Raw genomic sequence first — 71,001 nt, forward strand, 5'->3', positions numbered from 1 at the left:
CTAGCCATAGACATGAGTTGTCATTTGATTAACGGGATCACCTCATTAGGAGAATGACGTGATTGACTTGACCCATTCCGTTAGCTTAGCACTTGATCGTTTAGTATGTTGCTATTGCTTTCTTCATGACTTATACATGTTCCTATGACTATGAGATTATGCAACTCCTGTTTACCGGAGGAACACTTTGTGTGCTACCAAACGTCACAACGTAACTAGGTGATTATAAAGGTGCTCTACAGGTGTCTCCAAAGGTACTTGTTGGGTTGGCGTATTTCGAGATTAGGATTTGTCACTCCGATTGTCGGAGAGGTATCTCTGGGCCCACTCAGTAATACACATCACTTTAAGCCTTGCAAGCATTGTAACTAATGAGTTAGTTGCGGGATGATGTATTACGGAACGAGTAAAGAGACTTGCCGGTAACGAGATTGAACTAGGTATCGAGATACCGATGATCGAATCTCGGGCAAGTAACATACCGATGACAAAGGGAACAACGTATGTTGTTATGCGGTCTGACCGATAAAGATCTTCGTAGAATATGTGGGAACCAATATGAGCATCCAGGTTCCGCTATTGGTTATTGACCGGAGAGGTGTCTCGGTCATGTCTACATAGTTCTCGAACCCGTAGGGTCCGCACGCTTAAAGTTACGATGACAGTTATATTATGAGTTTATATGTTTTGATGTACCGAAGGTTGTTCGGAGTCCCGGATGTGATCATGGACATGACGAGGAGTCTCGAAATGGTCGAGACATAAAGATTGATATATTGGACGACTATATTCGGACACCGGAAGTGTTCCGGAGAAGTTTCGGATAAAACCGGAGTGCCGGAGGGGTTACCGGAACCCCCCGGGGAAGTATTGGGCCTTAGTGGGCCTGAGGGGAGAGAGAGGGCAGCAGCCAGGAGGTGGCGCGCCCCCTCCCATGAGGAGTCCGAATTGGACTAGGGGAGGGGGGCGCGGCCCCTCTTTCCCTCTCCCTCTCCCTCTCTTTCCTTCCCCCTCTCTCTTCCTAGTTGGACTAGGAAAGGGGAGTCCTACTCCTACTAGGAGGAGGACTCCCCCCTCTCCTTGGCGCGCCCCAAGGGCAGCCGGCCTCCCCCCTTGCTCCTTTATATACGGGGGCAGGGGCACCTCTAGACACACAATTGATATACGATATTTTAGCCGTGTGCGGTGCCCCCTCCACCATATTACACCTCGATAATATCGTTGCGGAGCTCAGGCGAAGCCCTGCGTCGGTAGAACATCATCATCGTCACCACGCCGTCGTGCTGACGAAACTCTCCCTCAAGACTCGGCTGGATCGGAGTTCGAGGGACGTCATCGAGCTGAACGTGTGCTGAACTCGGAGGTGCCGTGCGTTCGGTACTTGATCGGTCGGATCGTGAAGACGTACGACTACATCAACCGCGTTGTGATAACGCTTCCGCTTTCGGTCTACGAGGGTACGTGGACAACACTCTCCCCTCTCGTTGCTATGCATCACCATGATCTTGCGTGTGCGTAGGAAATTTTTTGAAATTACTACGTTCCCCAACACAAATAATATTTGTTTAAAACAAAGCAGCATAGACAAAATATCACTACTGCAGGAATGCCTAGCAGTGTCAGGTGGGAAAAGGCTAGCAGTGGCGGGCAAGGCTCCCATGGGCGCCCGCCACCGACCTCCTGCCACTGTTATTATGGCATCAGTGGCGATTGGGCGGCCTGAAGGAAATATGCCCTAGAGGCAGTAATAAAGTTATTATTTATTTCCTTATATCATGATAAATGTTTATTATTCATGCTAGAATTGTATTAACCGGAAACATGATACATGTGTGAATACATAGACAAACAGAGTGTCACTAGTATGCCTCTACTTGACTAGCTCGTTGATCAAAGATGGTTATGTTTCCTAGCCATAGACATGAGTTGTCATTTGATTAACGGGATCACATCATTAGGAGAATGATCTGATTGACTTGACCCATTCCGTTAGCTTAGCACTCGATCGTTTAGTATGTTGCTATTGCTTTCTTCATGACTTATACATGTTCCTATGACTATGAGATTATGCAACTCCCGTTTACCGGAGGAACACTTTGTGTGCTACCAAACGTCACAACGTAACTGGGTGATCATAAAGGTGCTCTACAGGTGTCTCCGAAGGTACTTGTTGGGTTGGCGTATTTCGAGATTAGGATTTGTCACTCCGAGTGTCGGAAAGGTATCTCTGGGCCCACTCAGTAATACACATCACTATAAGCCTTGCAAGCATTGTAACTAATGAGTTAGTTGCGGGATGATGTGTTACGGAACGAGTAAAGAGACTTGCCGGTAACGAGATTGAACTAGGTATCGAGATACCGACGATCGAATCTCGGGCAAGTAACATACCGATGACAAAGGGAACAACGTATGTTGTTATGCGGTCTGACCGATAAAGATCTTCGTAGAATATGTAGGAACCAATATGAGCATCCAGGTTCCGCTATTGGTTATTGACCGGAGAGGTGTCTCGGTCATGTCTACATAGTTCTCGAACCCGTAGGGTCCGCACGCTTAACGTTACGATGACAGTTATATTATGAGTTTATATGTTTTGATATACCGAAGGTTGTTCGGAGTCCCGGATGTGATCACGGACATGACGAGGAGTCTCGAAATGGTCGAGACATAAAGATTGATATATTGGAAGCCTATGTTTGGACATCGGAAGTGTTCCGGGTGAAATCGGGATTTTTTCGGAGTACCGGGAGGTTCCGGAACCCCCCGGTAACTTAATGGGCCTTATTGGGCCTAGGTGGAAGAGAGGAGAGGAGGCCAGGGCAGGGCCACGCCCCCCTTCCCCCCCAGTCCGAATAGGACAAGGCGAGGGGGCAGCGCCCCCCCTTCCTTCCTCTCCTCCACCTCTTCCCCCTTCCACTCCTAGTCCAACATGGAAAAAGGGGGGAGTCCTACTCCCGGTAGGAGTAGGACTCCTCCTGGCGCGCCACACCTCCTTGGCCGGCGGCCTCCCCCTTGCACCTTTATATACGGGGGCAGGGGGGCACCTCTAGACACACAATTGATCTATTGATCTCTTAGCCGTGTGCGGTGCCCCCCTCCATCATATTACACCTCGATAATATCGTAGCGGTGCTTAGGCGAAGTCCTGCGTCGGTAGAACATCATCATCGTCACCACGCCGTCGTGCTGACGAAACTCTCCCTCAACACTCGGCTGGATCGGAGTTCGAGGGACGTCATCGAGCTGAACGTGTGCTGAACTCGGAGGTGCCGTGCGTTCGGTACTTGATCGGTCGGATCGTGAAGACGTACGACTACATCAACCGCGTTGTGTTAACGCTTCCGCTTTCGGTCTACGAGGGTACGTGGACAACACTCTCCCCTCTCGTTGCTATGCATCACCATGATCTTGCGTGTGCATAGGAAATTTTTTGAAATTACTACGTTCCCCAACACGGCCCACTACTGGTCGATAACTGCAGTGGCGGGCACGTGAACTTGCATGCCACTGGTTATCTTCCTTCAGTGGCGGGTGGTGCTTTCCTGCCCGCCACTTCTTATTCATGTTACAATGGCGGGCATATTGGCTCGCCACTGCAGGCTTATTCATGAGAATTAGAGTTTTGCAGCCACGACACCAATTGTGCTGCCATGGATGCATTTTGCATAAATCCAATATAAAAAGCGAATAAAGCATGCATTGTATGCTTAGGCGTGCAAGTTCACTAGGTACTTAGTACTCTTCATAACAACTAGTAACACTTCAAGTTTGTTCGAGTTAATAAATCAACATCAAAATATGACGTGCATCTTAACTAAGTAACTAAGAGTTCATCGGCTAGGAGATATTTGACTGGACCTTATTTCTAAATAAGATCTACAACAACCATCATCTGGAAGTTGTTGTTCCTATTGTTCCTTACCTTGATGACCACTGCTGTGTCAACCGTTAGTCATCGTCTCTTTCTCTTCAGGAATGCCCGCCAGCCGACCTCGTCGAACGATATGTGGCCGTCTATATCCGTCTTGTATCGAACGCTGGTGACATAACCTACTGCTCCAAGGCTTACTCCATCCATGCCGGCAGCATGGATGTCCTCGGCACAAATAATTTTCATAGGTAATTTCTATGATCCCTGCGATTAAAAACAAAATAGAGCACGCAATGTTAGACATCTTGCCATATAGTGTTATGAACAGAAAAAGAAAAGAAAAGATATAAAACATACCATGATGTGTTTCACGATGTTGGTCTTGATAAAACAATGCACAAATGCCCTCCCCAAGTGGTGCACACTTGATGGTACGATCGCGATGAGTTTGGCCTTCTCATCCTCATTGAGCTCTTTTATTCTTTGAGAGAAAATTGCATAATTGTATGAATCATCATCGTCATCATCTCCGCTACCCTCATCATCTTCCTCATCCTCAACCTCATGCTCCTGGCTGCTATCGTCATCCTCGCCAGCATCATCATCATCTTGGCTCTCATCATCATCATCATCATCATCATCCTGGGAATCCTCAGCATCATCCTCGTCAAGCTCATCATCTTGGTTGGAGAAATACTTAATCCTTAACTTGTCGACCACTTTCTTCAAGTAAAAGCCTATGTACTCTCCCCCGGTGAGCTTATTATTTGAAATCTACTTGTTCCATCCGTTGCCTCCTATGATGGTTTTATCCTTTTGTTTACAAATATCAATTTTGTACGATTGCCCTTGACCATCATAAAAGTTGAAACTGTCACCAATTAACTTATTGAATTGGACCTTACATTGCATGAGATACACTATGTAATAATTAAGAATAATGCAGATACTAATTAATGGTATGCGCAGTACAGCAAGTGGTCAGAATTGAATGATGAACATTGTTACAACAGATTTTTTGAATCCATCCCTCAAGAAGAGCCCGAATTTTACTGCACGGAATAAACTATCCATATAGGGATTGTTAAAAAAAAGTGAAAGAAAACATTTCGTTGCTTTTCTCTCCTCATTTCTAGCTGTTTTTCTCCGACAACACGTAGGCAACCACCACGGCGACAGAACCAGACCAAAACTTCCACACGTAAGTAATTAATGAGTCAGTCAAACGCACTGTTTAATTTGTGGATGAATGGTAATTAGCTAAGCTGCTGTGGAGTAGCAAGATGCATGTACTTACCTTGCCAGCTAGCTGAATATATTCGTTGCTGGCGACGGTAATCTATCTGTATAGTGCTAATAAGAAAGCTTGAAGCTAGGGCATGCACGCCGTCGTGGTTGTCGATGTGGATCAGTTGAGGATGCGTTTTTCTTTCCATGTTCGCCATCGAATCTGTACGTCTTGTACTAGGGGAAATATACTTTGGTTCCTAGTTGTATATGCACCCTATATGGAGATTTTTTTAATATTTAAATAAAATGTCAAAATAGGTAAGAACTATTTTGACAAAAAACTTGACTTACTTTTGCACTAGTATATAAATTTTCACGAAAAAAACAGAGTTGACTTCACAGCAAAAAAGACAATTTATTTGCTATTATAGGTCACTATTCACACTATTTTGGCCAAAAAATTGTCTTTTTTGAAAAGAAGTCAAAGGGAGATTTTTTTGTAATTTTTTTCTCACGAGGATAATAAAAGGTCAAGTTTATTTTAAAAATATTTTCAGGAATTCTTGACTTTTTGTTGAATTACTAAAAAAAAAATCATGTAGGATGTAGATGTCCCCATAGACCAAAAATCTGCCTCCCTTGTACTAGCTGCTACTAGTTTGTCCCCGGCCCGGCGTCGAAGGTACGACCTGGAGATAGAAGCAGCCAGTCTCCAACGATACATTACCAGATTTCAACTGTTCGATCTCTCGATTTTCTTTGTCAAAACATGAACCTTGTCAAACATCTTTCTGCATGCTGTTTCTGTGGGGTGCACGTACTCACTGTTGCGTACGTGCTGGATCGATTGGGTGAGGATCGATCGGTGGAGGTCAAATGGACGTGCGTAGTTTTGAACTTTCCATGGCGAACAGGAAACCTCTTTCTGCGGTTTGTTTCTTCAGGACTCAGAACAGCGTCCTTGATGTCTCAGAGATACTCGTGGGCCGTCGAACGGGCTCAGATATGACTAGTTCTTAACCATGGTCAATTAAAAATAATTATCCTAATTAACCCACTACAAATAAAAGGGGATGTAGCTCAATTGGTAGGTTCGATTCCTCGCATCTCCACTTTTTTTTTCTATTTTGTTTCTGTCGTCGTGGTATTCTTTTTCGGCCCTGCGCGATTGAATGTTACTTCCATGTTTTTTGATTGGGCTTGAAGGTTGAGTCAAATCCATATATAGGAACAGCCTGTTATTGGGCTGGAGGCCCCCCTCCGTCTCCTTTTTTCTGAGCCCAGCAATAAACATGCTGACGGACCAGCGCAGTTCGAAGTGCCTAATGAACCCAGAGGAAGATCATGCCAATTGTAGACGCAACTTTATGTGAAACTGAAATTAGTCTGCAACATAGAAAGCATAGTAGGCCATGGTGGATATGCCTCCTTGGAATTCCTGAAGAAGAAGCCATAGGAAGATCATGCCATCCACATGTGATCGGGCGGCCATTGACGTGTGAGTTCGGCCATCGATGCTTGGCCAATGCGTTTCTGTATTTGAGGAAGTTCAGTGGTTACTGCTGCTAGAGAAGTGCTAGTTCTTATTTTGATGTTTGTCCTGATCCTGATGGCTGAACTTGAACGTGTGAAGTACTTCCTCTGTCCGGAAATATTTGTCATCAAAATTGATAAAAGGAGATGTACCTAGATGTATTTTAGTTTTAGATACTTATCTATTTTGATGACAAGTATTTTCGGACGGAAAGATCCCTGATTTTCTATACTACTATTAAAGAAGCAAACATTTTCTTCTCTAAACACCCCCAGCTAATGTACACACAACAAATCAAAGCAATTATAGCCTCACGATCAGACTCACTTATTTAGATCTAACTGTTAACATAACAACTAACCTCGTCAACAGTACGTTTAGCAATTTTGAGGTGCGGACGAAAACTCTGCCATGAGCGAGCGGACGTTAAAAAAAAAAGGCTCGCTGGGCAACCACGTAATCCCACCCTCAATTAACGCTAACTTCCTATCTAATCTCACCCGAGCGAGCGGGACGGGGGGCATGCCCGGCGGGTAGTCCGCCTCAGAAGTCCACGCCACAGGGAGCGCAGGATAACCACAGTCGCCGTTGCCATGGCTGGCAAGAGCATCGAGGCTGCTTCCTCTCCGTTCAGGACGCCGGTCTGGCGTCGGGCCGGAACAAGGTGTCGTTCTTTCTGTGCCGCGCGCCGTCCGTTCTTGGCGCGAGAGGGCTACGCCGCCGTCGCAGTTGGCCGTGTTGACGGAGACAACGAGGGCGCCGCCAAGTCCATGCGCCGCCTCGGCCCCAGTAGCTTGGAGTCTAAAGGGACCGTGCCGTTCCATGGTGCAGACCCTGCGCCGTCGTCCTTGGCCGCGCGGGGCTGCAGATCGCGCCGACGGCCAGAGGCGACCACCCGTGCGGCTGCGTTCAAAGGCGCTGTGCACAGGGAGATGGCCAGCCTCCCAGAGAGGAAGACACCGATCAGAATCGACATGATTTTCTTACCACGGTGTAATCTTGAGCACGCAAAGGCGCTGTGCACCGGAGATGGCTGGCCTCCCGGAGAGGATGACACTGGTAAGAATCGACATGATTTTCTTATACCTTATTCAAACCAAGACTCTTGTGCATCGATATTGCTTGATGGATTTATATCTTGTGTATTCATACCTAGACTGTACGTTCAGAACCTACAGTTGTTTGTTGAATCTTTTGACTCAGACATCAATAATGCTTGTTTGCCACACCAACGTGAGTTCCCGGATGACACCGAGTAGGATGCATAATTTCCATTGGATTCATTGTGTTCTTTCCAAAGAAATCTGAACATTTTTAGTTGGTTCCTAACTTTCACGACATCCTTTTGTAAGGTACTGAACTACTTGCCATTAGCTGTTGGTGATGTGGATTCAAACAGTCCACAATTATTTTGCTGAGTTTGGATAAAATTGTACGTATGATTTGTATTTTTTTCATGTTTGTAATATGCTTGGTACAGTCCGTATTATTCACAACATGGCTTACATATGCAGGATTAGTGGCAATATTTTACTCTCAGAAAATAAATGTTTATTATTGGATAATGTACTTAGAATTATTTGCAACACGGCAATGCGGGTGAATAGTTTTGTACTATCAACTGCAACAAGATGTTCCGGGTATCTACATCCTCCCCTTCATTACTACTCCGTACTATATAGTCCTATCAATGGGAAAATGAAGTGCAGAAAAGTCTGCAACAAGATATACTCTGTTATCTACCTTGTTATTTCAGTAATTGAATTCACGGGCTAATGAAGTCTGATAATTTTTCTTGCGTGAACATCAAATCTTCACTTCGATTTTGACTACAGGACTGACCACTTAAAGACCATAACCCAAATTTAGGTTCGGTTTTGCTTTCTCAGTTCAATAGAGTGGCCCAAAGAACTGATTTTGAAATTTACACTACAACCTGAGCTCTAAGAGTGTTTGCAGGTCATTGTTCAGACTGCAACAGTTTCAACATCATTATCTGCAATTAGATTTGATTTGGTGTGTCGCGGGAAAGAGGAGGCAGCGGCGCCGGTACGTAGCAGACTGGACTGAAGGCGGGGCATCAGAGTACTCTGATCTACCACAGTGTCCGATTGATGCTGCCCACTGCTCTTGATATATCAGGTAAACAGTTTGCTCGGAGTGATTTAAATTTAGTTTTCACGAACGGCGGCCCGGCCGTCCTCCCCAGGGCATCTCGGGCGGCGACCCCTCCCCCCGGCCGAAACCCCCCTCCCGCTACTCCCTCTCCCTCCCGCCGCCGCCAAAAGCTCCTGCCGGGCAAAGCCTGCTCAGATCTGGCGGCGGCGGGGCGTCGTTCTTTGCGCAGAGCGCCCCACGAGCCGGGGGAGCTCTGTGTGGCGCGGGCGGCGCGGCGTGACTCCGGCGCGCGTCACTTCTTCGAGCGCGGTGGCCGGGGACGGTGGGGGTGGGTGCGCTTGCAGCTCCCTCCCGCTGGCCTCCCTCGAACCGGCGACTCCCCGCTGCGTTGGCGCCCGGTGCTTCGGGGGCGTCGGGGATCTGCTGGTTTTGGTTGGGGGTCCGGCGGAGGTGCTCTGTGAGGCGCGGGGTGGTGGTGCTCGCCCCTTGCCTGGGCGACGTGCCTGCCGGCCGCGGATTTGGCTCCGATCCGATTGGGGGCGGGCGGGGCATGTTGGATCCTGCCGGATCTGGCCTGCGGTGGACCGAATCCGGTCATGTGTGGCAGCGGGGCTGCAGTGGCCCTTCTCTGTGGCAATGTGCAGGGGGAAGTGCTCCACGACCTGTCGATGCTTCTAGGAGGTGGTATTCTCACTTGGGCAAAAGCTCTGCTCCTGCCGGAGCCGGCGACGGCGACGCCTGCGGGCGCCGTGTACCTCTGTGGAGGCGGCGCTGTCATGGTGAGTGCTCCTCCGAAAACCTGGGGAAACCCATGTTTCAGGTTCTCCTGGAACAGGTGATGGCGGCGCATTTTGTGTCGCATCCCTTCTTGAAGGCATCATCTAGGTTCGGCTTGGTTCGTCTATGTGGGGCTGCTCGCTGTGGGTTCGATGGTGGTGGTGGTGCGGCCAATTTGGGGTCGACGGTGGTGTGTGCCTTGTTGGTGAGGAGGTGGTGCTCTGTCTGCGAGATCGTGGCTCAGCCATGCGCCGGAATGGGTTTGATTTTCATCCGAAGCCGGGTTAGCGGGGTCGTTATCCTACTCAATGGATCACCTCGTTCCCATATGGCACCACTACCTCTGCGGGGTGCTGTTGGGTGGCAACCAGCCGGCCAACGTTCAAGGCTCTTCTCCTTGCTTGGTCGGATGAAGGTGTAAGTTGAGGTCCTCCTCCTTGCTGGTTGTGCTGATGATATTTGGAATGGCGGTCGGTGGTGTTGGTGCGTCCGGCTTCGGATCTTCGAAAGGCCTTCTTCTGTGCCCTTTCCTCGGCGGGTCTTCCGGAGGTTCGGCTGGATGTGTGCGTGCGTGTGTGTGTTTTGGTTGTGTCTCCTCTTGTTTCCCCCCGTGTATTCTGGTTCACTTGAACCTATCTTGTATGGAGCTGCGAGGCTTCTAGGCAAATTCGATGGAATATATTCAGGTGGTTGAGGGGGCCCCCTCCTCCCCCGTTGAAAATTTCAAAACAAAATGTATTAGGTAAACACAGATAATGATTATTGCAGCCATGAACCTGTTGAGTCTATATTTCATCCCATCTTCATGCACATGGTAGTCCCGCCTTTGTAGGGCCTTGATATATTTGCAATGGATTAAGCAAAGGGCCTCTCTTGATTCACACGTGTTCTCATTTGAAACTATTTGAGATGTGAATCTTGAATTTTATGTTCTTATAATTTCTTAGCAGATTGATTAGGACTGATTTGGTTTCTATTTTGTTTGGGCAAGTGGAACAGCTTGCGAAGCTTTACACTAATTCACGGACTCACTATGTAGCAATTAAAGGGTGATTGATAGTTCCAACTTTTACTGTTATAACTTCGGTTATTACCTTTTCCAATATATGCATATTTAATATTTCTCTCTGCACATCATTTAAGCAGGTGGTTCCATTTGAGACATTTAGGAAGAGTACGGTCTTTTCAGATTTTAATTGATATCTATATTGTTTCTTTCATATAATGGGCAAGTGTGGAAACCAATGCTAATAGAAGGCATGCATTGCACATGTATTGTCTTATTAACCATGCACATTTTGAAGCATGATAATTGTCAAATGGATTGTCTAACAATACTGAGGAGACCTGCATGTCTGTCTAGATTCTTAATATGGAACCAATAGATGATGGATGGCCATTTTTTGCAACATCTGACTGAGGAATAATGGTAAAATTGATAAGACAAGGGTTGGACTTCCCTCCGCAACAATCTTCTTTGCTCAAGTAATTCAAGGTATGTTTCATTGACTTCCTGAACATGACACAACACCATGCTATTAATTTGTATATATCTGATCCTCATGGCACAGTCCTATTTTTCATGAATAATTCAGTCATATATTGATGCATATATACTGTGACTGGGCAACTGCACGTTCAACATTCCAATAGGCCAATTTATGGAATCCTGGCAATTTCAGATGTCTATGATCATCATTATGTAGACGTGCACGTGCACACTTACTAGTCAAAGTAAAAAGAACATTCGCGAACGTATGACTAGTTTCTATCTTTTTAGCTTTTCCCTGACACCAATTTCTGTGCTCAACACAGAAATGTCACCGCCGGCCGTCCGGTTCGCATCGCCCGTGCACCAGATGTTCACCGTCGCCGAGCTCCACCACGCCGCGGCTGCCACCGGCTTCCCCGAACAGCAACTCGATCTCCTCGAGCGTCTTGCCGCTGGTCTCGGGCACGAACCAGTGCACGAACGCCACGGACAGCGCCGAGACGGCCGCGAACGCCGTGAACGCGCCGGCCACGGACGCGGCGTTGCAGATGGACAGGAACGACATGGCCACGGCGCCACTGGTCAGCCGGTTCACCGCCAGGCCGAGGCCCACCGCCTGCGCGCGCAGCCTCAGCGGGTAGATCTCCGAGCTCAGCACCATGTTGATGGGCCCGATGCCCACCGAGAAGAAGGCCACGAAGCCGCACACCGTCACGATGGCCAGCGCGACCGCCGCGCCGCCTGGGAGCGCGCCGCGCGCGAGCAGGGAGAGCGTCGCGGCGAGCACGGCCAGGCAGGCGGTGATGCCTACCGTGCTGATGAGGAGCAGGGGCTTCCGACCGACGTGGTCCACCAGAAGTATGGCGATCACGATGAAGATCGTCTTGGAGAGCCCGACCGCGACGGTGGCGGCCAGGAGGTGGCCCTCCGTGGCGATGCCGGCGTCCCGGAATATGGTCGGGCTGTAGTAGACGAGTGCATCGATGCCGGTGGCTTGCTGGAAGAACTGGACGCCCAGCCCGGCGATTAGCATCCGGCGGATCACCGGCGACGGCCTCATAATCTCTCTCCAAACCGCTTTGCCGGCGCTCGTCACGCGCGCCGACTCCTCGATCTCGGCGAGCCTCTCCTGCGCCTCGCCCTCGGTGTCCGTGACCGTGAGGAGCACGGCACGCGCCTCGCCGGTGCGCCCCTGAATGACCAGCCACCGCGGCGACTCGGGTATCACCGTGAGCACGTAGGCGACGGAGATGGACGGGAGGATGCCGGCGGCGAGCATGACGCGCCAGTTGACGTGGTCAGGGAGGCCCGCGAAGGCGAGGTTGGAGACGTAGCCGAGGAGGATGCCGAAGCTTATGAATATCTCCGGGAGGGAGGCGAGCGAGCCCCGGAGCGCCGCTGGCGAGATCTCCGAGATGTAAACCGGCGCGACCATCAGGCCGAATCCGATGCCGACGCCGGCCAGCAGCCTCCCGGCCATGAGGGCTGCGAAGGACGGCGCGAGCGCCATCACGGCGGCGCCGGCCTGGAAGATGGCAGCCGCGAGGCCGATGGTCCGCTTCCGGCCGATGGCGTCGGACGTCCTGCCGGCGGCGAGGCTGCCTAGGAGCGAGATGAAGCTGAGGCAGCCGACGAGCACCTCCTGCTGCACCTGGTCGATGTGGAGGTCCTTCTGGATGAAGATGATGCAGCCGCTCATCACGCCGACATCTGCAGAGAGAGACAGAGCAACAAAGCGAAAGCTTTGACAAATCTGCATCAAGAAACGCCATTGAGGCAGAGCTCCGCTGCTCACCGTACCGTAGCCGAGGAGGACGTGGTTGAGGGAGGCGAAGACAGAGCAGAAGAACACGTGCCTCCTCGCGCCGCCACGAACCCGGACCCCGCCGCCGACGCCCTCCTCCTTCTCCACCTCCGGGTCCGGCGGGAGCACGTCGTCCATGCGCACGTACCTGCTCTTCCTCCCCAAGAGCTCCGCCATGCCCCCGCCGTTGGCCGCCGTGCCGGCGCCAGGAAGCCCCATGGATGCTCTTCCAAGATTCAGCGTGGACTGTGAGTGGCAAAATCGCCGGCCATGGATCTGAGGGAGGTGGGAGACCAAGAGGAGGAGAAACCGAGGAATTTCATAATCATATCGTGCTACTTGTTTAACTGCAAGTTGGGAAAGGGGAGAAAACACTGGTTTAACGCACGGCATTTCCCAACTTACATGAAAGATGAACCATGTATAAGTTGCATCCACACTATTTATAGAAACATGTGCCAACAACCTTGCAATGGAGGCAAAATAAATAAATACTTCCTCCGTCCGGAAATACTTGTCATCAAAATGGATTATCGATGACAAGTATTTCCGGACGGAGGGAGTACAATTCTAGTTCTTTATAGTGTAGCACAATCACAAATAGTGTAGTGTCAAAAACACTTTTATATTATGGAACGGGTGGAATAGTATTTTTAACTTTAGTAAAAGTGAATATTCCAGGATAGCATTGCAATGGTATATTCACACTCATGCGTCCCCAGGCTGTCAAGATATCATGTGCCATGTATTAAGGATAGAGCAAAATGTACATTAATTCAACCTGTCAGTTCCGTTGATCTCCTAATCATCCAGCAACCAGCTTCTGGGTAGGTGCAAATTCTGCACGTATATTAACTGGTGTGGCTGGATGTAAATAGTCGAGGTGGGACTATTTCATCATGAGTTGAACTCTCCTTCAAAACACTAACAATTGCTAGCTCAATTGGTCTCGGTCTTACAGGCTTAGTGGGAGGACGTGAGTTTGATCCCCATGTACCGCACAAATTTTGTTTGGTCTTTGCCAGCGTAGATGGGACACGCAGGTTGTCGCTCCGAATTCCGGGCGAAAATAATACGGCCTGCCTCGAACGACAGAAAAACGGTTCGGTTTTTTTCTTACGCTTTAGTACCACCTCGTGTATATGTTTTAAATTCAAACTGAAAGCGCAAATTCACAGAAAGAAATCGTATTTGTGACGGTGAACCCACGTAGTCAATCCGTGCTTTATTATTAGGGATAGATATATGGTTCTGTTCCGGTGCTTTCTTTTTTTTTACGAGAAAACCTCTGATCAATTCATCATATATCACAGTAGTATAAAGAACACTAGAAATAACAAAAAATACATCCAAGTTCATAGAGCACGTAGCGACGATTACTAGCACTGGAGCAAAACCGAAGGCGTGTCGCCATCATCGCCCCTCCCTCACCTGTGCCGGACAGAACTTGTTGTAGTAGACAGTCCCGCCATCGTCAATCTGCTCAGAGGACTCGACGGCGCCAGGAAATAGGGATCTTCACAATTTTTGGGACGTACTTGTGTCATTTAGAATGACTGACCACTTCACTGCCAGGAGTTGGTATGAACTTGTGATGTGTGAACTCTCAGGCTGTCAACCGATGAACTCGCAGGTGTTAATTAGCAGGTGATACAAAACCTATAGGTGTTAATCAAAACTAAGATGTCATCGCAAAATCAAAGAAAAACCAAGCGGTCAACATGGAATTCAGTTCAGCTCGGGTGTTCAGCGGTGAACTGAAAGCTACAGTTAGTTTGTCAGGACTCTGCATTCCCTGCATCGACGATGACGAAACTGAAGAATTCGACAGTTGGACTGAAGACGATGTGAATCGGTACGAGGCTTGGAGGACGTTGAGTGCCGATGAACAGTTGTCATCACCTAGGAGGTCCCCTGTTCCTCTTGACGACGTTGCCGTCATCTCCGGGACTGCTACAGTGTACTGCCAGCTCGCCAACGACTTGCCGTCTTGCTTGCTTGCGCTATAAGAGCATCCAAGGATGGATCTAGCAAATCCGACCCCCTAAACATTTGTGGTCGTGTCCATGGACAGTGATCAGTCACCCCTCAACGCCTGCATGGCTTCGTTCACAACCAGATACCTCATATCTGGTCCCACAAAACCATGCCATCCATGCAACGTGAGAGAGAGGATATCTAAATAAACATAGGAACAAATGAACATAGATCAACATACGGGCATAGATTCACAGTTTATCGCACAAAAACTGATGTTTCGCTGACACAGGAAGCCGCCGGGAGGTGAAGGGAACCAGCAGCGGCTGCGGTGGTAAGATTTTTTTTTGCGGGGTTAATCCTGAAAACTATGAAGCAGTAGGATACACACCGAGTCAAATGGCCAGAAAAAACTATCTGGATTTGACTGACTTTGCAACGCACGGAACGGAGGATCTATGCCGAAATGAAACTCAGGGCATGTACAATGGTGGCATATGGATACATATGCCCCATAACAAAAAGTAATTGAGGCATATACATTTATTTTTTCTCTCCAATGCAAGCTATAACTAGTGGGCCTCATTAAGAAATAAAAAAATAAAGACCCTACCACACATGCATCTCTACTTTTCACTCCAACCTTTTCAGTTTTTGTCATCGGACCACACTTTTTCTTTCAAGCACCCGCCTCCTGAAGAGGATCCCGCTTTCATATCCGAACCTACTTTACGTCATATCCGATCCTACATGGCATGCGAGGCAACACCTTGAGGCTATGCATTGTACATGCCCTCATGTCGCCCTGTTTTTACTTTTCTTTTCTGACAGGAGCAAAAGCACTCGGTCTGCTCCTTGCATGACTGCCCAGTCCAGGGCTAGACGAGAGCGTCCATAACCTGCGGCCTGTTGTCGATAAAAACAAACAATTGGAAGTTCAGAAAAAAAAAACAATCGAAAAACTCAAAAGGAAAAAATCACGTCCTTATGGGCTGCAGCCCATTCATGTCGTGGCAGGCCATGCTTATGACTATTGGGCCCATGTTTGATTCTTGTCCTATTAATTTTATTAATTGCCAGAGTTAACAGTATTGCAGATTTGTACCATACATGAAGTTTCATGCAGATTTGTACCATGAGATGGACAACATGTTGATATGATAAAATAGTTCTATAGATAGTTGTTCTCAAAGACTAATTATTTAGAAAGTTATACTTGACCAAGTTGCATAATTCAAGAAATTATTTTACATTATCCTTTACTCAGGTTGTACCATGAGATCGAATGAGGTTTGATTTGACGCGGCGTCAGGGAATGGAGTGGCGTGTCATTTTCAATACAACATGATCAGCATGTGAGTTTGATTGTGCGTGAGTACCACGTAAAAATTAGGAGTCACCACATGAGGCTGGAGTGGTTGGAAATTTTCCTACGAAAACCGGTAGAGATGAACCAAAAGGGGAAAATTCCTGTAGATTGCAATCCTACGAATCAAACAAATCACATAGGAAAGAAATACTAAGGATCGGAATCCTCCGAAACTTCCTTTAGAAATCCTTTGAAGCAAAGAGGCCCTGTGCGTCTTTTACATGTACCAAGGTTCGCCGACCCACATGAGTAATAGAGTTATTCCGTTCATCGTTTGTGTTTCAGTGCTCCGGGGCAAAGGATAAAGCAGTCACGTGGGAAAGAGTGTAGCTGGCTAGCAGTCCCCTAGCTGTTATGAATGCTCAGAATTTCGGTACTCTGCGGCAAAAGGATAAAGCAGCCACGAGTGTGCACTGCAATCAACTTCCATCGGCTGTGTCCAAAAAATAAATAAAAAATCCATCGGTTGCCGACAACTGATGAAATCCAGCAGCAGAATGAGAGTCTCTATCAGACACAACCAGCAGATGCAGATGTTAATCCTAGAACCCAGCTGAGGGTAGCACCATCAAACCAGCTCATTACACGAATGGAGCGACAACGGTATCGTCATCGCCAAAATTCAGCTCATTATCTAGGCATTGATTCATAATTCAGCAATGAACTGGAAAACTGCTAGCAGAAGAAACTCTGAAACTCTCAACTCAATAGTGACAGTTTGTTTCTGGTGTCATCCCTTGGTTCAGCATCGCTGCAAGTTCAGTATTGCCTACATTGTTCATCCATCAATCGGTACTGACTTCACCTACTGACACCCAGCAAAAAACATACAGGAAAGACCAGAGGATCACTGCCTGGATCCAGTACATTTCACCATCAATTGTTACCTGGGAAGTTCCTATAATATAACACTCCATATAAATATATAATCCAGGTTCCTCCGTTTGATAATATCTTGGGAGTTGGAATCGGATCTTAGTTACATACTCGTACTAGGCAGTACATACACGGACACATTATATTATTGATAATATGATCCAGCAAAATACTCCACCCAGCAAGCAAAACACACACAAAATGAGCAGTGGCCGCCTTCTGGATCCAGCAGCTTTTTGAGAATCAATTACTGCTGTAGTTACCTAGGAAGGGTCGTCGTCGCGGCAGCGGGTGATGGACTCGCAGCCGCGGGAGTAGGGGTTGGCGGTGGTGCTGACGCGGCAGTTGTAGTAGGGCACGCCGGGCCGGGAGCAGGGCACGGCGTCCCCCCGCAGCGCGTCGTAGCTGATGTACCTCCGCCCGCCGCCGGTCGCCCACAGCAGCCGCCCGTGCGCTGCAGCCTCCTCCGAGCCCATCTGCGCCTCCACCCCCATGTCCATGTCCATGTCCATCTCCAGGCTGGCTACGGTGATGGCGCCGTGGCCTCCTCTCCCCTGCACGAGGAGCAGCAGCAGGAGGAGGGGCAGCACCGGGGTGGCCGCCCATGGAGGCATTGCCGGAGGAGCAGGGGGGGGGATGGGGGAGCTGAGATCTCGGAGAGCGGAACAGTTGCTGTGGCTGGATCTTTTCTCCCTGATGAAAGAGTGGGGTGGGAGAGTGGAGTGGTGGAGGTGGCCTTAAATGCAGTGCCACTGCCGACAGTTGTCCGTTGTGTCCCGTGGCCGTGGGGAACGGACCCGTGGGGTTTACCGTTTTCCTTCCTTGTCTTTTTACCACTGGTTTCTCCTCGGGAACTGAATCGTTCGACAGTACGCCCATTTGGAAACGGAACACATTATCCACACACTTTATTACGGCCATGAACTGAACTGAGGATGCGTCTGATTACTCGCATAATTTTTTTGGCCATTTACATATGTGGCCGACTTGGGACGGGCTAAGCTAATATGTTTCACGATACATATGCAGTACGAATTAACAGTCTTGCAATGAAATAACACTTCATTTAGTGACTAACAAATAGCACTACAAATTAACAGTCATGCGACTCAATAGGGGAAAGTTCATCAATGCCGAAATGGGGGGGGGGGTCATCCTCTGCTGCTACCTGTTCCCTTCTTCCTGTTGTTGTAGTTTTTCAGATCCTTGTGGTTCCTCTGTTTGTTCACATTGCCTTAGCCCATTCCAACATGTTGCTCTTTCAAACTTCATTGTCATGTGCCTCCACATCATGACCAGAGCCATCATTCATCATCATCGGCCGTCACATCTTCCTCCTCTGGCACCAACTCATCATGACCTTATTGTAGGATCCAGTTATGTAGAATGCAACATGCAAGAACAAACCTAACTATAATTTTCACTTGTAGGACGAGATGGAGGCTAAGAAGAAGGGGAGAAGCAGTTTCTGCTGCCGGTAAGTGATGCTACTGCCGTCGCTTTCGTAGATCTGAGTCGTCGCAGCCGCCGGTGCCAAGAATTGGGGAGGGGCTAGTCTTAGAGCAAGAGGTAAGCGATTAATGGGGGATGAGGCTAGATTTCGTGCCATCCTGCGCCGGCACATTTCGGCCTCGCGCCATCTCCACGCCCGGTCCACCCTACAACATCGTGCACGCCGTTCACCTTTTTGCGTCCGACTCATCATGCGCCTGGCTCGCAGGAAACAACTGATTCAAGCGTTCCTAGCGAGTCGGGCCATGCGCTGCTTTAAGGTCCGTGTGTGGCCCTCTAGTATGGTACCAAACGCGATTTTCTTACACCTAGTGGGCCTGTCAGGGGGGTATGCAAGTAACCAAACACGCCCAGAAAGACTCTGCTCACTAACCAGGAGCTCTTCAGCTCAAAGAGAGATTTCATTGGGCAGCAAGCTCAAAATAATGAGCTTGTACTGACATATACTAGTGTAACATGAAACAGCTAATTTTCTCAGTGCCAATTGTACTACTCCCTGAGCTTTGGGGCAAAGGATATAACAGTCAGGAATGTGCATGACAATCGAGCTTCATCGGAGCAGAAAAAACTAACAGACAACCTTGCAGATGGTAATCCTAGAACCCCTTCAGATGGAAACAATTTAATCACAACGGCGATGACGGTGCAAATCCGTCATCGCAAAATCCACGAAATACCATAGCAGTCACAAGATATGGTATTGAGTTTACCTCGGCATTCAGCAGCTACTAGCAGACACCAAGCGAAAACTACTGACGGAACAAACTCTGAACTCGCAAACGGTAGACAGCAACATCTATGATAACCATTTAGGCAATCCACCGAAAGAAACCGCGTTACCGCATTTCGACATCAATCTCGTCGCATCCAGATAAGCACCAAAACAAAAGCTTACCAGCAAATTCAGCATGCCCCAATTTACCCACCTCCTTAGAAAAGACAATGTCGAGACAGTTTCCTGCATCTACGATGCACGGGGTGCCTATGCTTCCAACTCACTTCCCAGAAGATGAAGACCCACCGAAGACTAACGAGGTCACCAATACGCATGGCGTTCAAGTTTACCCGGCTATGAGCTGAAAGTCTGAACCTCTAGCATTCAGGCAGATATTAATCCTAGAGCCAGATAGGTAATGCTGCAACCAAAACAAGTAAACAACAATGACGGTCCATAACGGCCCGATCACGACACAAATCCGTCATCGGAAAACCCACAGAATACAAAGCAGTCAGCAATATGATACTCTGTTTACCCCGGCATTCAGCAGCTACTTGAAGAATAAACTCTAGCAGGCACCATCTGAAAACTACTAGTAGAAGAATAAACTAATGAACTCGCGACCGGTAGACAGCAACATCTAGAGGCAAACCACCCAAAGCGTTCACGCATTTCGACATCAAGAACGCCACATCCAGAAATGCACCAAAACAAAAGCTTAACAGCAAATTCAGCAAATCCCAATTCACCCTCCTCAGAAAAGACAATATCCAGACAGTTTCCTGCATCAGCGACTGCAAGGGGTGCCTATGCTTCCATCTCACTTACCAGAAGATCCATCGACGACTAACGAATTCACCAACACGGATGCCGCTCAAGTTTACTCGGCTATGAACAGAACTCTAGCAGGCAGACATTAATCCTATCCTAGAACCAGACAGGTAATGCTGCAACCACAACGACAATGACGGTCCAGATCAGCACACAGCTTGTGCTAGTTACCAGCCACCACCTTGCGGATGCACACCTCCACGACACAGCCATTCTCGACGCCGGGCAGCTTGTCAGGGACCAGCAGGAAGACGTCGCTCCCCTCACCGACCCCGTACCGCAGCGAAGTGTTCCACACGGTCGACTGAATCTGCAGCCTGTGGCGCCGTCCACCCGCCGGCATCTTCAGCTCGTAGGTGAACTCCTCCTCGAAGGCGTTGTCAGGGCGGATGCAGATCATGGAGAGCGCGGTGCCCAAGCCCTCGCGGGAGCTGCTGATGTGGAAGAGCTCGCCGTAGTCCTCGCAGCGGAAGATGGCAGAGTCAAAGGCAGGGGCCTGGAAGCTCTCGCCGTAGCGGAAGTTGATCACCTCCCAGCGGTGGATGGTGGCGAGGTGGGACTCCAGGTCGTAGGCCGGGCCGGCGAAGCCGCAGCGATGGACGGGGCAGAAGCAGGGATCGTAGTGGCAGGTGCGCTCGTGCACGCGCATCTCATGGTGCAGCAGGAACACCTCGCAGCCGTACTGCTGGTTGCGGCAGGAGAAGCTGATGCGGCCGAGGAACTCCTCGACGGCGCGGCTGCGCACGCAGCCATTGGCAGCGCAGTAGTTGCAGCGGTTGTCCCCGATGTTGTCGCGGCACCTCGAGCAGGTGACATGCCCGTCCGGACACTGCACGGATGCCATCACATCACGACGAGTTGTCAGAGATACGGCGAGCTGATCAACAGATGACGAAACGTGCTGTTGGTAGGTTGGAAATGGGCATCACCTCGTAGACCGGCGTGGAGAGCATGCGGTGGCAGCTCCGGCAGACGAAGAGGCGGTCGTAGTCGGCGATGCGGACGCTGTACTCGCCGTCCCCGTGCTCGCCGCTGTGCTCCCGGTACGAGTGCGGCCTCCAGACCGGCCGCCCGTTCCCGTCCGTCTCCTCTGAGACGCGGCTGCGGCTGCGGCTGTAGCTGCGGCTGGGGCTCCGGTCGTCGTACGGGGCGTAGGAGGGCGACCCTATGTACGGCGGCGGCGACGACCGCGCCAGGGGAAGCCGCGACCTCGACCGCGACCGCGAGCGCGACTGCGAGGGCGAGGGCGCCTGCGAGCGCGCCTGCGACGGCGAGGGGGAGAGCGAGGGGTGGCGGCTGCTCCGCGGGCGCTTGGGGCTGCCCTCCGCCTCGGCCAGCGGCGTCCCGACGCGCTTCGCCGCGCTGCCGCTCATCTCAGGCGGCGACGCCTGCGGATCGACACGGATCAACTCATCAGCACCACCCGAGATCGAGGCGAGGGGCTCGGGCAGAAGAGGCTTACCAGCGGGCGGCGGAGGAGGGGCGTCGGAGGGCGGCCGCCGGCTACGGGGAGGAGACGGTGGGGTTTGCCGGCGGTGGGGGGCGGATTTGGGGGAAGGAGTTGGGGGATGCTCACGCGCCGCGCACGCGTCGGGCGTGGGCCAATACAAATGGCAGAACCGCGTGACAAAACAGTGGTCGTCGTGATAGGCCTTAACAGCGGCCTGCTTCCAGCCCAGTTACTACCAGAAAATGGAGTATTGCTGCTCCCTCCGTCCCGAAATATAAGTCTTTTTAGACATTTTAAATGAACTACAACATACAGATGTATGTAGACATATTTTAGAGTGTAGATTCACTCATTTTTCTTCATATGTAGTCATCTATTGAAATCTTTAGAAAGACTTATATTTTGGAACGGAGGGAGTACTTGATAAAAATCCAAACCTCAAAAAAAAAACTTGATAAAAATTGGAACACTATTCGCAGCTGATAAAAGAAACTTATAGGCCTAAAATAAACAGACAAAAATACTTTTTATAATAATAAAAATATAATTATTCTATAATGTTATGAATAAATAAACAAAAGGGAGTGCATATCTTTCCATCGACGGAAGAAAAATTGCACCGGTAAATTTTTCTCCCGCGCCACCGTTGTAGAAAAGTGCACCACGTTGTTGATCTTTCTGCCACCAACGGCCTAACCATCATCCCCCGTCAGCAGTGATCATCGCCAATGCCGCACTGTACCTTCCTGGCCATCCCTTAACACCCCTTCTTCCGGTGTCGGCCACCCCTTCCCCACCCAGACTTGCTTCACCTCTGTCGGCCCTATCTGCAGGTCACCCTAGGCTCGCCCCTTGCTAGGAATAATGTAGCCAGTCATGTGATTCTTGTTTTCGGCTCGACCGATCGCCATTACCACGACATCGACTGAACCAAAATAAAATTGTTGCAGCTTGGAGAATAGAAAATGCATCAAGAAAAAACTCCATGTTTGAATAGTTGAATAGAAAAGGTGTGCTAATCCAAAGACTCCTCCTTGATCACTTGAAGCTAATCCTACAGGATGAAAAAGGTCTTGTAATTTTTGCTGCTTATAGATGAGTCCAATTTCCAACTCCTTTTTATCTTGAGTTTTGTATCGTAGACAAAGGTTTTGTCGGAATTTTATCGCGTCCGCACGCATCTTTTGCCTGTTTTCACCAGGATCCCATTCGTGAGGCGTTTTAAGGTACTAGGACAAAAGTACAAAAAAAAGGTAAAAATCACGTCAGTTGCGTGATAGGAACCTTCCAGATAAAGCCATGAACAAGACGGAGGAGAACCAGTTGCGCAGGAGGATCCCGCGGAGAAGGCGACGTCTGGCACGAACGCGAGTGCTCGTACTAGCAACCGCTCCCATCTGATCAACTGTATCATCCCCTTGTCTTTGGATAAGAGATACGAGTTACAGAGGAGCCATCCAAAACCAAGAACCCTAGCCTCCGAAATATATTTGGAGGGGGAATCGACAAGAAGGGCTCCGCCACGCCATCACCTTGCTCAAGGACACTTCGACATCAACCATCGTCATCATCATCCCCATGTCCATCTCTTTGTAATGCCGAACCCTAGTGGATCCTCATGTGAATTACTTTGATCTATCGTCCATGGTTACTACCAATAATCATATTATGTTGTTTCTTTCCATGTATGAGTAATTTCCTATTTCTCGGCTATGGAGGAACATTATAGTATGTTTAGGTTCTGAAAACCGATATGAAATGAAATCCCCATTTTCATGTTTGAGTTAATAAACTTCATGAATGTTGTGTAAGGGGTCCCACTCAGCATTTTTGCCGTATGGCCATGGAGTTTATTACTGCCATTGTAAAGGTAAGGATGCGGAGGCGAAGAGTCGACAATAATATCCTCTCATCCTTCCCTTTTGCAATTGATGGGGGAGTAAGGAAGAACCAACTATTGGTTGTGTCCACGGGGTGGCCTTTAATTATCATTGCCATAAGCTGAATGTGAGGAGCATTGCGATTGAGGCAAAGCTCAACGGGACATCATGGTGGACGTGTTGCTGCTCCTGTTTGCCAGGTACATCTGCTCCTAGTGCGTCCGCAGGGACGTGCTCTCTTCCTGATGCATAGGGGCATGTGCGCCCCATCTCGCGTCGTATTTTGGTGAGTTCCTCCTGTCATGGTCGACGTCTCCCGAGCAGCTGCAGCAAAGGAGATGCACGAGCCATGGAGGTTTTCTTGCTTCTAGAGCTTTGGCTCCCGCTGTTTTTCTCTGTTGTGTTGCAAACTTTTGTAATGCAGCAACCCCTAATTGTCTTTGAGATGCTATTTTCCCCCTAAAATTAGTCGGGTAAGCTTATTAATCGGCGATCAACCAAGTTGTTATTTCAACAGCAATCAAATTGACCAAAAACATGTCATTCTTCTAAATTTGTTAGCACTGTCCGACGACATACGTAAGATTAATTGGTATAAAAAAACATGGCATTTTTTATAAAATAACACGGCAAATTTCTGAAGAATCGTATGGTGAAATTCAGATTTTTTTTTTCGTGTTACTCAATCATGGCATTTTTAGAGAAAAATATATTTGGGCCACATGGCAAAAAAAAAATGCACAGTCACATGGCAATTGTTTAGACAACGGACACGTCAATATTTAGACATTTTTGTTTTAATCACCAAACATTAAAATTGCAGGTACAAATTTCGTGTTTTTCTAAGCTTGCCTTGCCGTATGGATCACAATTTTTTTGATTTTATTTACCATGTACCATGGCAAGTGGTACCCTGCATGTGTTTTTACGTACAATAACATTACGAAGAATCGTCAGTACCCTTGGTAGGGGCGAACATGGTCGGAAGTGTCAGAGCAGAGTTCACACGAGGAAGTTACCTAGGTTCAGGCCCACTTGGAGGGGTAAAACCCTACGTCCTGCTTTTTGTATTCATGGTGTCATATCTCGTATAGGGTTAAAATAGGGGATGAGGTATGACTATCGAGAGTATGTTTCTACAGGAGTAGATGGGAATGGTTGCCCCTAACCGCACCTTATATATGTGATGTTGGTTAGGGTTTTACACAAGATAGATCCGATCTGGCCGTCACCATCTTGGTTTGTATGCCAAGGTGATCTCTTTACGCTTATCCGGGCTCTAGGGATCCTTCTTGTAGTCGGTCCTCCGTCAAGCTTCTTGGGCGCCAAGGCAGGCCAGCTGCCGGGCTCCTCACCGAGAGGCCACCCCCAGTGTACTACACCGTCATACAACATGATGGCATTTTTTTTCATGCTCTTGTATTTTGTTTTCTTTTTTGACATGCCAATTTTTTTGTAATTTGGCATGAACTTTTTTAGACCATTGCAACAAAAATGTTGAGCATGGGAAGTTTATCTGAAGGACCATGTCAAATTTAATTTTGTGAACAATAGCAAAAAAAATTGAATCATGGCAATTTTATATCATGGGAATTCCATTGTCCATACCATGACAATTTTATTTGTACATTCGATGGAAAATTCATTATGTATAACATGGCAATTTCATAAACAATGTAAATTTTATATAATGGAAGTTTCTTTGTCCATACCATTGCATTTATTTGTACATTTCACATCAAATTCATTGAGTATACCATGGTAAAAAAAATTGTATGCGTGCCATGATCTTTTTGAAAAACTTAAATAAACGTCACATGGAGAATTTCAATATGCATCGGTATCATCTTGAGTCATCACTATGCTCGTTATACCGAAATCCTCGTTATCGGTTTTTGTTCTTCTTTCTCGTTATTGTGTTCCGGCATCCCCGTGACGAAGTCACGTGTGTGTCGGCAGACGATGATTGATATTGTCACACCGAGAGGACCCTAAGAATATCTTTCCATCGTCGGAGGAGCAAATCCCACTCTTGAGATATCCGGTCACTTGTCAAACTTTCCGATGAACCTGTAAGTTGCCGTTATGATCACCATGTTACATGTGATGTTTGAGCAACCCCAAAGCCCATTATATGGTAAGAAGTGACCACGATACTCTCATGGTCCAAGGAGCAATTTCGCAAGTTAACACTCCGTGTTACTACAATTGAATGCAGACGATATTAACTCAATTCATAACAAACAAGATTGGATCGGTTTAATATGATCGTTCTTCCATTGTCATAACCTCAATGTTGTTTATCCGGAAAACGTGATCACCAACAACACTTGAGCTAGTCTTCGGGGCGAGACTAGGAACATTTTATTTTATGGTTTAGCATTCCACACGTGCATGAGTTTTCCACTGAATCACATATTCCAGGATCATAACAGTTATAGCATAGAATATAAACTCTTTAATTATGAATATAAAAATATAATAATACAAATATTATTGCCTCTAGGGCATATTTCCAACAGTGTACCACTCAATTCTCATACAAGTTTTTTCTATGTTATTCACCTTTTGCTTTTTTAGCTAAAAAACTATCCATGGTAAACTTTTTGATGTTTTTGCCATGGCATTTAATTTTTGGGAGAATGAAATTTTTATTGTTAAGAGCATTTCAATTTTATTGTTAATAGCATGACATTTATTATTATTAAGAGCATGAGCATGCTATTTTTCTAAGAGCATGTCATTTAATATTATTAAGAGCATGGCATTTTTTCATCTATTGCATGGTAAATTTATTTATTAATGACATGCCATTTTTAATTCTTGAATCACGATTATTTTTTCCATGTGATTTTTTGTTTTTCGACAAAGGAAATAAATAGCATGTCATTTATAAAAAAATTGTATCAGAAGATTTTTATTTTAAATGTCATGTGAACTTTAATACCTTGACGACAACGATTTATTTTTGTTTTTAATATTGCATGGCATTAGATAAAAAATATATCCTCTAAATTTCAGCCATCCTTTTTTTCTTCTAAAAAAGAAGAAAGTTTTCAAATTTGCAAATAATCTAAAATTTAAAATTTTCAAATGTTTTTAGAGAACTAGTGTTTTCCTGATCTTGCCTTGTGCAATTTTATTTCATTGGTACCTTGGCAATTTTATGACTAGACCATGCCATTTTTTCAATTTTGACAAGCGTAGTTTTACTCTAGCTAGGATGGCATTTTTATATTACTACCATGGCAATTAATTTTTGTTAGTATGTCATTCCACGTACAATTGGCAAAATTCATTCTAAATATGATAGCAATTTTTGTTTTGTTTTGTTTTGTTTTGTTTGATGGTAGATGTGCTTTTCAATGTATTACTTTTGCTTTTGTACATTGTAATTTATATGTATTAGCAAATTACATTTCAGAGCTATGCAAATTTGTTTGCTGGACATTTGGCAAAATTTCTTTTATACATCTAAAAAAATAGTATTAAGGCTTGTTTTTTTGTGGACCTAAAGTTGGGCCATTTTTTATATGGAGAAGCTCTCGCTGGGATGGTTCACTCGGGATAATTAATCCCGGAAACAAAACGTTCGCCCGAGCTGGGGGGTGGGGTGGCGGGGGAGGGGGGGGGGGGTCGAGCAAACAGTAGATGTGATTATGTTTGGAATGAAACAAAAGATGTGTTATGTTTGGGAGCTCCTACGGATCAAGTACATGGAATTTTTAATTGTTTCAGCCACTTTGATTCTAAGCTGTCTGATCAATATCCGCCGAACAACAAACAACACATAAAGTAAGGAAAGGAAAAGAGGTGGCTGAAATTATTTTATACTTCATTCACTTCATTTTCTAGCCCTAGGAGCAGGGCACCCCTATTCCTCGCCTTCAGCGAGTGTAACTCCCGACTCACTGAAAGGGACGCGCAATATGGGGCGGCCCACGCACGAGCGAGGCCACGACCTGTTTTTCTGTAATTTTTATGTTTTATGTTTTTTTATTTTTGTACTTTTTTATACTTTAAAATATTATAAATATAAATATATTACAAAAAAAGTTGTAAAAAAATTGGAAAAATGTTGAACAAGTATTTGAAAAATGTTAATGTAGCATTCGAAGAAATGTTAAACAATTATTTGAAAAAATGTTGATCATGCATTCAAAAAATGTTGAACAAGTATTTTAAAAATATTGAGCAACTATTTGAAAATTTTTAATTAATCATTTTGGATTTTTTTTGAACAAGTATTTGAAATTTTTTAATCAAGCATTTGAAAAATGTTGAACAAGTATTTGATATGTTTTGAAGAAGGATTTAAAAAAAATGTTAATCAAGCATTCAAAAAATGTTCAACGAGTATTTTTAAAAAAATTGGACAAGTATTTGAAAAAAATGTTGATCATGCATATAAATTTTTTGAACAAGTGTTTGAAAATTGAACAAGTATTTGAAAAGTGTTGAACAAGTATTTGCAGAATGTTGATCATGTATATAAGAATGTAGAATGAAAACAAAAAGAAACAATGCAACAATGAAAGAAAAACCAAGAAAAGGAAAACAAAAAATGGAGAGGAAAAAAGAAACTCAAACAAAAAATGGAGAAGAAAAAATAAAATAAGGAGAAACAAAATGAGAAAAGGAATGAAAGAATAACAGAGAAGAAAAAAAAAGGAAAGAAACAAAATAGAACAAAAAAGGAAAAAAATCCCAAAGAAAACAACTTGAGTAGCTTCAAGTACATCGCGCCCCTAATTCTCACCAAGAAACGAACTTGGGCGAGGTGGTTAGCGCAACACGCGATCTTGCTAGCGCACTGGAGACCAGGGTTCGACTCCTCCTTCTCGCATTTCCTAGTCTCTTTCTACGACTATATGCACGCATGAATGGGCCCACCCAATACGACGTGAAGGGGGAAAAAGCAAAGCTTCAGCAAAATCTGCCACTTGGATCGCTTAATCGCTTAAAGCGATAAATAGTCGCCGCGCCAGGAGCACGCCAACCCAAGAGCCCGCTCCTGTATCTCCTGGAGTGACTGGCCCACCACTTGGCAACCTTAGTAAGAATTCATCCAGGTAAGCATTCTCCGTGAGTACATTTTGCCGCGGAATTTATAATTGTACTGCTTTGACTCAATTTTTGGAACATTCCAAAACGTATGCAAGCGTGGCAGGTAAAATCAAATATCATTTCCATCTACACATCTCCATCTCCTTTTTCTACATAACATGACAGATATATCATTTTTCCTAAAAAAGATATCATATTTTGTAATTATAATAGAACTCATTTGGAATATATGTAAGCACATAATATATTTGGTCATATCTGATGCGAACATGGTTGCATCGTACCTTAAAGAAGAAAGAACCAAAACAATTTTTTCCTAAGGAAGAAAGAATTATATTGGTTGTGTTAACTAACAAATAAACAACAACGACAAAAATAAAGGAAAACTGTCTTTCTAATGAGAATGAATTATAACAATAGTTTACCCTAAAATAAATAACAAGAAACTATTTAAAAAAATATTGTACAACTATACCCAACATGAACAATTCATAAAGACTTATATCAAAGTCTTTTATTTTATGCGGGAACTAGAATAGACCGCAAACTTGCACAAACAATATATTGGATAAAATACGCCAATAAAAAAAATCAAGTAAGCACTATTGAACAAAGACATATAATAGAATAAAATTGAAACTCGACCATTTGCAACCACAAAATAGACAACCACCATATGCTTGATCTTGGTCTGAAACATAATAAAAGCTGACTCGATGCCTAATATAACAAGACACAAGACAAAAATAAATAAATAAATAAAAACAATAAAGAAAACCAAAAAATGAAGTTTCCCAAGAAGGAAAGAAATAGTGGTTGATATTACCTATAAATAATAAACAAAATAAAATAAACAATAAAACTAAATTTAAGCAATGAGGTTTTCCAAGAAAGAATGAATCCGTGGCATTGGTAGTCCATTCAGAAGAAATAAAAAGAAAAACTTGCACACAACTTTGCATTGAAATTGCACTTTTGTAATATGCAAATAATAAGCACATAATAGTGCAATTTTTGCACTCTCGCATAATTACACACATATTGTATAGTACTTGCATGTATACTCGCACATACATTTAAAAAAAATGATGTTTTCTATGTGAGGATTCATTAGTGGTATTGGTATCACCCTTAATAATAAAGAAAATGAAAAATAATTAAAAAATTACACACAATCTTCAAATTTCCCTCTTTTATAATATGCAAGAATAAGCTTATAATAGTGGAATTTACACTAAAAAGAAGTTTGTTAAGAAGAAATGAATTAGTGACATTAGTACTATCCTTAAAGAAGAAATAAAATAAAATAAAAACAGAAAAAATCAAAATAATAAAATTTTCTAATAAAGAATGAATGAGTGGCGTTGTTATTACCCTAAATAAGATAAAATAAGACAAAATCAAAATAATGAAGTTTTCCAACGAAGAATGATTAGTGCCATTGTATTACCCTTAAGAAATAAATAAATAAAATAAAAAACAAAACAATGAAATTTTCTAAGAAATAATGAATTAGTGGCATTAGTATTAGCCTTAAAGAATAAATAAAATGAAAACTGAAACAATGTCAAAATGACAAACATATTACACATAAAGAAAAAAATACTACTTAGAAAAAAGAAAGAGAAACAAATAAAAGCAAAAGAAAAATTACAAAGTCCACGTGCTTGTCAAATAGCAAACTCATAAAACATTACAAATTTCAATCTAAAGACGAATGGTTCATGACATCGTGTTACCAGAAACAAAAGCAAAAACAAATTATAAGCAAAATTTATTCTAAAAAGAATGAATTAAGGACATTCATATAACCTAATAGAAGAAAGATCATTTAAAATGAATGATAGCAAAAACTTGCAAACAGAATGCCTAGAACTTGCACTGGTCCATAATATATACAAGTACAATCACATAATAGAGTAACCTGCATATTATGGACCAGTGCGAATTCCATAATGTACTCACCGTTCAAACAACAATACAACGACGACGCTGAATTGCAACGCACGTCACCACCTCAGGCTAATTAACTTTTTTTTGAGAGAAATGAACTTTTTTTATTACAGAGAGCATCCAGCTAATTATTGATCAAACCATTTTATGTGGACTTGTGGGCTGCTCCAGGCCAGGCGGAGCCAGCCCCGTCCTAGTATGATAGGGTCCAGGCATCTGTACCTGAGAGGAAAAATCGACCGATGCAAAGTTTATTTTCAACTAACCGAAGAATAGCCAGGCCAACACTTATGATAAGGAGGACTTGGCTACAAGTCCTAGATGTTTATTGCCAGGCTTCAGGTCAATGAATCAACTATGATAAATCCTTAATCTTCTTCAGCAAAGGTGTCCCAGAGAGCATACGCTTGGAGATAAAAACATTGTTAAGTGTGCCAAACCAGACTTTGAATGAAAAATACCTTGGCATGCTGTCTGACATTGGTAGTTCAAAGAATGGGGCTTTTAAGTATCTTAAAGATTGACTCTGGAGCAAGGTGCAAGGGTGGATTGAAAACTCCATGTCTACGGCGGGCAAGGAAGTTCTAGTAAAAGCAGTTGCCCAATCTGTTCCTGTTTTTTCCATGTCATGTTTCAAATTGCCAAGAGGGTTACACTCCTCGGGAAAACCTTAAACACAGGAGCTTACTAGTAGCGCGGGTTATTTGTCATGCGCTACTGCTACTTAGTAATAGCGAGCGCAGTAAAAACACGCTGCTAGTAACCCATAGTAGTAGAGAGGGTACAAAAATCCGCGCTACTACTAAATAATTTTCATCATACCTCCTCGGGCAGGCAGTAGTAGTAGCGCGTGATGTTAAATCCGCGCTACTACTAAGTGGATAGCAGTAGCCCGTGTTGTACACCCGCGCTACTACTATGGGTAGTGTTCCGCAACTCCGCCGGCGAGTCCGGTCCGAGGTTGCGGAGCGAGAGCGAGCGTCGTAGACGAAGTAGTCGAACACGCGAAAGTAAATGACACAGAGAAGTATGGAGGAGACCAGCTTTATTAATCAATGATCAGGGGTTACAATGATTGCTCCTCGTCTCTATATAGGGGTACAGGGTCAAGAGATAAGTACCCACTTAACGTAAAGTGTGGAACCGGGAGGGGCTATCCCGAGCGCTTCGTGTGCTAGCCGCCGCCACCCTCGTGGTGGGCCGGTTTCCATACACTCTGTTGGGGATCGTAGCAGAATTTTAAAATTTTCCTACGCTCACCAAGATCCATCTATGGAGTATACAAGCGACGAGGGGAAAGGAGTGCATCTACATACCCTTGTAGATCACGAGCGGAAGCGTTCCAATGAACGAGGTTGATGGAGTCGTACTCGCCGTGATCCAAATCACCGATGACCGAGTGCCGAACGGACGGCACCTCCGCGTTCAACACACATACGGAGCAGCGACGTCTCCTCCTTCTTGATCCAGCAAGGGGGAAGGAGAGGTTGATGGAGATCCAGCAGCATGACGGCGTGGTGGTGGATGTAGCGGGGTCTCGGCAGGGCTTCGCCGAGCTTCTGCAAGAGGGAGAGGTGTTGCAGGGGAGGAGGGAGGCGCCAAAGGCTGTAGTGTTGCTGCCCTCCCTCCCCCCTTTATATAGGCCCCCTGGGAGGGGGGGGGGGGCGCCGGCCAGGAACCCATCTGGATGGGGGGCGGCGGCCAGGGGGGAGACTTGCCCCCCCAAGGCAAGTGGGGCGCCCCCCACCCTAGGGTTTCCAACCCTAGGCGCAGGGGGGAGGCCCATGGGGGGGCGCCCCAGCCCACTAAGGGCTGGTTCCCTTCCCACTTCAGCCCATGGGGCCCTCCGGGATAGGTGGCCCCACCCGGTGGACCCCCGGGACCCTTCCGGTGGTCCCGGTACAATACCGGTGACCCCCGAAACTTTCCCGGTGGCCGAAACTTGACTTCCTATATATAATTCTTCACCTCCGGACCATTCCGGAACTCCTCGTGACGTCCGGGATCTCATCCGGGACTCCGAACAACTTTCGGGTTTCCGCATACTCATATCTCTACAACCCTAGCGTCACCGAACCTTAAGTGTGTAGACCCTACGGGTTCGGGAGACATGCAGACATGACCGAGACGCCTCTCCGGTTAATAACCAACAGCGGGATCTGGATACCCATGTTGGCTCCCACATGTTCCACGATGATCTCATCGGATGAACCACGATGTCGATGATTCAATCAATCCCGTATACAATTCCCTTTGTCAATCGGTATGTTACTTGCCTGAGATTCGATCGTTGGTATCCCAATACCTTGTTCAATCTCGTTACCGGCAAGTCACTTTACTCGTACCATAATGCATGATCCTGTGACCAAGCACTTGGTCACATTGAGCTCATTATGATGATGCATTACCGAGTGGGCCCAGAGATACCTCTCCGTCATACGGAGTGACAAATCCCAGTCTCGATCCGTGCCAACCCAACAGACACTTTCGGAGATACCCGTAGTGTACCTTTATAGTCACCCAGTTATGTTGTGATGTTTGGCACACCCAAAGTACTCCTACGGTATCCGGGAGTTGCACGATCTCATGGTCTAAGGAGAAGATACTTGACATTGGAAAAGCTCTAGCAAACGAACGACACAATCTTTGAGCTATGCTTAGGATTGGGTCTTGTCCATCACATCATTCTCCTAATGATGTGATCCCGTTATCAATGACATCCAATGTCCATAGTCAGGAAACCATGACTATCTGTTGATCAACGAGCTAGTCAACTAGAGGCTTACTAGGGACACGTTGTGGTCTATGTATTCACACATGTATTACGATTTCCGGATAACACAATTATAGCATGAACAATAGACAATTATCATGAACAAAGAAATATAATAATAACCATTTATTATTGCCTCTAGGGCATATTTCCAACACACTCCCCCTTGGGTAATTATCCGTATATCCATGCCTCAAAACTCCGAAAAACCCAGTGGGAAAAAATATGGAGAAAGAGCACACAGTATACGTTGTTGTATTGCACGAATTGCCTCGTCAAAAACCTCGTGTGAGAAACATCAGGAAAACTCACTCAAGGGAAAAAGAGTACAATCCACTCAACCATCAAGTTGAGTACTCGATCACCAGGATCGAGATTTTAACGACGAATTTGTGAAGTTTCTCCCCCTGAACCTTGCATCTCTCTAAGTCTCATCATACCGATTCCACGCACACACCTCTCCAAGGTTGATGCCGGTAATGATTTAGTGAACATATCAGCAAGATTGTCACAGGACTTAGTATGCAAAACTCTCACCTCGTTCAACTGTTGCAGCTCATGTGCATAGAAGAACTTGGGACTAATATGCTTTGTGAGGTTACTCTTCACATAACCCATCTGGACTTGTGTAAAACAAGCAGCATTATCTTCATAGATAATGGTAGGGGTTTGTACGGTGTTCAGCCCACATGTTTGCTGAATGTGGCCGATCATCCGCCGAAGCGATACACACTCTTTTGACGCTTCGAATAGTGCCATGATTTCCGAGTGGTTCGTGGAAGTCGACACAAGTGTTTGCTTGGACGATTTCCAGGAAAACGCAGTTCCACCACAAAGGAAAACATATCCAGTCTGCGATTTGCAATCATGCGGGTCCGATAGGTACCCAGCATCGGCATAGCATATAATAGATAGGTCTTGATTTCTTTTATAAAACAGGCCAAGATCTTTGGTCCCTTGCAGGTAACGGAAGACGTCCTTGACACCTTTCCAATGCCTCTTGGTAGGTTCAGAACTGTACCGAGCAAGCAAACTGACGGCGAACGCAATGTCTGGCCGTGTACAATTTGCGAGGTACATGAGTGCTCCAACTGCACTCAGGTAAGGAACCTCTGGTCCCAAAGTTTCCTCCCCCTCTTCCTTTGGCCTGAACGGGTCCTTGTCTGGCTGTAAAGATCTTCCGACCATCGGGGTCTTAGAAGGATATGCCTTATCAAATCCAAATCTCTCCAACACCTTCTGGGTGTAGGCCGACTGGTGCACTAGAATCCCATCAGGGGAATGTTCAAGTTGCAGACCTAGACAGAACTTGGTTTTACCCAAATCCTTCATCTCGAATTCCGACATCAGGTAGGAACTCGCTTCCTCAATATCCTCAGGCGTACCGATTATGTTTAAATCGTCCACGTACACCGAGATTATACAGAATCCATCTTGGGATCGTCGTATAAAAACACATGGGCAATCTTTATTGCTCGTGTAGCCCTTCTCATGAAGGAAATCACTTAAGCGATTGTACCACATTCTATCAGACTGTCTGAGTCCGTACAGTGCCTTTTGAAGTTGAACACTGTATAGACCTCTGTTTGCTCTATCATGGTTCGGAACAGGGATACCTTCTGGAACCTTCATGTATATGTTCGAATCCAAGTTACCATACAGGTAAGCAGTGACAACATCCATTAGTTTCATTTTCAAGCCCATGTTTACTGCCATCGAGATCAAGTATCTAAAGGTAACTCCATCCATGACCGGGGAATAAGTCTCCTCAAAATCGACACCTGGTCGTTGAGTGAACCCTTGAGCGACGAGCCTTGCTTTGTACCGTACTACCTTATTATTTTCATCTCTCTTTCGAACAAAAACCCACCTATGGCCAACAGGGCGAATGTGGGGAGGAGTTCGACAAACTGGTCCGAACACCTTCCTTTTGTTGAGAGATAATAATTTGGCAGTAATTGCGTGCTGCCAATCTTTCCAATCCGACCTTTTCTTGCAATCAGCGAGCGTGTTAGGCTCAGGGTCAAGATCTATGATTGAGGCAATTTTCGTAGCAAAGTTAATGTCGACAATCACCGTTGCTCGGTTCAGGGACTCCCCCGTATAAATATAATTTATGGCCATTTCGTCATGGAGTGCATCTGGCGCTAACACTTGCTCTACCAAATTTCCCATTATGGGAGCAAGGTCCTTTAGATTTCCCGCGCCGACGTGTGCGCACACATCTCCGCTGGGTGTTTCCCCTATGGGAAAGTTTAAGTCCGGAATTTCGTGCACTGAATTTTTCATACTTGTGCCAGGCGACTGGCTCCCTGTTTCACTTTGGGGTACTTTGGCGACAGGCTGTAATAAATCTCTCTTATCCTTTTTCGTCGGGCGTCCCCGAGTACTTGGGATTTGAGAAGCTGGATCTCTCGTTCTTTTAGGCCTTTGGACGGGAGCGGGTATACCATCATTTTTCTTCGGTATTTCAACCCTTTCCGGTGCATTGCGCGCGTGCACATGCGATTTTGTTACAGTCTTTAAGTCACTAAAGTGGTCAGGCAGTTGATTTGCTAATGACTGCAAATCTATTATCTTTTGGACTTCTCTCTCAGTCTCAGCAGTGCGCGGGTCATGAGCGTGGATTCCCGTGGCTTGCGACGTGATTTCTCGACTTTTAGCATCAATGGGTTGATTCTCTCCCCCAAAAGTCGGGAAAAAAATCCTCGTCAAAAATGCAATCAGCAAAATGAGCCGTGTGACAGTCACCTGTCATGGGGTCCAGATACCTGATTATGGACACAGTCTCATAACCAACGTATATCCCCGACTTACGGAGCGGGCCCATCGCCGATCGCTGAGGTGGTGGTATTGGTACATATACCTGGCAACTGAACCTACGAAGGTGGGAAATTTTCGGTGCCGACCCTTGCGCAAGCTGAACAGGAGAGTGGATGTTGTAGGCCGACGGTCGAAAGTTGATGAGATTGGCCGCACTGCGTGGCCCCAACATGTAGTTGGTAAATTACAACCCTGAAGGAGCGGTCGGGCAATGAATTTAATTCTTTTAATCAATGCCTCGGCAAGTCCATTTTGTGTATGAACATGCGGTACCGAGTGCTCAACTTTGATTCCCATTGCCATGCAATAATCATCGAACGCCTTTGAAGTAAATTCTCCGGCGTTGTCCATTCGAATAGACTTTATACGATAATCAGGGAAATTATTCCTCATTTGTATGATCTGAGAGATCAGCTTTGCAAAGGCATGGTTCCGTGTTGACAGCAGGCAAACATTGGACCATTTAGAGGAAGCATCAATGAGCACCATGAAGTACCGAAACGGCCCCGTGAGGGGCTGAATTGGACCGCATATGTCCCCTTGGATACGCTCCAAGAACGCGAGGATTTCATCCCTCACCTTGAGGGGCGATGGCCTAATGACTAACTTCCCCTTAGCGCATGCGGAGCACACGAAATCATCGGGATTCGGGAAGTTCTTCACGTTAACATTATGACCATGTGAGTTGTTTATTATATTTCTCATCATCCTAAGTCTGGGGTGGCCTAACCTATCGTGCCAGAGGCAGAAGAGTTCAGAGCTTCTAAAAACGGTCTTGAGGGTAGTGTACACAGGCGGTGCTACTATTTTAGTGTAGTATAGCCCTGTGTCGAACGAAGGAAGCCTTTCGATAACATGTTTACCATTTGCATCCCGCTTTGTGATAAGTAGGCACTCCTTGCCGTTCTCATCATCGGTCTCAGCATGAAAACCATTGGCGCGGATGTCTCTAAAGCTCAAAAGAGTACGAGTCGACTCCGGGTACAACAACGCATCATTAATGATCAAAGTTGTTCCCATAGGAAGTATAATAGTGGCTCGTCCGGAGCCAACTATGTGCGAACCGCAGCCGGCGATTGTCATAATACTTCCCGGAGATTTTTTAATAGACTCAAAGTACTTAGTTTCTCGTAAATGGTATGTGTAGTTGCGCTATCGGCAAGGCACGTTTCCTCCATTCGGGCGCCACACACGTTCTAAAATATGACATATAATTAATGTAATGAGGAAGACGCTGCATTAATAATAAATGCACACATTCCAGAACATAACATACTATCATGTATAAATAATGGAATAAATGAATAAATGTCATCCAATCGCCAAAGTAAAGAATAAGTTTATGCTCTCATAGAGCTTACAACCAAATCGAATTTATTCCAATTTATTGTATCAAATCACGGAATCATGATAACGAAAGAGGTATGCTAAGTAGACTCGGTGAAGAAGCCATTGACCTCAGCCGCAATCTCCATACTAGTGAGCTGATCCTCCTTAGAAATCATCTTGGAGGCAGCATCAACATCTAGTTGCGGCACCACCGAGGCGACCACGTGGTCAACCTCCATGGCAACGTTGGCGTCACTAGAGACCGCCAAAGCCGCCGCGATGGGCACCACGGTGGTCGCCGCGATGGGCGCAGCAGGGGGCGTAGAGATCATCACGGGTGCCGCCATGGGCGCCGGTGGTGCTCCCTCCTGAACCAAGGCGAGGTGCGTCTCACGCGCCTTCCGAGCCTTATATGCATCAACGACCTCCTGTGGTGCGCGGCACTGGCGGGAGAAATGCTCCATCGAGCCACACCGAAAGCAGTCCTGAGGCCTCTGCCCCCCGTGCCCGGCTTTTGCTGCTTAGCCGGGGCGAAGGGCTGAGGGCCCTTCTTCTTGCCCTTGCGGCTCCTCTTCTTCTGTTGAGGCTTGCGGACTTTGAGAGCGTTCACCTCCTGACGAGAACTTCCCCCAAGTGGTTGCGCGACAAAGTTCTTTTTCAGAACCTCGTTCTGCGCCTCTGCCACCTGGAGGACGTCAATCAACTCTGAATACCTCGTGTAGTTGCCCTGGCGGTAGTTCCGTGCGGACAGGACCGCGTCAGGGTGGAAAGTGGATAGGGTTTTCTCAATCTTCTAGGTGTCGGTAATCTCAGTACCACACAACGGAAGAGTCGTACAAATCCGGTGCAGAGCCGAATTGTACTCCCCAACCGTCTTGAAGTCCGCAAACCTTAGACGGATCCACTCTGCCTCTGCACATGGCTTCACAGTGTACTTCAGCCGCTCAAACCGCTGCTTAAGAGCGGTCCAAAGGCCAGAAGCACTCCGCTCAGCCATATACTCGTCTTTCAGAGTAGGTGACAGGTGATGACGGAGAAAATGCAGAGCCTGCGGATTCTCAGTTTCGAACTTGGGATCAGTGGGGGCCAGTGGGGTCCCCTTACCGATCGCCCTCAGGAGGGTTTTGCCCTGGAGAAAGATCTCACAGTCCGAGGCCCATGACAGGTAGTTCATCCCCGTCTGGGCCAACTCAGCAAACTCCTTGTTGACAATTCCGGCCATCTGCAATTTATGCAAAAATCATGAGATCACAGCAGGTAATCTTTTGCACAAATGCGATGTTGATAAACTTATTCAATAAAAATGACGTTCCATTATTTAAAACATGTTCTTATATGACTTACTAAATGATTAAGAGTGCTAAACAATTAATCTACAGTAGTAAAATCATACAGTAAAAACATGTTTACAAAATATAGCATGTTAAGCGCATATCGTACGTGAAAAATAGCCCAAAAATTGAATTCCCGAGGCATTTTAAAGCCCAAAAACGTATATTTCAGCGAAACAGGCAGTTCCAGGGGCTTCTACGCGAAATATTACTGCAGTAATAAAACTCGCGTAAACGCAGGAAACTACAGGGGCTAAAGCGCAATTTTTCACGCTACAGCCAGCGCCACCCCTTTTTTTTATGGAAGGATCCCTACGGCCGCAGCCCATCCGGGCCAAGTAGCCAGCGGGCCGGCCCAGGAGCTATGCTGCCTTCCCGCAGCGACGCTAGGGTTTCCCCTAGCGCCCACAACGTGGGTGCGGCGGCGGCCTGCGGCTAGCCAGCTCGCGCGGCGGGGGCTGGCGCCACCCGACGGCGTCATCTGGACGCGGTGGTGGCAGTGGCGACCGACGGCGGCGCGGCAACAGGGCGCGCGGGTGCGCGTTGGGCCCGAGCACGAGTCCTGGCGACGGCAGCTCGAGCCCCGACGACGACGGCTGGCCGTGCACGGGCTCGGCCGAGGCGACGACCAGCGCGACTGCGGCGGCCACGCCACGCGACGGCGACGACCGCGGCTGCGGCGGCCACGGCCACACAACGCGGCGTCGGCAGCTACGCGCGGGTGGCGGCCATCGAGGCGGGCTGCGCGCAAGCACGCGCCAGCAGGGCGCGGCGGCGACGAGCTGGCCACCGGGACGGCGGCGGCGGCGTGCGCGACCAGCGGGTTTGCGGCCGGCAGATGGCTACGGCGCGTGGCCTGCAGGGCCAGGGCGACGCCGTTGATGGCTTGGCACGGCGTCATCTGGACGCCGGGCTCGGGATGCGGATCTTCGTCGCGTTCGTCCGGAACTCTGACGGCGCATGGCACATCTGGTGCTTTTGCGGCGGTACCGCAACCATTTGGGTCACGATCTGTACCGACTCCCTATAATGCAGTCAACAAGTTTTTCTTGATCCAAGAACATCGACATTGGTCGGCGACGTATTCGTCCGCTCGGTTCTTGGGAGGAAAATCCACACCATAGATAGATTAAATCCAAAAATAAACTAACCGCAAAAACGGAATCGCGGTAACGAGAGGAATCCATTTTTGCAAAAAGGGGGATCGGATCTTATACCTCCGCGGGATCGACGAAAGCCTGCGTGATGCAGGGTTGACGGAGAGTTGATGGAGCGAAGCGTGCTGATAACGTGTTCCACAACTCCGCCGGCGAGTCTGGTCCAAGGTTGCGGAGCGAGAGCGAGCGTCGTAGACGAAGTAGTCGAACACGCGAAAGTAAATGACACAGAGAAGTATGAAGGAGACCAGTTTTATTAATCAATGATCAGGGGTTACAATGATTGCTCCTGTACAGGGTCAAAAGATAAGTACCTACTTAAGGTAAAGCGTGGAACCGGGAGGGGCTGTCCCGAGCGCTTCGTGCGCTAGCCGCCGCCACCCTCGTGGTGGGCCGGTTTCCCAACAGGTAGGACGTACGGGTCGGTCGGCCACCCTCCACCCTGCGCTACCACTACCTCCCGTATCCCCTCCTGCGCCACCCTCCACCCTCCTGTCTCTCGCTCGATTCCGCCGAACGGGGTCGGCCGAGCGCGCTAGGGTTCCTCACCCCGCTGCCCGCTCCTCTCCGACGAGCGAGGGCCTCCTCCGACCCCTGCAGCAGCTGGCGAGCGCGGCCCCGATGCACGCGTCCACCCCGCCGGCCCCTGCCGTCCCCCGCCCCTGGTCACCCCAGCAGCAGCCACCGAACCAACGGCGGACGCTGCCGTGACCCTCGTCGCCACCTCCCGCTGTCTCTTCCCGCGCGCGGCCGGCGGTTGCTCTCCTTCGACCGCGGCCTGGGGTGAGCCTCTCTTCCTTACCTCTATGTTCCTTGTTCATCTCTCTATCCCGTGTTCCTCTCTTGTCCATGCTGCTAGTTACATGGATCAGTGGATCTTGGATAGATGGATGTATGTTGATGTTAGGTACTACTAGCTTCTGGTTTCCGAATCTAGACATAGATATACCAGCACAAGTTTCGAGATTTCCTTTTTCTGCTTACATCATTGTCGCCTGCTGCTTCTACCGATTTAGCTTAAGAATAACGGCGGGCAGATCTCAAAGTTTGATGTCACTGTTACGTTTTCTTTATGGATGATGCCTTTAGTTGCTGTTAAGCTTCAGTTATGTTTTCATACCAGCAGAATAAGATGAGCTGTTGCGCTGGTTGCTTGATTGGTGTTCTCATTGATGAATTTTAACAGGTCTCTACCAAGGAGGTGTATGGAAGGTTAGGGTAGAACTGCCCGATGCGTATCCTTACAGGTCTTCGTTGATTGCTTTTGTTAATAAGATATATCACCTGAATGTCGATGAACTGTGAGTATTCTCGTATTCAGTATTCATGCTCAGTCGATCCAAAACTATGATACTATAACTTTCTATTTCCTAACCACTTGTGGATGAATGGAAATTGTAGGTCTGGTTCCGTCTGCTTGGATGTCATTAACCAGACATGGAGCCCAATGTTTGGTAAACTTTAATCTCCCTATTTCATTGTTTTTTAGACTGCCATGCTAATTAGCTTCCTTACATTCTCTGTATAAACAGAGAGAGCTCTACGGATGTTGTTACGACAATCTTCTAACCTTGCAACTATATAACATATATTTTTACAGATCTTGTCAATGTGTTTGAAGTCTTCCTTCCACAACTTTTGTTATATCCAAATCCTTCTGATCCATTGAACGGAGAAGCTGCTGCGCTCTTGATGCGTGATCGCCCTGCTTATGAGCAAAAAGTGAAAGGTGATTATATTAATTTAACACACATCTATAGTCATTTTTTTATCCATTGGATTATCTTTAGGCTCCTTCCAAACTAGTATAAACAGGGAATTCATCTCTTTCATAGACATGGTGGCCTTGCACCCTGACTTGTCTTCTTAGCTTACAATGCCGAGTTCATCTAGACAATAACCAATCGTAATTCATAATTAATAAATGTGTGTGTTGCACTCGGACTTGTTGTATGGATGTGGCGGCTTGCTTTATACATAAAGGGGTGCGAAAGCCTGTATTTAGTAACTAATAAATGCGTGTGTTGCACTCGGACTTGTTGTATGGACGTGGCGGCTTGCTTTATACATAAAGCAGCGCGAAAGCCAGTATTTAGTAACTAATAAATGCATGTTAGAGACCTCTTTTGGATAGGTTATAGCTAAGAAGCATCCAAAGAATGTTGGTTTGTTGCAGGTGTTCTTTTGGGCGTTCAGTTATATGTTCTATATAGCAATCTAAATTTACCTGATAGGTTACATAATTATGTATGTAGTCTGAGTAGGCTTCAGACCCATAAGCGCATAGCGTAAGTTTTAATCTGTTGCTTGCTGCCTGGTTACCATAGATTGGCTGCAGTAGCCAGTAGGTTAAATTTATGTGGTTCAAGGAGATGTTTGGGTAGCTATAACTTGTGTACTAGATGGTTTGCTTGATGGATGGAGGAGTGGTGCTAGTTGCTTGCTAGATGGATGGATGAATGGTGCGAGGTATGTAGACATCTTTGTCACTGTGAAGGGCCAATGCTACTGTAAAGGGCAGTAGTAATTCGTTCTCTTTTTGCGGCTGTTTGGTGCTAATTCCCTACTGTCAAGGGTAGTAGTAATTGGTTCCCTTTTGCTGCTGCTTGGTGCCAATTTGCTACTGTGAATAGATGGATATACGTGTGTACGTGCTAATGCAATGTCCTTGGGGGCGTTGCTGGCTGTCCGGCGATAATACCCATTAGCTTTTAACTTGGAAGGATCGGAGTGCTGATTGGACATAATGTTGTAATATTACTTTGAATTCTGAAATAAATTAGACAATCTGAAAACTGTGGTATCTTATATCTTCATGCTAAAATACTTTAGTTTTTTAATACTTTAGTTTTCTGGTACTTTACTATCAAACACAGCCTTAGAGATACTTAGCATTCTGAACGAACCCCCAGCATGTTTTTACAGTTAGTAATGTTATTACATCTGTCTGTACTGTTGATGGTTACTACTTTTAGTATCAGCCATCTGAAGGTGCATATTTAGATAGTTTTGTTTTGCACTTGATTGCTGGGTCCCTAGGATCCTCCAACTATGGTACATGGTTTAACTGGTTCTCTCTCTGTGTGTGTGTGTGTGTGTGTGTGTGTTTTGTGATCCCTTTTCTATAGCTAGACATGCAGGTCAGTGTTTGTGTTTGTGTGCAGAAGCTCAGGAGGGACAAAGAAGGAGGTTGTTGGGAGATGATGGAGGCGAGTGCATCATAACAGCGCTGCCCTGTTTCTCTTTGATGTCAACGACTCGGCTTAGGGCGCTCGTTTATACCAATGTTGCAGGGTATGTTTTTCTTCTTTCCTATAATTTCCTTTATTTATTAAAGCCACTCTGTTCTAAGCATTGTGAAGTAGAAAGCATGATTCCAGTTTACTTTATTTTTCTGTTTAGTGTAAGCAATATAATCTGATGTATTTGAGTACTATCTAATTCTTTTTCATGCCATATTACTGCTAATTCAGGCACGGTAATTGGTAGTATATGTGCTATTTGTTTAGATCTGTTTTATTCTATCCATGGCTTATTGTTTGTCGAGAACCTTGGATTTGTAATGAAGTTTGCTGGTTGTTGATGTGCAGCTGACTATCCATTTACAAATGCAGTGCGCCGTTCAAGTGAAGGAGGGAGGATAATGTGAAGCCGAACGCGAACGCAGGTGCGGTGCCTGGGAAGAGAAAGAAGTTTAACTCTCTTCTTATTTTGTTATGTCGCAATAGGCCAGCCCAAGATTTCCAAGTGTTTCATGGTCTCTTCTTATTTTGAGCCTATGCATGTCTGTTCATAACAACAATGATTTTGATCAGCAGCGTGCTTGCTCGTAAAAATTACAAGAAATTGGTAGCATCATGTTCTGTTTCATTAAAGGGAGGTGAAACAACAACACCAATGACTCCAAGGATCACAAGTTCCTATTTGCAATTGGTGCTAAATGCAATGGCTTGGCAAAATAAGTTACTGTGTTAATTAATGTTTGGTTTTTCTTTTTTCTTTTTCATCTGAATAGCATTGCCGTAGATATCCATTTTAGATAACATGTTTGAAAATTTGAAATTTTCCCAGCTACTCTATAGTGACAACATAATTTTTTGTTAAGTGGTTTTAAGGGTTAATTCTTTTTCTGAAAGTTATCCTTTATCTAGACTAAATGGTTGTCTTCTGAGATGAAACAATGTGTTTACTGTACCAAGAAGGGGATGTATGCATTGTTTCTATATCCAAATTAGCCAAATTGTAATTTCTTATGTGGAGGCTCTTTGCAATACATCTTGGGGCAACGTGCAAAATCTATGCTGGACTTATGAGTCGGTGTGGCAAAGCGTGCATGTTGCTTCTAGTTTTATTGTTAACCATGCTATGGTCCAAACTCCTTTTTATTCTGCTCATATGATATTGCTCATCTTTTGTTTTTTGTCCCGATGCCTCATGTATTTACAATAGAAATGTTCTAAATTTAGTGCTTCTTGAACATGGCTAGGGCAATGGATAAAATCTAGATGCTAAGTTGACTTTTTTCCTGCAGATTTGCTTATCGTGAAGACGCTTGCAAGGATGCAGCGGGAGCAGATCATTTGGAGAGATAGGATGCCATAGTTTGGTCTTTCTATGCATTTTGGCTTGCTTGTAACTGTGTTTGCACTAGCTGGGAATAAGTGACTTGGCAAGAACTGTAGGCGTCTGGATATGCTCTAATGCTCCTAGTTTAATATATGGATTTGTAATGCATAAAATGGAATTTGGGGATTTTATTTTTTAATTCGTAATTAGTTAGTAGTAGCGTGGGGAAAAACCGCACGCTACTAGTAGCGTGTGTTACTATAGAACCACTACTACTATTTTAGTAGTAGCGTGGGTTTACCCGCGCTACTACTAACTTTTAGCTGTAGCACGATAGTAGTAGCGCGACAGTTTTCCAGCGCTACTAGTAGCCTTTTTCCTAGTAGTGTTAATTATGTGAGCATCTCAACATGTTAATCCGGAAGTTTTGGTGGGGCTCAAAGGAAGGAAAACGCAAACCTCATTGGGTCTCTTGGGAGACCATGATACAACCCAAGGGCATGGGTGGTCTTGGTTTCAAAGATTTTGAGCTTTTTCAACTTGGCCATGTTGGCCAAGCAAGCGTGGCGTCTACTGCAGGATCCCAACTCTCTCAATGCCGGGATACTAAAGAGCATATATTATCCAACAACTGACATTCTGCAAGCTACACTAGGAGGGCATTCGAGCCAAATCTGGAGATCCATAATCGAAGGTCGTGATGTTCTCAAGCAGGGTTTGATCAGGCGTGTTGGAAACGGTGCAACCACCAATATATGGACGGATAATTGGCTCCCAAGGAATGAAATGCTTCGGCCCTATGGGTGTATATCTGCAAATCCACCACAGCTTGTCTCAGAATTGATAGACGCAACCTCGGCTAGCTGGAATAGACAAAGGGTGAGCGAGGTTTTCATGCCAATGGATGCTAAGATCATATTGGGCATTCCTCTTTGCACACGCAACATAGATGACTTTTGGTGCTAGAACTTTGAGAACAATGGCTCTTTCTCAGTAAAGTCCGCGTACAGAATGCTGGTCGCAACCAAGCAACGCTGCGAGGCATGGCTTGAGGGTTTGCGAGGAACGTCAACTTTAAATGCAGAGGAGGGGGTGTGGAAGAAACTTTGGAACACCGAGGTACCAGGCAAAGTTCGAATGTTCTTGTGGAGGCTATCGAAACACTCGCTACCCACTGAGGATGTGCGGGCCCGTCGCCATATGTCGACTACTAGCACTTGTGGCTTATGCAGAATGCCGGACTCGTGGAAACACTCCCTCTTGCAGTGCACAATGTCTAGGTGCATATGGGCGCTGGTGGATGAGGATCTCGCACATAAAATGTTGGCGCTCGAAGAATCAAAAGCGAAGCAATGGCTTTTTGCACTGATGGAGTCCCTTACACATGATCAGTTTGCCCTCCTACCAGTAACTCTATGGTCGATATGGTATGCGAGGCGTAAGGCGGTCCACGAGGGAATTTTCCAGAGTCCTCAAGCAGTTCAGAATTTCATCAGAAGATACTGTGATGAGCTTAACATGATCAGGCCAAAGGTGGTGCGTGCGGTGGTATATATCTCTGGTCCGACAGTGCCGCAGCAACCTAAAGCACCTCCGATGGGCTATGCGAAGATACATGTTGATGCTGCAGTCAGGCCAGAGGGTGCCGTAGCGGTATGCCGTGACTCCAGCGGCAATTATTTGGGGAGCTCTGCTCTCGTGGTTGAAGGCGTTGATGACCCAACATCACTGGAAGCGATGGCTTGCAGGGAGGCAATTTCTTTGGCAGAGGATCTTCTCCTTAACAATCTTGTAATTGCCTCGGATTGCAAGCAAGTCGTCTCGGATATTACAACAGGCAGCAAGGGGCAATATGGTGCAATAGTGATAGAGATCAATCTCCAAGCTACTCAATTTCAATGTATTTTTTCTTTGAGTATCGTGCTGTGAATTATGAAGCACATAATTTAGCCAGATTCTCTCTTAGAAGGGGTCCAGGGCGCCATTTGTTGCTTGGCCAATCCCATGACCTAGCTTGTATCCCACTATCTCTGGACTTTGAGTAATAAAACTGGCTTAATTCTCAAAAAAAAAAGTAACCGAAGAATAGCAAACGCGGTTATGGCCAGGTCAGGGCGCCCGCACAAAACCTAACCCAAGCCTCAGGCAATCCGCAACTGCGCACTGCGATGGCCATGCCGCGGCGGCGGCGGATACTCGTCGCGTCTCTCCTGACTGGATGCCCCAAGTCCGCCGCCGGCACCGAACAGGAGCCAGCGACCGACGACGACGGAGCCGCGATCGCGCCCGAGGTCGCCGGGGAACCTGCAGCGAAGCGGACGCGCAGCCGCCGCGCGCTTGACGGCTTCCCGGAAGAGATCCTCGTGTGGGAGATCTTCGTCCGCCTTCCGGCCATGGATATCCTCCGCTGCCGCGCGGTCTGCCGCTCCTGGCGCGGCCTCGCCTCCGGCCCCGACTTCCTCCTCGCACACCGTCGGTGCCAGCCCTCGCTCCCCCTCGTCACAGTCAGTAAACGTACAGAGGCCGGCCTCCCAGTCTTGGACCTGGGCCGCAGCCGCTCTGTCCTCGGGTTCGACGACTATTTAGCTTCAAGCTGCACGCCTCCTGCGACGGCCTTCTTGTGCTCAGCCGATCTGACGGCCGCTTCAACCTCTGTAATCCGGCCACGCGCCAATGTGCTCCCCTCCCGGGCCTCACCGCCGCCGGCCACCGCCATATCAACATCGCGGCGCTCTACCTGCACGGCCCGTCGGGTGAGTACCGCGTCCTATACTGGAAAGACAAACATTTTAATGGCAGATACCATGTCAAAAAAACAGATCACTACATCCTTACGGTGGAGTGGAGGGGCTGGCCGAGATGCATTGGAGTTCCTTCAGATACCCTTGAGATGAAGAAAGCTATGTTGGCCGGGGACCAAATGAGACGTATTAATTTAGCCCCGCCCGTCGTGCTCCGCAGCTGCCTTCACTGGGCACCTGGTTGGCTTCCCTATGATGGCCCGTAGTGGTTTTCGACACGTTGGTCGAGTCATTTAGGACAATGAGCCTCCCGGCTGATGCTTCCGGCTTCTGCACTCATTTGTGCGACATGGAAGGTTCAATTGGCTTCAGTTGTTTTGACGATATGATGGGAGCCGTCAGAATCGGGGTGTTGGAGGACTATGAGAGGGAGGTATGGTCATTCAAGTACCATGTTAAATTCCAGGTGGAAAGATTGTTTCACCTTCATCACAATATGCAACATATCATTTTGTCCCACAAGGGAGATGTGCTGGTTTATAGTAAGTCTAGATGTCACATGTGCCACTGTGATAACACCGGCAAGTTACTGGAGGAGTTCCAATGGGAACCCGAGTCACATGGTTCCAATATTATTCGACACATGTTCAAAGAAAGTCTTGTCAAGCATGACTTCTTCTCGAGGCGAGGTGCTGCCTGGGGCGTTGGACAACCCGATTATTTGGAAAGACTCTAAAGATACCTTAACGTACCGGTGATTCAGGTTATTTATATGTTGCCTATCTCTAGTTACTTTTTTTTACTGGAATGATTAAATAGATGTATTTCTCTCTGCTTAGACAAGTCATGTTCCATACAATCTGAATTGTACAGACCTTTAACTCAACAATTTGCTGGTTACACAGGCAAGTGTCCACTAATAACTTCTATCTCAGTTTGTGTCCTAACATATTAATATTACATATATGGGAACATTTGGGTGCCCACACAGTAGATGCTTAAAATAAGTATAATACATCAAGATGAAAACAATCAGTTTGATGTCTCTGAGCTTATGAAGTAGTCAAATTGCTCAAATTTGACCCATCTAATTCGGGAAACTGGTGAATCAGTTGGGGCGTAGGTACACCCCAATGATTTTGGAATGTAAGATTTCATGTGTCATAAATGGAGAGAAAGATCAAAATTGCATGCTTCACATGACAAAAAAGAAACTCTAACCAAGGAATTTCAGATCTTGATTTGTCTTTGCATTTCGTGAAGTAATTCGTCTTTTGTGGTAACATGTAGGCCACTGGGGCATGGATATAACTTATCTGTTCTTTCTAAAAAAATAGAGTTGCTGCTTGATGGTAGAGAAAATATTGACCACCGGCTTGTTATGTTGTGTGACGGTCTCTATTGTGAGACTATTGTGAGATCACAGTTTAGTGCGGATATAATGTCGAAGCTTACATGTTTGGTGAAGTATTATATGTCGACTCAGCGGCTTTTAAGCTATTTTATTGATGTTTCAAATGCATTTTGAATTTATATGATTATGAGCAGGATATATTTCCATTTGTTACAGTTGAAAGTGGAAATCCTAAGCCTGCATTGATATTAGTTTAGTTTTTAGCTATAGATTAATCTCATATTATATAAATTATCGACGTTGGCTATCTCTGTTGTTTTAGGTGATGCCAGATCAACACATATGTTGATAAGGAGGACTTGGCTACAACGTGAAGATTGGCATGGCCACACGACATCAGCTGGACCAGGACATGACGACGGATGTGCTGCCGCAAAGATTCGGGCCCTACTGCTTCCATCTCTGTGTATGACCAATGGCTTTCTTCCACCTCTATGTCGTATCGTTGGAGAGTCACACGCATTTGTATGTGGGCCAACACCCTGTTTGATTTTTTCGTCAGCACTTTACGCACGTTAGCCCCTCAGAAGTCGGAACACTTTTTATACCTCTAAAAAAGTCAGAACACTGTTTGATTGTACGTGCAACTAGCAGTTGGATGGTCCATTATTCACTGTCATTTTCAGTCGTGTCATTAGCAACGGTAGTCCTATAGTTTTCCTCAATTCTAAGATCATTTAGATTCCTAACATTTGGTGCAATAAAATTTTGCGGTGGCACGAGCTCGGCAGCGTTCATGGGGTCACGACAAACGCCCAGAGCAGCGGGCTCATCGTGGCCGCGGGGGTGGCGGCTAACAAGTGGTGGTTGGGTTCTTGCCACATCGTTTTTTAGTTCAGGACAACAACTAGTGGTAATGTATATTTGCATCGCTTGTAGCAAAATTTTGGGCATGATGTAAATTGTTTGTACACCATATATTTATAGAGCCTTTGTTAGAGGCGTTTGTTTGGCTGACCCAAATTACAGGTTTTTGGGCACAACATATAGTTTTGGCGTTTGGTGGAGATGCTCTAATGGAATAAATAAACACGATGTTGTCTTCGACTTTTGAGAGGGATTGCTGACTTGCATGCAAGTGAATTCACGCCCGGCGGAGGTCATTCTGCAGGAGCGGCGGCAGCAATTTTTGAGGATTGCTTTCTTATGGCTTGTGATTTTCCTCTTACTAGTTAGCATTGTAATAGAGAAGTGAATAAAGTTTCCCATGAGCTTACTAGAATGGCAAAATATTTCATGACCAGGGATTGGTTAGAGGAGCCCATGGAAAATATTGTATCTTTTCTTATAGACGATGTAACCATTATTTCTAATTAATAAAGTTGATGTTTGTTTTTCAGAAAAAAATCATGCCCGGCGGCGATGCCACAATTAAAACAGCGGCCCTACTAGCCTACGTAGTGGCCGTGGTTGTATACAGGTGTATTCCCCATCACATGCTAGATTTAGAGCAACTCTAGCAGACCCTTAAATCACCCCGACCCGCAAAATAACCGCCATTTTACTGTTTTGGACGGAAAAAGTGACCCGAACAGAAACCTTAAAAGCGTCCGACCCGTAAAAAAATTGAGGCTAGGGGCACGGTAAAATCCCCCCTCCGGTCCGCGAAAACACAGCCCCCCCTACTCGCCGGTGCCCTGTATCCTGCGGAAGCGGTTGGCGGGAGGAACGTTTCAGCTCGCGCGCTCCCCACATCCCCTCCCGCAGACACCTGCGATTCCGGCCAGCGGAATCGTGCCTCTCGCCCCGGATCCGATGAGCCGAGCCACTGCGACGTCGCCACCGCCCTGGATCGACCGCCTCCAGCCACCGGCCGCCGCCCCGCTGAGCCCCTTTTCCTTCCTCTTGAGCCCCACCTGTTGCCATAGAAATTTCGTTGATGCGAGCGTTGATGCGTTTTTAGATGGATTTGAGCCCTTGCGAGCAATTTTTGCTTGAGGATTCGTCCTTGTCGGACGACTCGGACGTGGAATCGATGCTCGAGTGCCATCGTCAGCAGATGGTTGTGGCGGTCCTAGCCGTGAAGGAGGAGGAGGACCGAAACCGCGAAAGACGGCGAGGTTCAATCGTTGGCCGTCTTTGCATCCCTCGCAACCGCCATCTCGGAAGCCTGATGTTGATGCAAGACTACTTCGCGGACAATCCAACTTATCCGCCGCACCTCTTCCGGAGAAGGTATCGAATGCGCCGATCACTCTTCATAAAATTTGTGCAAGCTTGCGAGGCCAATTGCCGTTTTTTTACTCAAAGGAGAAACGACACGGGCTTGTTAGAGGCTGTAGCATACGAGGATCTATGGATTTGGCATTATTTTTTTGGTATGTCGGGTACTCTTAATGGATATTCTATTTTACGGTTCCGCTACGCGGGTTCTGTTCGGCCGCACCCCGCAAAACGCATTTTCCGCCAAATGTAAACGCGCGATACGGGTCGGCGATTTAAGGGGTATACTAGAGTTGCTCTTAGTTTTGGCTCGGATCTAGCATAATAACCATCGATCAAAGCATGGAGCCACAGTCACCGCAACAACTCTCATGTTTCTCTATGCAATTGCAAAGAAGGCATGTATTCACCTAGGCCAGCGCGCCTTGTGGTGGATGGGCCACCACAAAGCCGAACCGGCGTATCACTCTGTTCCTCATTCCATCTGGGTGCTTCTATATATCGCTTAAAGCGATATAGCAACTGCTCGTCGCCTACAGCCCCAGCCATTCATACTCAGCGATCACGCACATCGCTAGTAAAAATGCGCCAGGCCCAGCACGCGGTGTGAAACACGTCCTCAGCGAGCCACCACTCGCGCTAGCGCTCCCACACATGTTTTTCTTCTACTTTTTTCTCACATTCAGTTTTCTTTCCATATTTTAGTGTGTTACTTCTATATATTCTGACTGGGTTTTTATTTTGGTCGACTTTATTAATAAAAATGTTCAAGAGTTCAAAAATATTCTCAAGTAAAAAAAATGTTAGCAATTTTAAAAATTATTCGTGAATTTTGAAAAATGCTCATATATTTCGAAAATAATCACTTGTTTTGCATAACGATGCTTATGAATCTGAAAAATGTTTAAGAATTCACATAATGTCAAGGAATTAAAATGACTGGTTTACAACTGTCCATGAATAAAAAAAGGTTCATGAATTCGAGCAATGTTCATGGATTTTTTTAAATTTTGTGAATTAAAAAATGATCCTCAATTTTGAAAAATGTCATATTTTCAAAATATTCACAAATTCAGAAAGATGTTCGTGAATTTAAAAATTACTAAAAAATAAAACATATATTCGTGAAAGAAAAAAATGTTCATGAATTAAAATATATCCAGATTCATTTTCTGGCAGATCCAAAAATGTTTGCGAATTCAAAAATGTTCATGAAGAAAATGCTACAATAACCCCTTATGTTGGAGGGAGAAATGCCCTAGGTCTTATTGGTTAGCACCATGAGCTGGTGGCTAGCCAGCTAACATATTACACTAAATTAGTTCCGTCAACTCTATTTAAAAATTAAAACCCATTTAGCCCCCTCTCGAATTCCGTCGAAGCTCCGCCATTGGCTACACGCCATTGTGGTACATAGGCATTGTCTTTATGTGCAACGAAAATGATTAGCCATTAGTTCAAATAATGCAAGATAAAAAAATCTTAAACCTATGGGCATGAATTACAGGAGCACCGCGGCAGGCTTTTCCAACCGCATGAGACCACATTTCGTCCGTGAGGTTATCCCGTGCATTTTTCCTGTAAGTGTATCATCATCAAAACACATGCTGAAATGTAGTTTAGATTTGCCTGAAGCTCTAAACACATTTGTCAAGTTAGAACTTCACTTGACCACCTTCAGGAGGGGCAGCCACAGTTTACGTGGTAACTCAGTGTTGGACAATGTGAAAAACAAGGCATCCAGATTGTTTTGAAATAAGCTTCCTGCTGACCCAATGAGATAATTTACAATTTTTACCGTTGGCTTCCCTGCTAGCTAGAGCGATTTGCAAAGGGCAAAAGCTCAAGTGCAAAGGTCCTTGCTGCGAGGGGTTGAGCCACTCAAGAAAGTGGTGCAGGAGCTGTTTGGTCGTTAGCATGGATTTGTACCAACATTGTTGACGAACTAGTGGTTAGGGCCTGCCATTGCGGGCCGCTTGAGAGGAAGCCATGCGTGTGTTTTTCATCTTAAAGAAAAAAAAGGAAAAAACCTCACCTTCATCTATTTTTTTAACTTTCTCGCATCACATCTATCTCAAAAAGGAAATGAAAAAGCTTAGAAAAAATGTTCTAAAAAAGGAAAAATGTCTCACTTACATCTCCCAAAAGAAATCTCCAAAAAAATCAAAAACTTTCTCACCACGGTCAACTAACATACGTCATGTGGCAAAGCTGGTTGGCCGCCCTTTCACTCTGTCTTAATGGGTTTAAGAGACAGTAACTGATGTTTGTGGTCAATGCCTACATATGGATTTTGATGGAGCGCACCTTACGCTTAACCATATCCTTACCGTGCGCGCTGCATGAATGCCGGAGCGAGCACGCATGCAGCATGCGTACCGCCAAGCAACGTCCGCATCCGATTCCAAATAAAACCCACGTGAGCTAATCAAATCAAGCACTGGGCTCCAGTAGTCAGTAGTTTGCTACTACTCACATCGTTGATGTCCTATGCCGTTTGCCTTTTTGCATATGCACAAATCTCCCCTTGCAACAGATCGATGGCAACTAAAGGTATCTAGACATCCTCTGTACTAGAATACTGAAGTTACAAGTATTTCGGTAGAGGCAGTACTAGTGATCACTGATGTTAACGTGCAACTCATGCATCGTCCAGGGACGGAGAGATGTGACGTTTGAGGGCGTGTGTTGTGTTGAGTGCGTGCGTGTGAGTAGGAGCTGGAGACAACATAGCTGGGAGTATGTATATTGACAAAATAAAAATGAGCATTGCTACTAAATTTCTTGAAAATATGTACGTAATTGCGTGTGGAACCAGGTGAGTGAGATTTTATTGAAGTATAGGTGCATAGTATGACCAATTCGAAAAGGACGGCATTTTTTAAAGTTGGCACACTGTCAGAAGACTGTGAATAACTAGAATATCAAATAAATGTAATATTAAAAATATATTTTATTCTCTTTAGTTGTTGAATGTTTTTCCTACAAACTTGGTTACACCATTTGAACAACAACTCGTGATATCTAGTGACCCCTGATGTTTACATGATGCACACGCATGGTTGAAAGAGAGACGTCACATACGTGAGTGCGTTAAGGAGTGCGTGTGTTGTGATGTACGTGTGCGTGTCTTCTCTTAGAAATTTCAGACAATATTTATGGGGTAGCTCAAAACTGGAAAATATTAAATTTTAAAAATTGCGTCCACCCTTTGAGTGTAAAAAGAATGCATTTTTTTGTCTGACATCGGCCTATAGGATGACCAAGCCTATAGTTGTTGATAGTTTTTTCTACAAACCTGGTCTATCTTTGCACCATTTGACTTTTTCCCTACACTGCTGCAGAATTTAGTCAAGGGGCAGAGTTGGCTGAGGTGGCACGCGCATGGGCACGTTCAGGTGCGGCACTAGTCTCAGTCCATATCCATTCACAAATCCATTCCATCATCTCGTCTCTCATGGGCAGGGCGCACGCGGACATGGCACGTACTCGTGGGCGCCGGTGGACCGTAGGCGGCGCCTCCGCCCCCCTCCAATTGCTGCACGGTCTAGCCGCCGCCTGGTGGCCAGTCTCCCGTCGCAGTGTGCGGTGCGGCGGAGTTTAGTCCATGCTCACTTCTTTTTATCTGCATGCAATGGCTGACCCTGACAGGAAACTTCTAAAAATTCAGAAGACGAGGAACGTGCGGGACGGGCCAGACTTGGGGAGCAGAACCATGGCTAAACTACCCTTAGAGCATCCATAACCGGGCACCCTAAATCCGTCTCAAACGCCCGAACGGACGGCCCTTTCAGTGACCGGTCAGAAAAAACCGACCCAGATACAGGGCGGATATGGAGATGTTCGGACGCGACCGGGCGCGTCCGCCAGGTCAGACTGACAGAAATCCCCTTCGAACTACCCATTTTCTCTTGCTTCCAGCTATGTAATATACCAAAATATGCCACTGTAGGCATATAAAAGCATAGACATGAGGTAAAACTGTAATCCTGATGCATCCAAACCAAAAAATCTCAAAATTCAAAACTAGCAATTAAGCTTGTCTAACATATAGCGACACAATATGCAATCCAACATGTCAAGATATATGGCAGCCACACAAATAGAAATAGAGACTGCCAAATAAATGGCAACCAGACAATAAAGATATGCTAATATGTAACCTACTAATCTACACAACAATACACCATTTTGAAGTTTGTATTTTGTAGAACCTCCTTTTCTCAGCAACCTGCAAAAATAACAACCAACCCAATAGTTCCATCCACACTATCTACAAATCTATAATCTACTAACCTTAATCTAATATGTTAATCTTTGAATGATACATTCTCCACTGAGAGGGAGAGGAATAAGATGGTAGTACATTGATTGTTGGTGATGCCATGGAGGAAGAGATTGGTGATCAGCCGCTAGGAGGGGATGGGGAGCAGCCCACGGAGAGGATGGGGAGCAGTTGATGGGAGGCAATGGGGGCTAAGGCGGGTGACCAAAGCGGTTAAGCTGTTGTAGCATGGTGGCTGGCATTGGCGAGGACATGGCCAGCCGCCTACCAGGTTGGGATGGGATGGAGGAGGGGGAGGGGCGGGAGTTAGGCCAAAGCGTATCTATTGAGGAGCGAGAGGGTACCGGGAGGGTTTACGGGCCAAAAACTTAGGCTTCACTTGCTCACCATTTAATGGGCCAATAACGATTAATCGGCCTAACAACTGATTAATCGGTTTGACAGACTAGTTAATTGGCATCGCAAGTTAACGCAACGAATAGGTACTATTCGAGTTGGCCACCCTACGAGTAGTGATTAACTGTCCCGTTATCTGATTAATCGATTGAATTCTTGAGTAGTGGAAATGATGCGCCACCATCTTCTATGCCCCACTCTTCCTCGTCGAAACCCACGGCTTGGACGTCGCGGGTGGAGTTCAGGTCGATGATAGACTTGGATGAGCAGGCCTAGTCGAAGGCGGCGTGTGACTCCGCCTCCACGACATCGGCCCCGAGAGCTGCCGCAGCCTCCCGCTTTCTCTGCCTTGCAAGGCGGGCATGCTCTAGTCCGCAGCCCAATGCCTCGTTTTCGCGATGGACAGACCGTGAGGCATGCCGCTGTTGAGCTCCGACTCAGGGCCCGATGCCATGGAAATGCCGCGCCACTAGAGGGGTTGTGCTACCACCCCGGAGTTGCTGCGTCAGGCGGTGGTCACCACGTCCGACGAGGCCGCAGTGACATGCCTCGAGCCTCCGGCGCTAGCGTATCCAAGCGTCATTTGCACGGACACAATGAATTCCCGCCGGATCGAGTCTGAGCGCGCTCGGGCTTACTCCTCCTGGGAGTGGTGGAGAGCCATGCGAACGACCATCTTCTCCGCGTTCCCGCGTGTGACAAGGTCCCAGTCGCCGGATGGGGAGATGTCAGAGTTGGATCCAACCCCTACCATGCCGGAGAAGGCCGGAGTTCACCTACAGAAGCTTGGGGACAGAGGGGAGTGAAGTGGAGTGGCTAGGGGTAGTCCGGAGTGCTGATAGTGATGAATATATATGGGGTTGGTGTGGGTCATAGTGGGTCCGATCCGACATGGCGGATGCGTCCGGGCGTCCCCATATTCGCCCCACATATGGGCTTGGTATGGGGGTTGCCGGTCAGCTCAGACGTTTGGGCTATGTTTGGGATGGCCGGTTGGATGGCAAATACCATCCAAGCAGTGACCTGGCATACCACCCAAGCATTTGGGGGTGAATATCGGGTGTCCAGTCGTAGATGCTCTTACGACTTACGAATATCAAACGAAAATAATACTAAAAATCAACGATTGGATGATGCTTACACTGCTCAGCCCACTTGTTCCCTATGTGTTACATATACAATGAGCATGCCCCTGTGAATTCCCGCTCCATATTTTCTATAGGGGCACGCGCGCTAGGCGTCGATCGACATCGATCTGTATGGGGCGCTGACGGGTCTGCAGATGGGCAACTTCCCGATTTTTCACAAGCGTCGGACGTTTGACCGTCCCATACACAATCATCAAACTCATGGTCTTCCAGCAGCGGGCAGGTCATGCACACCATTGTGATATGATGGGAAGTCGTTGCCGGTAGGTGGGTTGATGATGTGTCAGGGAAGTCCTTAGGTGGGAAGGCCGGGGCGAGAGCGCGGGCCTTAGATCTGGGCTACGGGTTGTGCTTAAGAGCCGGGTCTAGTGGCCGTGGTAGATCAGGGATGCAAAGATGGATGTCACCGCACCAATCAAAGATTAACTCCAGGCTTCCGAAGAAGATAGTTCGGTTGGCTGGTGGCGGGCTAGTGTAGAGCTGGCCCGCCTCATCGGCGACAAATTAGAGGATACCAAAGGTGAAGTTTTGGCAGGCGCGAAGCCGTTGGCTTGAAATCGAAATCCGATCTGAATAGGGTCTGAGATCAACACAGCAGCCCATGCCTAGCGCACGTAACCCAAAACCATCAGTAGTCCTGATAGGGTGATGCGCGAAACTAGAAGTACTAGAGGGGATGGCACACGAAGTGTTTACCATCATCCTGTTGCTCGCATCTACGTTCACAGATCTACACACCAGACACCACTATCCACGTTGCTTCCCCGTCTGACCAAATTCACTACTGACCTATATACCATGTCTACATATGAAACTCATGTTTACAAACCATAGGTAGTTGTTCAGTTTTCAAAGGGTCATACTTTCTGCAGGGTGAATTTTCTTAAGAAGATTGCTACCCTAAGCAAAGAACACACAGATAGTGGGTTACAAGAGCCGAAGTTCGTTGCAAAGAAGTTTGAAGTATTGTTTTCTCTACTTTTCCACTGGTCTACATGAAAGAAGGCTGCCCGTTGTGTCTTATAATTTATTTCTCATTTGATCTTTACTTGCCTCTTTTGCAGATAACAAGTGGTAGTTTAGAGATAAATTACAAGAAATTTATTTCTATGCATCCAAATAGTTGCACCTGGTTGGTTGATGTTCCTCAATCAGTGCTAGATGTTTTGTAGGAAGTTAGAAAAAATATATATTGCTTTTTATCTCCACAGGAATCATGGAAACCACCCTTTATGTCTCAACAAACCAACCTTCATGTCCTTTTCTGAATAACCTACGTCTTTGGTCAAATATGAAACGATGTGTCAAGACCATGTTTTAATTACCATGATATCTTTTAGCACTCGGATTAAATTATTTACTTATAAGCTATTATCATGTCATTGTTCAAGCAAATTCATCCGAACATATTGATTCGACTAGGGGATGTTGTTTCTCGACAATCAGGTGTGTTCACTCACGCGAGTGAGGGTTGAACCTTGCCTTGTGCTCTTCCTTCCAGAACTCTTGAACTGGAGTGAGGAATTAATTTTTTGCTAAGTGCAAATCTAAAGGACCAGTTACTGTATATGCTTTCTTTGTAGTTTTTTATGTGTTATTTTTTGTATGCATCTGAACTTCAGTTCAAACTAGACACGCTTTGATGTGAGCGCCGTTTGGCTAAGTGAAACTTGATGATGGGTGATCCATGTGGAAGATCTTTAATGTCCTGCAAGCTATGTTGCATGGCTTGCTTTTGGCGAACTCTGGACATGTATTTCTGTATTAATTCAAAGTTATTTTTTCTTGGCCGAAATTCATTTTTACTTATTCTTTCGCGAGGACTGACGGGCGCGGCAATGCATGCCTTCATGTTCTAGTGTCTTCTACTCTTCTTGGTCCATGTGCGCCTAGGACGCCAATCGAAGCTCCAGTCAGGCCTGTCTCATCTTTTAGTACTTCTCTCTGTAAATAAATGTAAGACATTTTAGTTCAGTACTTTAATGACCTAAAACGCTTAGAGACGAAAGTCGTTTCTTGTGCCTGAGAATCATGCATGCGTTACTACGGTCAGCCATGCAGTTTATGAGAAAAGAAATGAGCATGATTAGGAACTTTTTAGGGACTTTAAAAAGTTCCTAGGAACCAAACGGGAGGGACTTTTTCTACAGGGACTAGAAAAAGACTCTACTAAAGAGTCTTTTTTGATTAGTCCCTGGACTAGAAAAAGTCCTAAGACTTCTGAACCAAACACCCCCTAAAGACCGCCGCACACTGCGACGGGAGACCGGCCACCAGACGCCGCATCACAATGCGGCTGTGCTATTGGACGGGGTGCGGAGGCGCCGTACGCCAGCGTCGACGACTGCGACTACCAGACGATCGAGCTAGGTGATGTAATGGATTGTGAGTAGATATGGATCGGGTCATTGGGACTTGCGTCTTGTATAGAAATTCTTCTCCAGAATATATATGCCCATGCATATATATAGGCAATGTCTTTGATGGTGGTTTTTGTGTTGCTGCTGGGAGGAATTGATCACTGTAGCGAGGCCTTTATTTTTTCTTTGTTTTTTGTTTTCATTTCGGGCTGTATGCATCCTGAATGTTTTTAAGACATCTTGTTGGTGTAAAGGCTATGTGTAATTGATATCTTCCCATGTCATCTTAGCCAACTTTCCCACTTATCAAATTATACTATACTACTGTTCTTTTCCACTTTCACATCCATGATGTACGTACTATAAATCCGGCGACTCGCCGGCGGCCAGAGCAGAGCAACCACCAGTCGAACCAGCCGCTCCCTTCCTCCCACCGGGGTGGCCATGGCCGGACTCCTTCATGCCGCATACATCGTTGCCTTTCACATCTTCCTTCTCCTCTCTCTGTTCCCCTCACTCCGCGGGGCTCTCCAAAGTAGAAAGCACAGTCCGCCATGCAGGGTCGGTCCTAAGATTTTAGGGGCCCAGGACGGGACTAAAATTCGGGGCCACTTAACGTAAACATCATAATGGTGAAATTGTACTTTTGCGAAATGTCAACGGCGTCGATTGATTTTTCCTAAAGAAAAGGGCAAGATGGCACCATCTATGGCACCTCGGCAGACCGTCGGAATCACTAGTGGTCGGGAGTCGAGGGTTAACAGGTGCGGCTGTCATGGGGTCGCGGACGCGCAACAAGGGGTCACTAGAGTGATGGTTGCCGAGGTGGTGTCCCGGCGGCGGAGGAAGTGGCTCGGGCATGCGTCACAGAGCAACCTATCTGATCCTTTGTGTGTACTGTACTACTGTACATGTCCGACCAATTTGCTGGTTCGGATCATTCATGCATGGTGACTTCCGGATGGTGCTGAGCATATCCCACTGGTACGAACGCACTCCTCTCCTACTAAATTGCTTTGCTTGCGAAAGAAGGAGAACTCACTTCCTGGACACGTACACTCAATTGTCATCCTTGATTTTCTTTTAGATTCTCATCTTGAACTTGTTGGTAGGAATGTATATTTTTAGTCGGTAGGAACATTGCCATCAGTAGAGTAGTGTCACTAAACAGACGGTAGAGGAAGAAGGGAAGACACAATTATTGGACTCTATTTTCGTCGATCATTGATTTTCTGAAGATTCAAGGCAGAAACGTTACCATCACTGGACACTGAACAGACGGTCGAGGAAGGAAGACACCCTAAATAAGCCCATGATTATGTGTGGTCTGCAGCGATATGACTGTTTTATGTTGCTCCACTTGTGCACGCGTTTCAAGTCCAGTGGAAGAAACCGAATTTTAACTCTCCAAATGATTCCCTCTTCAAATTCCACCAATCATTACTTTATTTATCTTCTATAACTAACAAACATGGCTTAATACCCTCTTATATTATCTGTCGCATATATTCTCAACAAGTGTACGACAACAATTTGATGTACGGATTTAATTATATATGTACCCTCTCTGTGTTTGAAAGAGGGTGTATAGACTTTTTTCCAGGGTCAAATGCTGCAAAGTTAGACCAAATTTGTAGGAAAAGTTGTCAACAACTGCAGACTTGATCATACCACTATGCACGGACGCCAGACAAAAAATGTCTTTCTTTTGAAATCGGAGGGTGCACATATTTTTAATAGTTTAGTATTTTCCAGTTGAGTTTTGACTTACTGCCTAATATTGTCAGAAATTTTAAACACAAGCACGCACAGAACGAAACACAGCATGGCACAGCACACACACACACACACACACACACACACACACACACACACACACACACACACACACACACACACACACACACACACACACTCCTTAACGCACTCACTCATGTCACGTCTCTCTCTCTCTCTCTCTCTCCCTACCATGCGTGTACAACATGTAAACATCAGTGATCACTAGATATCACGAGTTGTTGTCGAATGGTGCAACCAAGTTTGTAGGAAAAACTATCAATAACTTCTGGCAATATGATGGAGTATTACTTTTTTTTAATATTCTAGCTATTGATAGTTTTTCCTACAGACTTGGTCATACTATCCACCCACTTTTATAAAACTGTCTTCTTTTCCAAAAAGAAGACATACTATGCACCAGCTTCAATAAATTTCGTTCTCCTAATTTTGCAAATTATTAAATTTTTAGCACCAAAAGACAGAACAATCATTATTAGTAATTTTCTATAACTAACAATCATGTCTAATAAATATATTTCCTAACGAGATAATCACAACAGCCATTCGACAATAATTTGACGCAGTAGTTTAATTTTATGTACATTTTATTTTCAATAATATAGTAGTAATATCCATTTTTTATTTCCTCAATATACATATGTACTCCCATTAATGTTGTTTCCAACTCCTAATCCCATGCACGCACTCACACGTCACATCTCTCACTGGACCATGCGTGAGTCGCACGTAAACATCAGTGATCACTACGTAGATACCTTGAGTTGTCATCGATATGTCTGTTGCAAGGAGAGGTTCGTGCATATGCAAAGGAGCCAAACAACATAGGACAGCAACGATGTGGGCAGTAGCAAACTACTTTCACTATTGCAGCTAACTGTAGCTAGTGCCTAGTAGTAGGAGTGTTTGATTTGATTAGTTCACGTGGCCATATGTGGAATCGGATACGGACGTTGCATGGCTTTTGCGTTTGCCGCGCCCGCTAGCTCGTGCTTTCACGTACTCATGCATACGTGCTCGCTCGGGCACTTGCACCGCACTATAAGGGTACGTTGTCAAGCAAACTCCACACGGAGCTACAAGCATCATCCATGCCAACTACGAACAGCTCCTGCGCCACTTTCTTCGGTAGCGCAACCCCTCGCAGCACCGACGTTGCACTTTTGGTCTCTGCAAGATTGGTGGGTCAACTTGGTACGCCATTCGGGAGTCACGCGCCGTGGGCTTGGATCTATCACCTTGCACATTGATTGCCATGTTTGAAATGAAAGAAATGTTAGGGTCTTCTGACACACTGAGTGGCCTCCTTGGATAGTTTTCTTGAAGATTAACCGGGGGCACGCACGCTGTTCGGCAATGGCGGAGTGTCGTTAGGGGGAGATGAGGAGGTCAACATACGAGATGAGGATTAGGCCAAAACGGAGAGAGTGTGGACCCCAATAGAACACGTGGCGTGTATTCTGTGCGAGCGAGATAGTTTCCCTTTAATTAATTAGCATTGCACATCTCTACTGTGCTCTTCTAAAAAACATCTCTACCGTGGCGAGTGGCCGCACTCAACCACCTAATGTTCATGTGGTGAGACTAGTGATGGAAGACACAAGTTTCAGCTTCATATGTACATATGATATTTATTTGCTCTGATCATGAAACACATCAAGTTTGGCAATAATGTACTTGATGAACCAGAACAGATACTGTCCCCGGTTGACGTGTGCGAGAAAAGGCAAGATGAGAAATAAGACAGTGCAGCCTAGTTTCATTTCGTACATTTTTCTCTGAAATTGACTGATTGATCCACACAAGTAGTATGTACGTTTCATCTGTTAGATAGTTTATTTATGCTGCTATTTGTTATGTTCCTGCTAAATACTCCCACAAAATGTATTTCATCACAGCTAGCTGAACAACTAATTTTGTTGATTTTTACGAGATGAAATGGCTTGCCTGAAATTCTGTTAGTATATTGAGGCTTAATTACTTTCTCATATCAGTTGTGAAAATGTGGCAGTCCAGGAATCACTAAATGGCATGGAATTTTTTTTGTGGTAATGGCAACTTGATATTGTTGTGAAGTTGTAGGAAAGTAACTAAAGACTAAGCATTTATAATTTGGTTTTTTCTTTCTTTATTACACAACAGATTTTTGGACACAGAGTTGTGTCTGCCTACTTAAAACCGAGTTTGTGCATTCAAATGATAGCAATTGCTTTCATGAGGATAGGACATCAACAATTTCAATCGCTAGCAAGATGGCTCAGGATGCCAAATTTGACGCTACCATGGCAGAAGATCTATGCAAACAAAACTTGTGAGATTGGTGAGTGTTCTGTCAGCATCGGAAGCATAACATGTACATGAATCAGAGTTGAACAATGAATTATTGGATAAGAAGATCAAATAGTGCAGACCAGAGGAAGATACAGTCCTCGAGCAGGAGATTGATGATCTCGAATGCAGGTTAGGCGTATACAGTACTTAAATATCCCATATATGCCCACGGCGGCCATCTATGCCCTGGAACGCTTCGGTGGCACGCGGGCTTCTTTTGCCGACTTCATATGGGGGTGCGCTGCGCTGTCCCGTGTCTGGTTCTTCGGGTGGCTCCTCGTTCAACGGAGGATTCATACAAGAGACGTCCTGCTCCGGAAGACCACGTGACGGCGGAGGAGGCTGCGTGCCCCATCTGTGCGCACGCGCTGGAGACGGCTGATCACCTGGTCCTCGATTGCCCTCTTGCCCGTTCATTCTGGCTGAGTGTGGGGGTCGACGTGGTCGGGAAGGGCTATCATGTTGGGGCGCTGCAGGCCATCGACGTGCGAGACGTGGCCGGTGATGCTGCCCAGGCCTCCTTCACCCTCCTATGCTGTTGGCAACTATGGAAACATAGGAATGCCGTGGTCTTCCGAGGTGCGCAGCCTTCCCTAGCCCGTTTGCTCGGATGCTGCAGGGAGGATGCGCTCTTGTGGCGAGGCCGACTGAGGGTGGCCGACCGGCCGTGCGTAGATAGGTGGCTGCGCGCGTTCTCGCATGCAGGCTAGACTTGGGGCGGTGCGGCGCATGTGTAAAACTCTTACCTCCCTCGGGGGTGTGATTTAATAGAAAAAGAAAAAAGATTCAGGTGGAGGGCTCTGCCCTCCCCCGGTGACCTTCAAAAAAAAAATCCCATATATTTCCTTATATTTTCAGGTGACGATGGAGCTTCTGCAATTAACTTGGAAACAGAGACACAGCCAAAGATTTAGTTACTGAAAAGTAAGCTTGCAAAGCCTTTGGAGGAAAATAAGATGTACGCAGCTAAAGAAAACAGGTATCCCTTGCACTTTGAAGTCTGAATCTAAATGTTATCATGTGTTATGTCACTATACATAGAAATGGTGTGTACATTTTATTAAGCTTCGCTTTTTTTATGAGTTAGTCAGACTAAGCAGTGACAAGTGGTAGCCCTCTCAAAAGTTTTTTTCACGCGTAACCTGTAAATCAAAATTTGATGATATGCACCATTGGTTTTTCATCTGTGAATCCAGATTTCCACTCTAATTATATTGTTTCGCCGTCATGATGGGAAAAAACTAATTAATTTTCTGTGTCATATTTCAGAGTCTCCCATATGTTTTAAGGTTTGCTTCTAACAGACTGCTTTGTTAGATAGATAATTCGGTTTTGACGTTAACATTTCTCTCTGATATATAAATGTAGGGTGGTCTTGGCTCTAGACACAAGAAGTTCATTGCTGAACATGGTCTGGATGATGATAGTTACTGTGAATCTTGGCTCGCTCTATTCCAGATTAAAGGTTCGGGATCAGAAAGCATGCAAGCAATCCAACTTGATGTAGTAAACTCATAATCATACATTTGTCTGCAATTAAGCTTGCATCTTTGTATCATCTGCTTTTGTCTCTACCATTCCTTCACTAGGAGGCTTCATCATTAACTTTGTCATACTTTTACATTCTACATGACGGAATCAGTGTTCACATGGATTGGGAACCTTACGGCCTCACTGAATTATGACTTGGTTGAGAGGTAGCTAGAGTGTAATCTTTCCTAGGCGAGATAGATATTTCTTATTATTCAATTTTCCTCATGCTGGGTTAAAACAAAAACGTGAGCAAAAACGAAATGTCAAAATGAAAAGGCATCGACGGCGCAGCAAAGCGCACGCCACGCGCTTCTAGTATAGATGGTTCCTCGAAAATAAATGAAAATTTCATAGTTTTTTTTTTTGAGACAAAGAAAATATCATAGATCATCACGGAAGACTCCAAACTTGAGGATGGACCAGAGAACCCACCACCCCGGCCCGGTCCACTTCCGCAGATCTGCGCGTCATGATCGGCGCCCGGTGCAATCCAGCCACTGGCTCCGGTGAAATGGTCCGCTGCCACCGTCCCACGCTACCACTGGACACCTTTCACGGCACCAGTCTGTCCGTTAATTGTTGGACACGTACAGGCAGTTGCTGCCCATCACCGTCGTGCATGTCCACCCGGCGTCGCTGAAGCTCTCCACCACGGTTCACTGGTCGATCTGGATTAGTTTATTCGTACACCGACGCGTTAATAAGTATTACCTCCGTCCCAAGAAGATTGTTTTAAATTTATCTAAATACATATGTATGATGTATCTAACATAAAACATGTCTAGATATGGATATATCTAGACAAATCTAAGACATACTTTTTTTGTGTGTGGATGAGCTCATAGCTCAGTGGTGTGAGCACGGTGGTGTCACCACACTGACCTAGGTTCGACCACTTTTCGGGTTGATGAGTGCTGCCTGGGGCCTTGCTACGCCCGTGACTACATGCCTCAAATGTTCGGTCAATTTCAAATGATTTTTCATTAAAAAAGTGTCAAATTCATGCTAACCAAAACAAAAGAAATTAAAACTAAACCTAAACTAGGCGAGGTAAAGGAACAGTGACCTCATAGGCATGGCCAACGATACCTCTATGACCGTCTGTGCCGTCATCGCCGCCGGCCGAGCCTTTATCATCATCATCCTTCCAGTGGCGTAAGGCCCCCCGTGCGTCACGACATCTCTCGTGGCCGCCGTTGCACGCTGGTGGCATTGCCACTCGGCTATCTCCAGCTGGCGGCGATGCTCGGCCATGGACTTCGTCAGGCACCGCCCGTTGTTGCCTTTGAATCAAGCAAAACACTTGGACTCAGCCAACCTCACTTTGAGGAGCTGGTTGCGGAGCCAACACTGACGGCGGATGGAGGTCTGCATGGTGGTCCTGGACCAATTGACGACTTAGGCCTCTACAAGCTAAGGGTCCACGAGAACCCAAGTCGGTGCGATGACCGACATTGCGAATGCCTAATGCTCCACCTCGGATAGGCATTTGTTGGCTGCCAAGGACAATGCGCCACCACCGATGAGGTAGCACTCGAGGTGGCCGCATGGCTTGATGCATAGCGAAGGGGGGGAGGGGGGCTTGGCATCCGGGTTTGATAGACGAGCAGAGAGTAGAACTGGCGCGCGGGGGGGGGGGGGGGGGGGGGGGGTCTTGCATCTGCAGGTGGCCGGCTTAATTAGCCGGGGTAGGCTGTCTGATGCGGGCAGCGGCTGGAGTTGGCTTGTCGGTCACTCCGTCGATGTAAATGCCGCATCGGTCAGCCTTCCGATGATGTCAACCGGCATAAAATGTGTGTACGCAGCCGTCTGGTCGCTTCCACTCTAATCGGCATGAATATTGGCGGAGGGTTATGAAGTGAATGTCTGGGCGAGAATTTATGATATATTCACGCTTGTCGAAGTCCGGCGAGGTGAACGTCCGGAGTGCCCAAAATGTCCTTCAGTTTGGTACCAGTTTAAGGGATTCCAGATGTCGAGGCCTGTTCGGACATTTTCTATTTATCATCATTGTTGGATGGCAAAAAGTTTTTTGTACCGTTTGGTCCGAATATTTAAAGTGGATTTTTGTTGAAATATTGAAGGGGATTTGGTGACTTGCATTAGAGTTGCCCCAAGGGTGGTAGTTTGGCCCATTGTTCTAGTGGGTTCAATACTAGGTGCGCCCCGGGTCCCTGTGCACCTGCGACGCCGAAGCCGCAGTCTGGCCCGTCTCGCACGTTCCTGCTCTCTTTTAGAATTCTTTCTTATTAGAAGTTTCTTGTGCCTGTGCACTGCTGAGGATGATGATGCCTTGTCAGGGCCAGCCTTGCAGTTATGATACAAGGAAACGAGCATGGACTAAACTCCGCCGCACACTGCATGCGACGGGAGACCGGCCAGCAGGCGGCGACGCCGACGAGTACCATGCGGGAGAGACGATCGAGGTAGGTAGATATGGATTTATACATATCCGCACCTGCCTCTCGTAAATGAAAATTCTTCTCCAGAATGTGTCCATGCTCGTGCCACCTCAGCCAAACTTTGCTCCATGACCAATTTAAATTAAGCTACTCCTGCTGCTCGGGTCCCCAAGTACTGATTAGCTCCAGACCCTCAGATCAACCTGATGGACGGCTCATATTACCGCCAACACCAGTGCTGTGGGTGAACGTCCACGTCCGCAACTTGGCGCCCTATAAATTCGGCGACTCCGAGGGGCAGAGCAGAGGCACAACAACCACCAGTGCAACCAGCCGCTCTCATCCTCCCCACTGTGGGTGGCCATGGCCGCCAGACTCCCTCTCGCCGCGTGCGTCGTCGCCTTCCACCTCTGCCTTCTCCTCTCGCCGTCCTCCTCACTCCGCCGGCTCTCGGAAGCCGAGAGCTCGCTAGTCCGCCATGGCGTGGGCATCAGGCCCGCCTACCACTTCCTGCCCGCCAAGAACTGGCAGAACGGTACGTAGGAACTCCATCTAGCTGTACTCTTTTGACGAACGAACGAATTAATCTAGTAGCTAATCTGATCCTTCTTGTGTACTGTGCATGGCCGACCAATTTTCTGGTTCCGATGATGGATTGATGGATCGTTCATGCATGCATGGTTACTTAATCCCGGATGGTGCTGCGCAGATCCGAATGGTACGTACACAGTCTCCAGTTTCTCCTTGTATATTATCACTTTGATTGCCCGATCGAGTAGTGTGCTTGCTTGCTTGCTTACTTGTTTGCTAGAGTAGGTGCCAAGGAGACCTCACGTACTGGACACGTGTGATTACACTCGACTTTCCTCCTTGATTTTTTCTTTAGATTCCCCGTCTTGAGCATGTCGGTAGGAACGTTGCCATCATTGGACACTCAACAGACGGTAGAGAAACAAAGGAAGACATCCTAAATCAACTAGCCTATGATTGCGAGAGGGATGCTTTGTGTCAAGTGTTCTTGTCCTTCTACTGTACGTGTGTCTCTATTGGACGTCAGTTTGCACCTACTCTCCAAATCGGATAATTTGCAGCCTCGCCGAAAGACCCCCTCTCCATTTTCACGATCTTTCCAACCTCCCCAAATCTCAGATTCCACCAATCATTATGCTAATAATTTTCCATAACTAATAGACATGTCGGATAATTATATTTTCTAACGGATATATCCGCGACATCCATATGACAGCAATTCGATGTAATATGTTAATTATGTATATATTTTCAAAAAATTAATAAAATCCATTTTGGAATTGCTCTCAAATTCCTACACACATTTTTTTATGGGCAAATTCCTACACACATAGCACGCGCACAACACAACATAAGACACGCATGCCTAAACACACCCACACATCTCTCCCTAAACCATGCGTTAATTGCACTTCAATATATGTGGTCACTAAAGGGTTGTTTGGACACGGACATTTTGTGAAAACCATTTCCCCTAATCATGTTTTTTTGCGGATGTCCCCTAATCATATTTAAGGGTCTAACCACCTAAAACTACATTTGGTTAGCCTAACAAATTGCAGGAATAGAAAATCATGTTTTTTTTACTAAAACTGGATTGATGAGTTCTAGGAAAAATAACTATTAATCAGTTTTCCATAAATCAGTTTCGAGTATCCTAAATATATGCGTCTCGATAAAAAAGGAAATCTTATACAGAGGCTGGTTCCAACTACTCCAAATTCCAGCAATCATTATTCTACTCCCTCCTTATCAAAATAAGATGTTTTATATTTTATCATAGTATCAAAAAAGTCTTATATTTTGATACAGTGGGAGTATTATACTAATTTTTAAAGGTTATGTTTATTTTCTATGACTAACAAACACGCCTAACAATTATTCTTTCTAACAATTAATTTTTTGCGGGGAAGAATTATAGTGTATGATTGCTATATTCACAACAGCCATATGAGAACAAGTTTTTATGTAATAATTTAATTATGTACATATATTTCAGTAATTTAGTGGCATCCTTTTATATAAAAAATTGTCAACATACTACGCACACAAGACAAGCACGTCTCTCTCCCTGGACCATGCATGAGTTGCACGTTAACATCACTCGCTAGTGCAAATGCAAAGAGAGAATCGTGCATACGCAAAGATCTGATCGGTCACTAGATACCTTGAGTTGTCGACGATCTGTCTGTTGCACGAAGAGATTCGTGCATATGCAAAGAAGCCGGCAGCACTGGACAGCACTGATGTGAACATTAGTAACTACTTTAACTATTGGAGCTGACTGTAGCTAGTGCCTAGTGCTTCATTTTGATTAGTTCACGTGGCTTTATTTGGAATCTGACGCGGACGTTGCATGGCAGCACGCTCTCGTTCTTTCACGTACGTGTTCATGCGGCGCCGCACGATAAGGGAAGGTGCGACGCACCACACCGTCGCACTGTCCATCAAACTATACATTGACCACAAACACCATCCACGGTCCATTATTCAACATGGTTGGTGCAACAACCTTCGCACTACTGTTGGTCTCTGCAAATTGCTCTACCCTTGTAGGTATAAGCCAGTGAATTTGTTTTTTGTTTGTTTGTAAATGAACATGGTTTCATGCGGTCGGGAAAGCATGGCACGGTGCTCGGAAAATTTCTCCCGTTGTATTTATAATACGCACAGCATTCTCGGAGTGAATTAACTGACGATTATTTCCGTTGCATGGACGTACAGGACCGATGTACCACAATGGCGTGTACCACATGTTCTATCAGTACAACCCTTTGGGTGCGGTGTGGGGCACCGGCAACCTCTCATGGGGTCACTCCGTCTCCCGCGACCTCGTGAACTGGGACGCCCTTGACACCGCGCTCGACCCCACCGCCCCCTTCGACTACAATGGCTGTTGGTCAGGCTCCGCCACAATCCTCCCCGGCGGCATCCCGGCCTTGCTGTACACCGGCCGCATCCAAGGCGACAAGGAGGTGCAGGTGCAGAATGTCGCCTTCCCCAAGAACCCTGCCGACCCGCTCCTCCGCGAGTGGGTCAAGCCTGCCTACAACCCCGTCATACCACTCCCAGCCGACGTCCCTGGAGACAACTTCCGCGACCCGACCACGGCGTGGGTAGGCCGCGACGGCCTATGGCGTATCGCCGTTGCAGCCAAGGTCGGTGGCCCCAATGGCATTGCCTCCACGCTCATCTACCGGAGTAAAGACTTTCGGCACTGGAAGCGGAATGCCTTGCCGTTGTACACATCGCGCGCCGCAGGCATGGTCGAATGCCCGGACTTATTCCCGGTGGCGGAGCCTGGCGTGGAGGAGGGGCGACTTGGCTACGCGTCCGGACCAGCGAGCGGTGCTGTGAGGCACGTGCTGAAGCTGAGTGTGATGAACACGACCCAAGACTACTACGCGGTCGGCAGGTATGATGACGTGGCAGACACCTTTGTGCCGGAGGTGGATGTAGAGCGCAACGCCGACGATTGCCGGACCTGGCGCCGCTTCGACTACGGGCACGTGTATGCATCAAAGTCCTTCTTCGACTCGAGCAAGAACCGGCGCGTGCTATGGGCATGGGCCAATGAGTCCGACAGCCAGGACAACGACATCGCCAGGGGCTGGTCCGGCGTTCAGGTGCATCCTCCGGTCAATTTCCAATCAACTAACCGATCATCCTCTTTATATTTATTAGCTATGATGTGCATGTGTAGACGGTTCCGAGGAAGGTGTGGCTGGACCAAGACGGTAAGCAGGTAAGGCAGTGGCCGATCGAGGAGATCGAGACATTGAGGAGCAAACGAGTCGTCGGCTTGCTAGGAGCGCAGGTGAATGCCGGTGGCATGAACAAGATCGTTGGTGTGGGCGCGCAGGCTGATGTGGAGGCCATCTTCGAGATCCCGTCCCTAGAAGAGGCTGAGACTTTCCAGCCCAACTGGCTGCTGGACCCCCAAAAGCTATGCGAGGAGAA

The 71,001-nt window shown here is 46.4% G+C and overlaps 6 protein-coding genes across 7 annotated transcripts in view; 3 read left to right on the forward strand and 3 right to left on the reverse strand.

Moving 5' to 3' along the window:
* Positions 1–11,056: 11,056 nt before the first annotated feature.
* Positions 11,057–13,260, reverse strand: LOC109734738 (probable polyol transporter 4). Of its 2 annotated transcripts, none has more exons than XM_020293926.4 (2): positions 12,821–13,260; positions 11,057–12,735 (listed from the first exon to the last, which is right to left on the reverse strand). In XM_020293926.4, exon 2 carries the CDS (start codon positions 12,722–12,724, stop codon positions 11,354–11,356), a length of 1,371 nt encoding a protein of 456 aa, XP_020149515.1. In that variant the 5' UTR covers positions 12,725–12,735; positions 12,821–13,260; the 3' UTR covers positions 11,057–11,353. The 2 variants fall into 2 exon arrangements, with proteins under 2 accessions (XP_020149515.1, XP_020149514.2); XM_020293925.4 differs by having other exon boundaries at positions 12,826–13,258.
* Positions 13,261–17,070: 3,810 nt separating this feature from the next.
* LOC109734740 (rapid alkalinization factor 23-like) lies at positions 17,071–17,761 on the reverse strand. The gene has a single exon (XM_020293928.4). It carries the CDS (start codon positions 17,663–17,665, stop codon positions 17,315–17,317), a length of 351 nt encoding a protein of 116 aa, XP_020149517.1. The 5' UTR covers positions 17,666–17,761; the 3' UTR covers positions 17,071–17,314.
* A 2,238-nt stretch (positions 17,762–19,999) lies between these two features.
* On the reverse strand, positions 20,000–21,709 carry LOC109734739 (putative E3 ubiquitin-protein ligase SINA-like 6). Its single transcript, XM_020293927.4, has 3 exons — positions 21,575–21,709; positions 21,042–21,500; positions 20,000–20,941 (listed from the first exon to the last, which is right to left on the reverse strand). The coding sequence occupies exons 2-3, from the start codon at positions 21,483–21,485 to the stop codon at positions 20,276–20,278; spliced, it is 1,110 nt and encodes a 369-aa protein (XP_020149516.3). The 5' UTR covers positions 21,486–21,500; positions 21,575–21,709; the 3' UTR covers positions 20,000–20,275.
* A 17,928-nt stretch (positions 21,710–39,637) lies between these two features.
* Positions 39,638–41,817, forward strand: LOC109734743 (ubiquitin-conjugating enzyme E2 4-like). Its single transcript, XM_045233699.2, has 4 exons — positions 39,638–39,704; positions 41,062–41,176; positions 41,277–41,329; positions 41,476–41,817. The coding sequence occupies exons 1-4, from the start codon at positions 39,638–39,640 to the stop codon at positions 41,679–41,681; spliced, it is 441 nt and encodes a 146-aa protein (XP_045089634.1). The 3' UTR covers positions 41,682–41,817.
* A 3,857-nt stretch (positions 41,818–45,674) lies between these two features.
* LOC109734744 (uncharacterized) lies at positions 45,675–46,370 on the forward strand. Its single transcript, XM_020293933.1, has one exon. It carries the CDS (start codon positions 45,675–45,677, stop codon positions 46,368–46,370), a length of 696 nt encoding a protein of 231 aa, XP_020149522.1.
* A 20,943-nt stretch (positions 46,371–67,313) lies between these two features.
* Positions 67,314–71,001, forward strand: part of LOC109734742 (fructan 6-exohydrolase) — a 4,565-nt gene continuing 877 nt past the window's right edge. Inside the window, exons 1-3 of the mRNA XM_073509369.1 lie at positions 67,314–67,550; positions 69,766–70,667; positions 70,745–71,001. The exon at positions 70,745–71,001 is cut by the window's right edge and continues 144 nt beyond it. Of these exons, the coding sequence (XP_073365470.1) occupies positions 67,490–67,550; positions 69,766–70,667; positions 70,745–71,001 (1,220 nt within the window). The 5' untranslated portion in view covers positions 67,314–67,489. The remainder of the gene's footprint in view (positions 67,551–69,765; positions 70,668–70,744) is intronic.

Source organism: Aegilops tauschii, chromosome 2 (genome assembly GCF_002575655.3).
Source record: "Aegilops tauschii subsp. strangulata cultivar AL8/78 chromosome 2, Aet v6.0, whole genome shotgun sequence".
NCBI classification, from domain to species: domain Eukaryota; kingdom Viridiplantae; phylum Streptophyta; class Magnoliopsida; order Poales; family Poaceae; genus Aegilops; species Aegilops tauschii.

Bases quoted from the DNA above. Each gene is read 5' to 3' on its own strand.
- LOC109734738 (XM_020293925.4), bottom strand. From the start codon at position 13,222: ATGCCGTGCGTTAAACCAGTGTTTTCTCCCCTTTCCCAACTTGCAGTT. The intron at 12,736-12,825 runs GTACGGTGAGCA...CTCTCTCTGCAG, and splicing joins CCACGTCCTCCTCGGCTACG to ATGTCGGCGTGATGAGCGGC.
- LOC109734743 (XM_045233699.2), top strand. From the start codon at position 39,638: ATGCGGATCTTCGTCGCGTTCGTCCGGAACTCTGACGGCGCATGGCAC. The intron at 39,705-41,061 runs GTACCGCAACCA...GAATTTTAACAG, and splicing joins CATCTGGTGCTTTTGCGGCG to GTCTCTACCAAGGAGGTGTA. The intron at 41,177-41,276 runs GTGAGTATTCTC...TGGAAATTGTAG, and splicing joins CACCTGAATGTCGATGAACT to GTCTGGTTCCGTCTGCTTGG.
- LOC109734744 (XM_020293933.1), top strand. From the start codon at position 45,675: ATGCCGGACTCGTGGAAACACTCCCTCTTGCAGTGCACAATGTCTAGG.
- LOC109734739 (XM_020293927.4), bottom strand. From the start codon at position 21,485: ATGAGCGGCAGCGCGGCGAAGCGCGTCGGGACGCCGCTGGCCGAGGCG. The intron at 20,942-21,041 runs GTGATGCCCATT...GCATCCGTGCAG, and splicing joins TCTCCACGCCGGTCTACGAG to TGTCCGGACGGGCATGTCAC.
- LOC109734740 (XM_020293928.4), bottom strand. From the start codon at position 17,665: ATGCCTCCATGGGCGGCCACCCCGGTGCTGCCCCTCCTCCTGCTGCTG.